Raw genomic sequence first — 72,089 nt, 5'->3', positions numbered from 1 at the left:
AATCATACCTCCTTTATTTGGTGGCACTAACTATGCATACTGGAAAGTACGCATGAGAGTTTTCTTGTAGTCTTTAGATGAGAAAGTGTAGCAAGCTGTAGAGATAGGCTGGACTAAGCCTACAAAAGCGCCAGCCGACTGGGATGATGCCAAGATTAAGGCGGCAAACTTCAACAGCAGAGCATTGAATGTGTTATTCAATGCAGTCACTAATGAGGAGTTCAAGAAGATATCCTCAACTGAAACTACCAAGGAGGCTTGGACCATTCTCCAGACAACCTATGAAGGTACAAAGGCTGTAAAAGATTCAAAGTTTCAGAGGCTCACTACAAGCTTTGAAGAGATAAAAATGGAGAAGGATGAGTCATTCGATGAGTACTATGCCAAGCTAAAGGACATAGTGAACTCAACCTTCAATCTTGGGGAAACCATTCCTGAACCCAAGATTGTAAGGAAGGTGCTCAGATCTCTACCTGAGAGATTTCATGACAAGATCACGGCAATAGAGGAATCAAAGGATATTGATAAGATTCCTTTGACTGAGCTGGTTGGAAACTTGCAGACCTACCAGCTAGGGTTGACAAGGATTGGCAAGACAGGTAAAGGCAAGAGCATGGCACTGAAGGCCAAGAGCAGTGAGACAGATGAGTCTTCTGATGATGAAGATTCCAAGATGAAGTCCTCCATCACCAAGCAGTTCAAGAAGTTTATGAAGAACGCAAATGGAAAAGGTTTCGACAAGGACCGCAGGCAATCTAGTTCTTCTCAGTTTAAAGGCCAAGACAAAGGGAAGAAGGATGCTAAGAAAGGTGGTCAATACACTGTTCCCATAGGACCTAAGTGCTTTGCCTATCAAGGCTTCGGTCACATGAAGAATGAGTGTCCTACATATCTAAAGAGCATTGGGAAAAGCAAGGCACTTGCTGTTACCCTGAGTGACACTGAGCCTGAGGATGATTTCGACAATGAGGATGACAGAATCTTAAATGCCTTCACAGCCACTGTTAATCCTACTGAAGGGATTGTTGAAGATGTGGTTGAAGAAGAGGAATCGGTGGAATCTAAGTTTGAAAAGATAAATGATTAAGATGACATTCATACAGCCTATGAAAAACTGTACAAGCTTTCTGAGAAATATGAGAAATTGTATAGGCTAACCACCAAAAAGCTCAGTGATATGGATTTGATGAGGCTAATCAGACCATTGGAGCACTGAGGTTTAAGAACAATTTCAAGGCAGAGAAGACCAAAAAGCTTGAAGCAGAGCTGTGTCAAGTTAGAGCTCAACTGGAAAGGACTTCAGGCGCAAAGCTGGATGAGATGCTAAGCATTCAGAAATCTGCTTCAGATCGAACAGGCTTAGGGTATGGTCTCTCTTCCTCTAATATTGCTTCTTCTAGTACTACTGTTTTTGTTCCTCTTGCTAATAATGTTAAAATTGAGAATAATGAGATTAAAACTGAATTAGCTAGTGAGAACATAGACAAGGGTAAATCTATCTTAGGAGCACCCCCCAAGCTTGAGAAGAAAGATGTTAAAAACCCTAGGGCTAAGAAGGCTAACTCTCAAAAACCTAAACAAAAGAAACAGCATCTCTGTCATCATTGTGGAGCTGCCGGTCATACTCAACCAAATTGCTACAAGTGGCTTGCCACTCAACAGAGTAACGACATGATAGAATCTGGGAACCAGAATCAGCTTCAATCCTCTCTTGCTCCCCTTAGAGATCTTCTCAAAGCCCTCATGTTCCTTTCGAACTTGAACGATTTTTCTCCCTCACTGCCGGTTCAAGGGTTTAATCAAAGGAAAGGTTCTTCCAAGGTGTGGAAGGAAAAGGGCTCCAAGTGATTCTATCACTTTTCTCTCTCTCTTTTTGTTTTTGTGTGTGCATTACTTATGTGTTTTGCTTTCAAGTTTTGAGTCAGTCTAGTTTTTATGCTTTGGTTGTTTAACATGTTTTTGTTTGGTTATTTTTCAGTTTTGATTTGTTTTGTTTTTCATATAAAAATTAAAAAAAAAATTGAAAAACCAGAAAAATACAAAAACAGTGTGTGTTTTGTGTACATTTGTACTTGTGTACCTTGGATGGCCATTGAAACAAAGTCTTCTAAACTTTGTATCATTTGTAGCTTAGATGAGCATCTCTATGCATAACTAAGCAAGTGAGCTTTGTGGCTCTTGTTTGTGATGAGTAAGATTAAGTTATCTCTTGTACTTAACACTCATATCACTCTTTTTTACGGGAAGGACTAAAAAATCCTGAGAGAAAGGCATAAATAACCATCTCACCACTGTTGCCCGCCAATCATAATATGACACCTGTATGCTTCGGCATAGCAAAAGTGCAGTGTCAATGACATTTGTGTGCTTAGGCAAAGCAAAATTGGAATGTCAAATATCAGTGGGTATTTCTTTTCTCTCTCTAATATGCCCATGCATGATATGCTTAAAAGAAAAATATGCAATAAAAATTAAATAATAAAAAAAAAGCAAAAGGATCAAAATGTTTTAAAAACGATTGCAAGCGTGTATTCTAGGAGATGTGGGAGTTATAGGATGTACCTCGAAGGTGATAGTCCCCATCAAGCAGTTATGATTGTGTGTGAGTTAAAGTGATTTTCTCATATCTCAAATTGTCATAACTTGTATACACATATGCAATCTTGCGATATTTTTCACACACAACATGCAATATTCTTTGCTATTCTTGATACATGTGTAGGTATAATGTGATTTGGCTATCACAAGGTTTTACATGTGTTAATGTATGCTCACTAAACTGTCTTGACTTGTTTTTTAAAATATAAAATTGGTTAGATTTGTTTAGTGAGTGTGTGTGTTTTTGAGGATCCATGTGCTTAAAATTTTTATTGAGAGATGATTTTGAGAGCTTAATATGTTGATTGGATCATTGGTTGAGTTGCATGTTGGATTGCATTCATGTCTGTGTTTTTCACATCTCGAAAAACTGGTTTTAAAAGCTTGCTCGACACCTCCTCGATACCTTGCTATCTGTCGAGCTTCTTCAGCTTTTTCTTATCGCAATCCTGACAGCTTCTCGACACCTGGTGGATCGATCGAGAATGCTTCTGCCTCCTCGATAGCTTCTTGACACCTGCTGGATCGATCGAGATTCTGATCAGGTATCTGGTGAATTGTTCCTCGACACCTCCTCGATACCTGTATCTGTCGACGACCATTTTCTTGACACCTTCCTCGACAGATGTCTCGACACCTCTCGACACCTTCATCTGTCGAGATTTACTAGTACACTTTTTAAAGCTCCCTGTGCGATCCAGAACTCATTTCGCTCGATCTCTCTCTCGATACTTCTCTGATTTCTCTCCCAAACTCTCTCATCTCACTCCAATAAGTATTCCTCATGGTTTCTTCAAGCTTTTTCAAGTTTTTCTTCACTTGGTAAGCTTCTAATCCTTTCACATTCATGCATTTCATGTTTTGAAACCTAGGTTTTGGGGTTTTTGAAAATTTTTGGGGTTTTTCAAAATTGATGAGTTTTTATTGAAATTTTGGGATGAGTTTTCACTTAATTGAGTTTAAAACCTCATACATTGCATCACATTAGCATTATAATGGTATTGTCATGCATTTAGATGTGTGATATCTGTTTGTGTGCTGATAGGTTTGGATTGGGCTGAGCCCATGATGAAATTTCTTTTGCATGTCACATGTTCATGCATTTTCCATGCATACGTATTCTCTTTTCAATATAATTGTTATACTTGAAATTGCTTGGGACTTTTCTGATTATCTCTCTTTTTCTCCCTCTCTTTCTGTTTACGTTAGTCATGTCTATGGCACATAGGCGTAAATCCACTCCAACTCGGAACCCTCTTCGTTCCAGAGCTTCTTCATCCTCTAATCCTACTCTATCTCATATTCGTTCCGTGATGATGATGCCTTCAAGGCATTTTCGGAGAACTTTTCTAGACAAGGCATTCATTCGGAATGCCAAGTTATTCTGTCGGACTTTGCCGACACCGACCTTCCCTCTATCATTCACAGTAGGGGATGGGAGTCACTGTGTGATGTCTCGGTCACCTGTCTACTTGTGCTTATCTAGGAGTTTTACTCCAACATGCATGGGATTGATCGTTCAGTACCTCTTTTCTTCACTCACGTTCGAGGTACACGCATTCCTATCACACCACAACTTGTTGTGGATGTGCTTCGAGTCCCTAGGATAGAGTTTCCTGACTATCCTAGTTGGGAGCGTCTGAGGACTGTGTCCAGGGATGAGCTCATGTCTACTTTCTGTGAGCGCCCTTCTGTTTGGGGTGAGCATTAGTTTACACCATGTCGACCTTTTGCTAAAGGTCCTAAATTCATGAACATGGTGATGATCTTTGTATTGCATCCACTCTCTCACTATAACTCCATTACAGAGCCTCATGCTCGATTTTTGTTATCTCTTCTTGAGCATCTTACTATAGATTTCCTTTTTCATTTCATTCTTTCTATTATAGATGTTCATCTAGATTCGGCGTCTCGTGATAAGCTCATCTTTCCTCCCACTATCACGAGGATCTTACGCCATTTTTCTGTTCCTTTTCCCTCTTCCGACCATTTCACCATTATGTGTGCCATAGATTACACTACCGTTAAACGTAGTGAGGCCCAGCTTTGGTCACGGCAGTCGGATTCAGCTGCTCCTCCCTCCCGTTCAACTTCATCCCATTCTGCTCCATCCACATCCGCTCCTCCCTCTTCTTCGAGCGATGTGACTTTAGGAGACATCATGGTACAACTACAGTGTATGGATGCTCGCCTAGATACACTCTCTACAGAGTTGTATCAGGTGAACGTTCGTGTCAGTCGTATTGCACGGCAACAGGCATCCATGGGTGGTTTTGCTCCTGAGGCTACTCCTTCACCACCTTCTCCTGTGGCTTCTGATTCTGAGAATGAGGATGAGGATGATGATGATGGTGATGGCGATGATGCTTTGGATGATGGAGATGCTAACTCTACTGATGAGATGTCTGCTTGACACTCTTACCCTTTGTCACTCGTGACAAAAAGGGGGAGTAGTTTTGATATGAGAGTAGTCATTCTTAGGGAGAGAGTTAGTATATGACCATTTTGTTAGGGGGAGTGTTGATATGTTTTGAGGGATGTAGTGAGGATAGTATGTATAGTATGTATCTTTTCTTTTCTTTCTTTTTAGATACATTATTCTTGTACATGAGGTCTTGTGACCATTTATTGACATACATTGTACTTATCTTCTTTTTATATTAATGTATGTTTTTCTTTCACCTACCCCTTCATGTGTTGTTTCTTTTCTCCCTTTATACACATGCTTCTTACTACTTGTATGTAATCTATTATTTTTATTTCACACAAAGATGCCTTAATAAGTTTTGTTTAAAATGTTTCAGAAATACAGGTTGTCAAAGTCTACTTGCCATAAACTCTTTTCTTGCAAAGTTTTTCAAGAGTTTGTGTTAGGATAGATTTTATTATATTTAAGAAGTGAATATGAGTTGAGTGATTTATGACTTCTCTCATATGTTCATTTGTTTGTTGTGGTTTTGTCACGGATTGCCAAAGGGGGAGTTGTTAGGATATATGTGTTTCACTTGTTAGGAACATATGTCACTACTTTATGTAATTGGCTTATCCTTTGACAAAACGCACTTTACTTGTATTTGGGTAGATTTAGGATGTGTTTAAATACTTCAAGAAACCATGTTTTAAGATCAAGTGTTGAAGCCTTCAAGTCTGTCCAAGAAAACAAGTTGATAGTGCAAATTCATTAAAACTCGACAGCTGCATCTATCGAACTTAAGAAAGCTGTTCAAAGCTTGGTGTGCTCGACACCTGCTCAACAGCTGCTTGACACCTCCTATCTGTCGAGGTTTAAAAATTTCAGAATTCAAATCTGATTTTCTTGGAATCCGTGAATATGTCTTTGGGCTTTCTTTTCTCCTAACCCTATACATATAAAAGGATTGTTTTAAGGGCCGTCAAACAGTTCACAAGTTGCACAAGCATTGAGCAAACTCTGTTCAAGCAAATTGTGACCGGAGACGAAGTTCTTACCCTAGTTCATCTTTTTCTCTTGAAGAAGTTGCTGTGTATGTGCACCGTAGGGTTTTGTGACCAAGCATCTTCTTGATCTTCATCATGTGTGTTAGGTTCTAAATGTTTATAACAATTGGCAAATCGTGAACACAAACTTGTCTAGATATAGATCTTAGAGTCTATAGGTTTTATTAGACAATGCTCAATGTGATTCAAGTCAAGATTCAAGGACATACAAACTGCAGGAAAAAGATTTCATAATCTGTCTGGTTCAATCGATCGAAAGACAGGCTCAATTGATCGAAAGTCGTATCTGCAGAATTTTAATTAAGCCCAAACAGCAGTTCAAGCCCATTTAGGATTAGGGTTTCTAATCTACTTCTCCCAGTATATAAAGGAAACCCTAAGCACGTTTTTATGTGGCTTTTTAGAGAGAAAAGAGTGTGCCTCTTTTGTATTTAGGGTTTCATTCCTAAAAAGCTCTCTTATGTCTTCTATTGGTGCTATTCCTTGAAGAATCTCAAGATCCGGTATTGTAGAAGTTGTTGTCTTCTCTAGTCATCAAAGGTGCTAATGATCTAAACCTTCAAGGGTGGTCTTGGAGTCATAAACAGGAGAGTTTGTGTTGCTAAACCTTTGAGTGGGATCTCAAAGTCACAAACGGGGGTGTTTGTGTTTTGCAAAGGCCAAAGAAAGAAGGAGTCCGTGGATTCGGAGCTTGCACGTGGTCGTGTCAGTAAGTTCTACTAGTTGGTAGCAATAAGAAGTCAAGCGTGGGGGCTTGTAAGTCTCATTGTATGAACTTCGATTCTTTCTAGTGGATTTGTTTTTTACCTTGAGGATAGCTAGGTTAAATCATCCCCAGGTTTTTTACCGGTTTGGTTTTCTTGGGTTATCATATTGTTGTGTTATTTATTTTTCCGCTGCTTTGCATGATATGATTGTTTGATTGTGATAACCTAGATTTAGAATTTGGACTAAGTAACAACTTGGCTAATTACCTAGGTTAATCCAATTGTGTTTTAAGGGATCTAAAAACCAACAGTGTGGATGAACTAAAGAACTTTGCAACCAACAACCTTCTTAATTGGTAATTGAAGTCGCGTACTGGGATCCGCGTAATTGGTTAGTCACGTACTTGGGAGTCGTGCATCAGAAAGGGGAACTGTCACTATAGAACAAGTCCAACTGGGTATTGGGGTAAGGGTTCAACTGTAGGTTGGTAAGGTACTTGGATTCCTTTACTTGTAATCGCTTGTTGTGATAATAGTGGAGTTTTGGGAGTGGTGACCTGAAAATCACCCGGTGGGATTTTTGTCGTTAGGTTTTCCCCATTCGTAAACAAATCACCGTGTTATTTATTTTCCGTTGCATAATTAGTTTATTGGTGATTTGTTTGTGCTACCACGCGTTTGCATGATAAATTGATTAATTAATAACTTGACTAATTAATTAATTAATTTCTATCACAAGAGGTCATTCAATTTATGGCCTATCAAGAGGGAATGCATACCAAATCATCTTATTTTCTAACTACCTCGATCATCTCTATAAAATACCATATATATATTTGGTATTTTAAATTAGTGTCTTACTTTATATATATATATATATATATATATATATATATATACACACACACACATAAGATAGAAATTCTACTCTTACCTAATCTAAGTGTATATATGTGTGAAGCTCCCTTCTGAAGACTTAAACCCCAACCCTTGCCCCCTACACCCTACAAGCACTTATACTTGTGAAGTGACTATCGCACCAAGGGGTGTGTAGGAGTAAATTAGCATCATACTTTTTTTTTTAGTAAAAAGAAAAAAAAAACATGAGTTTATGTATCGAATAATAATTATCATCTGATTAATATGAAAATTGACATGCATATTAAAAGAATGAGAAATTATTATCCAACTATAAAGCTTTTAAAATATTAAAGAATTATTTGCAAAACCATTTCACAAGCTAGCACAAACTCAAATCGATGTGAATTCCATGTGGTAAAATTGATGGTGGTAGTACTAATTTCAAATCCACATCTTTTATTGATGTCTACATTAAAGAGTGATATTGTGATATGTACGGATCATGTATAATAAAGAGTATGTGAAATTAATGTCTTTTTAAAATAACTCTTATTTGCAGCATTAATATACATGGCAAAGAGAGAGAGAGAGAGAGAGAGAGAGAGAGAGAGAGAGAGAGAGAGAGAGAGAGAGAGAGAGAGAGAGAGAGAGAGAGAGAGAGAGAGAGAGAGAGAGAGAGAGAGAAAGATGTAGGAAAATAGAAATAGCAAGAAAGATTACTATTTAAAAACATACAATGTTAACCACCACGCACCCTTGACGCGACGGTCAGGGACGAAACTACCAAGGGGCTGACCCATGAAACCCCTTTACTTGGCCCCCCTCTCCCAAACAATTTACAAGCTGACCCATGAAACCAAAAATGAAAAAAATTATCAAATCATCCCTTGTCTGGTTGTCCCAAGAATATCAAGAAAAAAATTTCGCTAAACATTTGGATAATTTACAAATCCGGACAACAAAGAAAATCTACAAAACAATTCACATATTCAGATAATAAAAAAAATCTTTGGGCACAGTCTAAGTAAAAACAAATAAATTATAAATCCTAACAAGATAAATCACAAAAACATAATAATCTTTACCCAATTTTTACCTCTCATTTGAGAGCTCTTTGTCTTTCTCAAATGACTCCATACCACAGTCACAGAAATAACTCCTATGCTGTTAATCACTTCATCCACACACAAATTAGTGTCACCAGTAACTTGGATCAGTTGATGTCTTTTACTCAACCCATTTAAAAAATTTATTTTTTTTAATTAAATAGCTACTGCTCTTTGACACAACCCGTGAAAATTTTTTGTTTTTTTTTTTTGAATGATAGAATTTTATTAAATTTTAATGTTTTATTAACGTTGGGACACACTTGACACGCATGCATAAATGTAATACACGTGTGAAACAACAATCTACTATTTTTTGCTTTACCTAAACTACCACCAGAGCATGTGTGTGATTAGTCTATTGGTAATAAAGTTTGTTCCTTAGCTAAATTAATGTAGTGATGGGAAAAGATTTATTATTTACATAGTTGAAGAATCAAAGTTACCATTCATTATCAAGTAATTGTTTAACAGATTTCTTTTTCATTTCTTTTTTTACTACTTTTTCAAAATGGAAATTTTTAAAGGAAAAGATCTCACATCTTTATGCTACCTCAACCTTAACCAAGTAAATATAAATAAAAAATTCCTTAACCAAGACACCAATAATTGTCTCACCCTTTTTTTTTGCTGAATTTTAGTGCATGATATTGATTAACCGTTATTTTAGTAGTTTTATTAATGTAATACTAGACATAGATTTGAACTTTTAACTATAGTTTTTGCATTTTTTTTTAGAATCTTTTATATATAGCATTATGAAGTTATTAGGTATAGAATTATGTGAAAAGAATAAATAGATTTTTTAAAAAAATTTATAATGTGGATAGAATAAAAAATTGGTCTAAACACAGTCAAACCTTAAAAATATCAAGATATGTTAACTGACTTGCAGAACTCTTGATAATAAATATCTATTATTGATTTTCACAAAAGAAAAAAATACAAAATTAATTTAAAAAATTAATGCTAATAATACATTATTGTGAACCTTTAGTATTAATATTTCCCTAGTATGGGTTAATATTCCAACTTCCTAAAATTATTAAACAAAAAACTTTGGCCCCTTAGGTTTGAATCTTGGTTCATTCCTGCCTCGTGTCATTACCTAAACAAGGAAAAGAAACTTCTGGCAAGAGACAAGAAATTCCCAACCCCAAGGAACCGTAGTCAGAGCTATCTCTTTCTATCATTAAGTTCCTCGTGATAAATCAAAGTATCAATGTGAACCTTTTAACTCAAAAATCAATCTCTGACCATGGCCCCTGGTCAATCAAGGTGAACGGGGAATAAGTAAATATTTATAACGGGGATAGAATAAAGTATTGATCTAACTTTAGTCCGATCTTGAAAACATTAAAATGTGTCAATTGATTTATAGAATTCTTGATTATAAATATCTATTATTAATTTTTACAAAAAAAAAAATTTAAAAATTAATACTAATAATAGATCGTTGTTAGTATCAATATTCCAACTTTCTAAAATTCTTAAACAAAGAAATTTGCCCCCAAGATTTGAACGTTGGTTCCGTTCCTACCTTAAGTCATTACCAAAACAAGGAAAAGAAACTTCTGGCAAGAGACAAGAAATTCCCAACCTCAAGGAACCGTAGTCAGAGCTATCACTTTCTATCATTAAGTTCCTCATGATAAATCAAAGTACCAATGTGAACCTTTTAACTCAAAAATCAATCTTTGACCATGGCCCTTGGTCAATCAAATCATCCCTGCCTGGTTGTCCTAAAAATATCAAGAAAAACATTTAGCTACAGATTTGGACAATTTACTAATCCGGATAACAAGGAAAATCTACAAAATAATTCACATATTCAGATAAAAAAAAAAATATTTGGACACAATCTAAGTAAAAAAAAATTATAACAAATCAATTATAAATCCTAGCAAAACAAATCATAAAAACCTAATAATCTTTACCCAATTTTTATCTCTCATTTGAGAGCTCTTTGTCTCTCTCAAATGACTCCACCTCATAGTCATACACTGCTAATCACTCATCCGCACACCAATTAGTATCACCACTAACTTGGATAAGTTTGTGTCTTTAACTCAACCCATGAAAAATTTTATTTTTATTAAAAAGTTGCTGCTCTTTAATACAACACGTGGAAAATTTTTTTTGAATGATAGAATTTTATTCATTTTTAATGTTTTATTAACTTTGGGACACACTTGGCATGCATGCATAAATATAATACACGTGTGAAACAACAATCTACTGTTTTGTGCCTTACCTAAACTGCCATCAGAGCTTTTTGTCCCTCTCAAATGACTCCACCTCATAGTCATACGCTGCTAATCACTCATCCGCACACCAATTAGTGTCACCAGCAACTTGGATCAGTTTGTGTCTTTAACTCAACCCATGAAAAATTTTATTTTTTTTAAAGAGTTGCTGCTCTTTAATACAACACGTGGAAATTTTTTTTTGAATGATAGAATTTTATTCATTTTTAATGTTTTATTAACTTTGGGACACACTTGGCATGCATGCATAAATGTAATACACGTGTGAAACAACAATCTACTGTTTTGTGCCTTACCTAAACTGCCATCAGAGCTTTTTGTCCCTCTCAAATGACTCCACCTCATAGTCATACGCTGCTAATCACTCATCCGCACACCAATTAGTGTCACCAGAAACTTGGATCAGTTTGTGTCTTTAACTCAACCCATGAAAATTTTTATTTTTTTAAAAGAGTTGCTGCTCTTTAATACAACACGTGGAAATTTTTTTTTGAATGATAGAATTTTATTCATTTTTAATGTTTTATTAACTTTGGGACATACTTGGCATGCATGCATAAATGTAATACATGTGTGAAACAACAATCTATTGTTTTGTGCCTTACCTAAACTGCCATCAGAGCATGTGTGTGATTAGTCTATTGGTAATAAACTTTGTGGCTTAGATAAATTGATGTAGTGATAGGAAAAGTTTTATTATTTACATGGTTGAAGACTCGAAGTTACCGTTCATTATCATGTGATTTGTTAATAGATCTCTTTTTCTTTTCTTTATTTACTACTTTTTCAAAATTGAAATTTTTAAAGGAAAATATCACATATCTTTATGCTACATCAACCTTTACCAAGTAATTATAAATAAATAAATTCTTAACCAAGACACCAATAATTGTCTCACCCTTTTTTTGGTTGGATACTAGTGCATGATGTTAATTAACCATTATTTTAGTTGTTTTACTAATGTAATACTAGACATGGATTTCAACTTTTAACTATAGTTTTTGTTTTTTTTTTTTTTTTAGAATCTTTTATATATAGCATTATGAAGTTATTAGGTATAGAATTATGTGAAAAGAATAAATAGATTTTTTTTTTAAAGTTTTACAATGTTGATAGAATAAAGAATTAGTTTAATCTCAGTCAGACTTCGAAAATATTAAGATGTGACAATTGACTTGCAGAACTCTTGATTATAAATATCTATTTTTGATTTTTACAAAAAGAAAGAATACAAAAAAAGTTTTAAAAATTAATGCTAATAATACATCATTGTTAGTATCAATATTTTAATATTTTAAAATTCTTTTTTTTTTTTTTAACTTTTTATATTTTTAAACAAAGAACTTTGGCCCCCAGATTTGAATTTTGGTTCTGTTCCTGCCTCCGGTCATTACCTAAACGAGGAAAAGAAACTTCTGGCAAGAGACAAGAAATTCCCAACCTCAAGGAACCGTAGTCAGAGCCATCACTTTCTATCATTAAGTTCCTCGTGATAAATCAAAGTATCAATGTAAACCTTTTAACTCAAATATCAATCTATGACCAAGGCCCTTGGTCAAACAAGGTGAACCGGGAATAAGTAAAATTTATAATGCCGATAAAATAAAGGATTGGTTTAATTTCAGTCAGATCTTGAAAATATTAAAATGTATTAATTGACTTGCAAAATTCTTATTATAAATATTTATTATTAATTTTTATAAAAAAATATATATAATTTTTTTTTTAAAAATTAATGTTAATAATGCATCGTCAGTATCAATATTCCAACTTTCTAAAATTCTTAAATGAAGAACTTTGACCCCTAGATTTGAATGTTGGTTCCGTTGCTGCCTCAAGTCATTACCTAAACAAGGAAAAGAAACTTCTGGTAAGAGACAAGAAATTCCCAACCTCAAGGAACCGTAGTCAAAGCTATCACTTTCTATCATTAAGTTCCTCTTGATAAATCAAAGTATCAATATGAACCTTTTAACTCAAAAATCAATCTCTGACCATGGCCCTTGGTCACTCAAGGTGAACCGAGAATAAGTAAAAATTTATAACGTGGATAGAATAAAGAACTGGTCTAACTTCAGTCAAATTTTAAAAATATTAAGATGTGTCAATTGACTTGTAAAACTCTTGATTATAAATATCTATCATTAATTTTTACAAAAAAAAAAATACAATTTAAAAAAAAAATAATACTAATAATACATCGTTGTCAATATCAATATTCGGACTTCCTAAAATTCTTAAACATAGAACTTTGCCCCTAGATTTGAACGTTGGTTCCGTTCTTGCCTCAAGTCATTACCTAAACAAGGAAAAGAAACTTCTGGCAAGAGACAAGAAATTCCCAACCTCAAGGAACCGTAGTAAAAGGTATCACTTTCTATCATTTAGTTCTCGTGATAAATCAAAGTACCAATGTGAACCTTTTAACTCAAAAATCAATCTCTGACCATGGCCCTTGGTCAATCAAGGTGAACCGGGAATAAGTAAAAATTTATAATGTGGATAGAATAAATAATTGATCTAACTTCAGTTAGATCTTGAAAATATTAAGATGTGCTAATTGACTTGTAGAACTTTTGATTATAAATATTTATTATTAATTTTTACAAAAAAAATTACAAAATTTAAAAAATAAATTAATACTAATAATACATCGTTGTCAGTATCAATATTTCAACTTCTTAAAATTCTTAAACAAAGAACTTTGCCCCCTAGATTTGAATCTTGGTTCCGTTCCTACCTCTAGTCAATTCCTAAACAAGGAAAAGAAACTTTTGGCAAGAGTCAAGAAAATCCCAACCTCAAGGAACCGTAGTCAGAGCTATCACTTTCTATCATTAAGTTCCTCATGATAAATCAAAGTATCAATGTGAACCTTTTAACTCAAAAATCAATCTCTGACCATGGCCCTTGTTCAATCAAGGTGAACTGGGAATAAGTAAAAATTTATAACGTGGATAGAATAAAGAATTGGTCTAACTTCAGTCAGATCTTGAAAATATTAAGATGTGTTAATTGACTTGTAGAACTCTTGATTATAAATATCTAATATTAATTTTTACAAAAAGAAAAAATACAAATTTTTTTAAAGAAAATTAATGTTAATAATACATCTTTGTCAGTATCAATATTCCAACTTTCTAAAATTCTTAAACAAAGAACTTTGCCCCCTAGATTTGAATGTTGGTTCCGTTCTTGCCTCAGGTCATTACCTAAACAAGGAAAAGAAACTTATGCAAGAGACAAGAAATTCCCAACCTCAAGGAACCGTAGTCAAAGCTATCACTTTCTATCATTAAGGGTCTGTTTGTTTTGGCTTCAAACCATTTCAGGAAATCATTTTCCGTAAAACCGTGTGTTTGGTTGCACATGGAAAATAGAATTTCCGGAAATGCATTTCATTTGACCGTAAAACTAAAGGCTTTGACCCGGAAATCATTTTACGTTTCTATTTTCACTTCAAACCATTCCCGGGCTTAGATGCGCAAAGAGAGAGAGAGAGAGAAAGAAGAGAGAGTAGAGAGAAACAACAAGAATACAACGCAACAGAAGCTGAAGCGTCGATCGTAGCACTGGCGAGATCGTCACCACCCAAGACCGATCCACCCAAAACCGATCTCGTTCTCGACCCAAAGCTCATTGGCGCCACCGTTCTCGCCATCGTTCTCGTTCTCGACCGCCAATCACCAATCCGATCTACCCATGAGTAACCAGTCACCGATCTACCCATGATGAACCCAGTCACCTCCCTCTCTCTTCCTTCTTCTCTCCATTTGACCTGATTTGATGAATTTTTTTTGGTTGGGTTTTTTTTCTTGTGTTTATCTATTGAGAAATGATATTATATATTTGTTTGGATGCTGAGAAAATTGTTGAGAAAATGTGAAAAATTTGTAGGAAAATAGCATTTTTAGAATGTTACCAAACACATGAAAATATTTTCTAAAACAATATTCATAATGCAACCAAACACTAGAAAATATTTTCCTTTCCCGAAAATAGCATTTCCGGAAAATATCTATTTTCCCGAAAATATTTTACATTGAACCAAACACAGCCTAAGTTCCTCGTGATAAATCAAAGTACCAATGTGAACCTTTTAACTCAAAAATCAATCTCTGACCATGGTCCTTGGTCAATTGAATCATCCCTTGCCTGGTTGTCCCAAGAATATAAAAAAAAAAAAAAAAAAAAAAAAAAAAAAAAAAAAAAAAAAAAAAAAACATTTAGCTAAAGATTTGGACAATTTACAAATCTGGACAATAAGGAAAATTTACAAAACAATTCACATATTTAGATAATAAAAAAAATCTTTGGACACAGTCTAAGTAAAAAACAAATTATAACAAATCAATTATAAATTCTACAAAACAAATCACAAAAATCTAAAAATCTTTACCCAATTTTTACCTCTTATAATTTGAGAGCTCTTTGTCCCTCTCAAATGACTCCACCTCATAGTCATACGCTCCTAATCACTCATCTACACACCAATTAGTGTCACCAGCAACTTGGATCAGTTGGTGTCTTTAACTCAACCCATGAAAAAATTTATTTTTTTAAAGAGTTGCTGCTCTTTAACACAACACGTGGAATTTTTTTTTTTTTTTTTTTTTGAATGATAGAATTTTATTCATTTTTAATGTTTTATTAACTTTGCGACACACTTGGCATGTATGCATAAATGTAATAGACGTGTGAAACAACAATCTACTGTTTTGTGCCTTACCTAAACTGCCATCAGAGCATGTGTGTGATTAGTCTATTGATAATAAACTTTGTGTCTTAGCTAAATTGATGTAGTGATAGGAAATGTTTTATTATTTACATAGTTGAAGACTCAAAGTTACCGTTCATTATCATGTGATTCTTTAATAGATCTTTTTTTCTTTTCTTTTTTTACTACTTTTTCAAAATGGAAATTTTTAAAGGAAAATATCTCACATCTTTATGCTACATCAACCTTAACCAAGTAATTATAAATAAAAAATTCCTTAACCAAGACACCAATAATTGTCTCACACTTTTTTTCGCTAGATATGAGTGCATGATGTTAATTAACCATTATTTTAGTTGTTTTATTAATGTAATACTAGACATGGATTTGAACTTTTAACTATAGTTTTTGTATTTTTTTTTTTTTTAGAATCTTTTATATATAGCATTGTGAAGTTATTAGGTTTAGAATTATGTAAAAAGAATAAATAGATTTTTTAAAAAAAAATTTATAATGTGAATAGAATAAAGAACTGGTTTAACCTTAGTCAGACTTTGAAAATATCAAGATGTGACAATTGACTTGCAGAACTCTTGATTATAAATATCTATTATTGATTTTTACAAAAGGAAAGAATACAGAAAAAGTTTTAAAAATTAATGCTAATAATGCATCATTGTCAGTATCAATATTTCAACTTTTTAAAATTTTTTTTTTTTTTTTGGTAAAACTTTTTAAAATTCTTAAACAAAGAGCTTTGGCCCCCTCCATTTGAATCTTGGTTCCGTTCCTGCCTCCGGTCATTACCTAAACAAGGAAAAGAAACTTCTGGCGGGAGACAAGAAATTCCCAACCTCAAGGAACCGTAGTCAGAGCTATCACTTTCTATCATTAAGTTCCTCGTGATAAATCAAAGTATCAATGTGAACCTTTTAACTCAAAAATAGATGTCTGACCATGGCCCTTGGTCAATCAAGTTGAACAGGGAATAAGTAAAAATTTATAACGTGGATAGAATAAATAATAGTAATTGGTCTAACTTCAGACAGATGTTGAAAATATTATGATGTGTTAATTGATTTGTAGAACTCTTGATTATAATTAATTATAATTAATTTTTATAAAAAAAATTTAAAAATTAAAAAAATAAATTAATGCTGATAATGCATTGTTGACGTATCAATATTCAAACTTTCTAAAATTCTTAAAGAAATAACTTTGTCCCCTTGATTTGAATGTTGGTTCCGTTCCTGCCTCAAGTCATTACCTAAACAAGGAAAAGAAACTTCTGGCAAGAGACAAGAAATTCCCAACCTCAAGGAACCGTAGTCAGAGCCATCACTTTCTATCATTAAGTTCCTCGTGATAAATTAAAGTACCAATGTGAACCTTTTAACTCAAAAATCAATCTCTGACCATGGTCCTTGGTCAATCAAGTTGAACCGGGAATATGTAAACAAGCTAAGTTCTAGAATCCAGGAAAAGTACGTAATTGATTTTTTCTTTTAGTTACGGTCAATACGCGCAGTGATTTATTTATTTTGTTGGGGAGTATTTGTATTTCTTGAACCATTTGGGATCGGAAAAAGTTTGGTTTTAATTTTTCAAACTGGTTTGCTAGAAATGTATCCTTAGCAATCGAAACAAACAGTAAAAGGGTTCTGACTTCTGAGCTATGGCTTGCCAAGGAAAGCAATCAAAACATGTTACACCTGCACTCTTAGTTGCTTGCTGGTTTGTTTTGCTATCCTCCTGCAAGGCTAATCTAGAGGCAGAAACAGAGGCTCTACTCAAATGGAAAAAAAGCCTCCCAGCTGACCAACCAATTCTGAACTCATGGGTAGAACAAATCAATTCAACTGCTTCAAGTGCATGCATATGGCATGGAATAGCTTGCAATGATGAAGGGAGTGTTGCTGAAATAAACCTTGCTTACTCTGGATTGAAAGGTACCCTCGAAAACTTTGATTTTCTTTCCTTTCCAAACCTTCTTCGCCTTGATCTTAGATCTAACAAACTCAAAGGTACCATACCAATGAATATTGGCATGATTTCTAAAGTCCAATATCTTGACCTTTCCATTAATTCCTTCAATGGGTCACTCCCTCTTTCCCTTGCTAATCTCACTCAAGTTTATGAGCTTGATGTTTCCCAAAACAATATAACAGGAAAACTCGATAGCCGTTTGTTCCCTGATGGAACGGGTAAGTCTAAAACCGGACTCCTTAGTCTAAAAAATTTTCTCCTCCAAACTAATGAGCTTGTTGGCAGAATTCCTGAAGAAATAGGCAATTCGAAACACCTGGTTCTACTGGCTCTTGATGGGAATTACTTTTTTGGTCCTATCCCTTCATCTTTGGGAAATTTGAGTGACTTAACCATCATTCGTCTTGCTGATAATCAACTTTCAGGACAGATTCCTGCCAACATTGGGACTTTAAAACTAACAGAGGTGTACCTGTTGCTTAACCAGTTATCGGGCTCTGTACCAGAAGAAATAGGAAACCTTTCTTCCTTAGTTACTCTACACTTGGCCGAGAATAACTTCACTGGCCACTTGCCCCAACAAGTTTGTAAAGGTGGAAAACTTGCTAATTTTAGTGCAGCCTTGAACAATTTCATTGGTCCCATCCCTGTTAGTCTTAAAAACTGTCGAACCTTGAAAAGGGTTCGGCTTGAACATAACCAACTAACAGGATATATAGACCAAGATTTTGGGGTGCACCCAAATCTTACTTACATTGATTTGAGTTACAACAGGTTGAGAGGTAAACTCTCACCAAACTGGGGTGAATGCCAAAACTTGACTGTTTTGAGACTTGCAGGGAATATGATTAGTGGTAAAATCCCCAATGAGATTGTTCAATTGAGCAAAATGGGATACATTGACCTTTCTTCCAATCAATTGTCAGGTGACATACCTGCAGAAATTGGAAGGTTATCCCAGTTGTACTCCCTATTCCTAAATGACAACAAGCTTTCAGGTAAGGTACCAGTGGGAATTGGAGGACTTTCCAACTTGGTGTCTTTAGACCTTTCAATGAACATGGTAAGTGGACCGATTCCATTTCAAATTGGGGACTGCTGGAAGCTACAAAGTTTATCTTTGAGCAACAATTACTTGAATGGCATGATTCCCTATCAAATTGGTGGCCTTGTGGCATTACAAGATGTACTAGATTTGAGTTTCAATTCACTGTCTGGACAGATACCACCCCAGCTTGGGAGCCTTAGAAATTTAGCAAACTTCAACCTCTCACACAACAACCTCAATGGCTCAATCCCCACTTCACTAAGTAACATGATGAGCTTGACAAGCATCAACCTGTCAAACAACAACTTAGAGGGTCCTCTTCCTGAGAGCAAAATCTTTCAGTCATCTACATTGGAAGCTTTCAGTAACAACAAAGACCTATGTGGTGAAATCCAAGGTTTGCGTCTATGTAATGCCTCAGTAATAAAGAAGGGTGGTGGAAAAGAGAAAAGAAAAATTGTAATAGTCATTGTTGCTTCTTTAGTTGGTGCGTTGTTAGTTTCATTTGCATTTGTTGGGATTTTTATATTTCTCCAAAAGAAGTCCTCAAGAAATATGTTGAAAGCTGAAAACACATCAAGGACTGGAAGTCCATTCTCACTATGGTACTTTAATGGGAAGGTCGTGTATAAAGACATACTTGAAGCTTCAAAAAACTTTGATGAAATGTATTGTGTTGGGGTGGGATCATCTGCAAAAGTTTACAAAGTGGGAATTCCAGGCAGTCAAGTATTAGCAGTGAAGAAGCTGAGTTCTCATGCTGAAGGCGTAGGGGCTGAGAATATAAAAAATTTTACCAACGAGTTAGCAGCTCTGACAGAAATAAGACATAGGAATATTGTAAAGCTCCTTGGCTTTTGTTTCAATGAAAAGCACATGTTTTTTATATATGAATTCATGGAAAGAGGAAACTTAGCAGATATGTTAAGCAGCAAAGAAGCAAAGGAGCTAAATTGGGAAACTAGGGTACGAATCGTTAAAGGTGTGGCCTATGCTTTATCTTATATGCATCATGATTGTGTTCCACCTATAATTCACCGAGACATCTCGAGCAAGAATATTTTGTTGACCTCTGACCTTGAAGCCTGTGTCTCTGATTTTGGCACTGCGAAGTTCTTGAAGCCTGATTCATCTAACTGGACAACAATAGCAGGCACGTATGGCTATCTCGCACCAGGTAAGCTTCAAAGCTGCTCTCTTTTGATTTTTTTTTTTTTTTTCCTAAACTTAAACATGTTTGTTTTAGAACTTTGTATTTTTGTTTTTTTTTTTTTTTGTTTTTTTTTTTTTTTATAAATATAATTGTTTTTCTATTTTGGGATATAGGTACGTGGGATGTTATATATTTATTAAATAATGGAAAAGAATGAAATGGAAATTTTTTTTCTTAAAATATTCATTTCATTTCCTCTTTGTTTGGAAGTCTAAATAATAGGAAACAAAATGGTTAGAAGCAAACTCATTCGTACATTTTCTTTCACAAATTCAATTTTTCATCCTCCAAAAAATACAAGGCATGAGAGGCAAAGGATTAGTGACATTTAATGAAAATTTGATCAAAATTCCTATATATATTACTCATTTCCTATCATACAATTTTCCTAATATTTGCCTCACTATTACCTGATGATAGCTCATTATTTTTTTCTAGTCTAAAGTACAAGTTTGGTCCATAAAGTTTGGGATTATTTTCATTTTGGATCTTTATATAATTTGACTACTAAATGCTAGATAAGTGGTGTCCATTAAGGCACCTCACTCATATAATGCCAAATGTCACTAAACTACAAATGGAAATGAAACACGACTAAATTGAAAACAGAATCAAACATGAATGGTCAAAATGAAAATTGTAAAATGTAAAGGGTCAAAATTAAAACAAACTTAAATTTAAAGGCCAAGAGTGTATTTTAGTCTTATTTTACATTTTTATTTTTGTAATTGAATCTTGTTATCTTGCACCAAATAGGCTATACATTTAAGTCATCATCAAGATCAATTTTTTTTCTTATCTTTTTACTTTTTGGTTTTTATAATAATAATAATAATATAGCAAATAATGATTGCTTACATTTTCCATAAAAGAAAATGTATAATAGTAATATTGTTATAAAATTATTCATCTCAATTTGTTATATATATATAACTAATAATTTCTTGTGATATTATAGTACATGTTTTAACTCAAATCATGCTATTGCATTGATTTTTTGCAGAGCTTGCTTACACAATGGTAGTGACTGAAAAATGTGACATTTATAGCTTTGGTGTTTTGGCACTTGAAGTTCTTGTGGGAAAGCATCCAGGCGAACTCATTACAGATCTACATTCTTTAGTTGGTACAAATGTCCACCTCAAAGATGTGTTAGATGATCGTCTTTCACCTCCCACAGGTCAAAAGACTGCTAATGAGTTAAATCTAATAGTGAAATTAGCAGTTTCATGTTTACGTACCAATCCACAATCTCGCCCAACCATGCGAAGTGTGTGTCAGCAGCTGGAGATGGAGGGTTCTAATAATTAAAGTAATCGTCGCTCGCCCTATGTGTGGGCATTTTGTGTATGATTTTTTTGGGTACTTAAGTTTGTAAGACTAATAAAGATGTGTGTAAGATGCATATATTGAACGCAGACCATGCATCCTTTAACTCTTTAAGCATGTCCTGTTAATTTTCATGTATTGTGGGGGAATATTTTGGATGAATAAATTCATCTTATATGCATTAAAGTCCCACTTTAGCTAAGTACTTATATAGAAGCCTAGATTACCTTGTTCTTTGGGAAAAATGCTCATACACTCCCTAACTTTGGAGCAGTGGCCAAGACACCCCTTAAACTTTTTTATTAGCCAATTTACTCTATAAACTTTACGAAACTGCCAAATTAGTACCTTCGTTAATCTACTGTTAAAAAAACTAATGGAATGATCATGTCAAATACACGAGTTTTAAAAAAACAAACTCAAACCCCTTAATTTGAAACCTGATGGATTGATGCAAAGAAGAGGAGCAAGGTCTGACCGGATTGACTGAGAACATTTCAAGAACCCATTGACACTCTTACCCTGAAAGGGCTTCGAATCCCCACACGAATCCAACAACACATAGAAAACACCATAATCAGCACAAACACCTTGACCCATATACTCCACAACTTTTTTTTTTTTTTTGCATAATAGTGGAAATTTTATTGATGATACAAAACATTCAAGATAAATCGGAGTTTACACTTAAACCAGAGAAACCAGGCACTAACTGCAACACACAGGACTACACCTCGACTATTACAACAAAACTAAACAAACAGAGAAGTCCTTAACCCCACCAAACTACCAGCAACTAAACATTACCAAAAAAAAAAAAAAACCTGGGAAAATAGGCCACAATTTCGACAAGGCCAATTGTTAGCCCAAGTAGAAAACAACGCCTCCAGCCACACTGAACGAAACCACTCAACACAGATGAATCCCCTCCAAAACTTGTTCAACCTTGCCCTCCTCACACAAACCCATCAAATCAACATTTGGTGGGTCACCGTATAATGGGTCACTTTCATTTTTGTTGTTAAGCTAATTACTGTTCATCTTTTGCACATTGGAGTGGTTCTTCTTCCTGCTACTCTGTTACTTTGAAGAAGGTTCAGGGTGGGATTTGTACTGAGTGTTGGTGCTTTGGCGGTAAGAGACACCACTGCTATGGCGGCAATAGGCCTTTGAGTCATGGGTTTTGGGTAATGCATAGGTGCAGAGAGGTTTGGATGATGTGGGGTTAAGAGAGATAAGCAGAAAGTTGTGGTGCTATTTGAGGTCTCAAGTGGGAAGCGATAATGGAGTTTCTTGAGCCCTGAAGTGATATTAGAGAAGCCTATGAGAAAATACAGAAACTATGAAGGAGAAGATAATATGCGAGAGAGAGAGAGAGAATGAAAATAATGCTCTCAATTGAATAAATGAATCTGTACAAGCTCTGCGCCTAAATACTAAAACAGAGACCTGGAGAAATATCCCAAATCTGTTACAACCAAAAATCTGTTACAACCAAAAATCTGTTACTGCACGTGTAGGAGTCTGTTATTCCACGTGTGAGCTTCCTCCAACTTAAATACAATGAAAGCTACAGGTAGTTTTACATACAGGAAATACAAAACTACAACATCAACACTACACTAATGTCATTTAGACAGAAAACAGAAAATTTATTTCTTCTTCGTTGCTTTCTTCTTCTGCTTTATCTCTTTTCTGTCTTTCTGATTTGAGCTGCAATCTTGATACTCCCCCTCAAGATGAGAATTGGGATTGTGGATATTCACAATACACATCTTGGATAGTAATGCTTGCAATTGTTGACCACTAAGAGCCTTTGTGAGGAGATCAGCTAACTGGGAATGAGTAGGAGTAAAGAACAACCGAATGACCTTATCTTCAACTTTGTCCCTGACCAAGTGGCAATCTATTTCTATGTGCTTGGTTCTTTCATGAAACACAGGATTTTCACCTATGTAAATGGCTACTTGATTGTCACAAAAAAGCATAGCAGGTTTGGGATGTAAAACCTCTAAGTCCTTTAACAAGGCTAGAAGCCAAGTTATTTCACATGTAGTAACAGCCATGGCCCTATATTCTGCCTCAGCAGAGGATCTAGAGACAATGGATTGCTTCTTGGTCTTCCATGAAATGAGTGAATCACCTAAGAAGATGCAAAATCCGGTAGTAGATCTTCTAGTGTCAATGCAAGAAGCCCAATCTGCATCTGTGTATGCCTTTAGATGCAAATCAGACTTGGATGAGAAAAGGATGCCCTGACCAGGAGTTCCCTTAAGATATTGCAGCACCTTATAAGCTGCATCCAGATGAGGTTTGCGTGGCTTGGACATGAATTGACTCAATTTTTGGACTGAGTAAGCAATGTCTAGTCTAGTTATGGTGAGATACAGCAATCTTCCTACTAGCCTCCTGTAAACACTAGGATCAGGTAGTAATTCTCCACAAAACTTGCTTAACTTCAAATTTTGTTCCATAGGAACCTTACTTGGTTTGCAACCAGTCATCCCAGCATCTTTAAGTATCTCTAAGGTGTATTTCCTTTGGCATAAAGAAATACCTTGGTCTGATCTAGCCACCTCAAGTCCAAGGAAAAATTTCAAGTTGCCAAGGTCTTTCAACTTGAATTCTTGATCCAAAAACACTTTAAGTTCTTCAACAGCATGAGTATCATTGCTGGCAATGAGGATGTCATCAACATACACCAAGAGAGCTATAAAAGACTGATTGAATTTCTTGGTGAATAAGGAGTAATCTGACTTGGATTGTTTGAAACCACACTTCAAAATGGTAGATGAGAACTTAGAATACCATTGTCTTGAAGCCTGCTTAAGACCATACAATGACTTATTCAGTTTGCATACCAAATGCTCCCCCTTGCTGTGAAAACCCGGAGGCAAATGCATATAAACTTCCTCATGGAGATCACCATGGAGGAAAGCATTGTTCACATCAAGTTGAACAAGGTGCTAGCCCTTCACAGCAGCAATGGCAAGAACAGTCTTCACTGAAGTCATCTTAGCCACAGGAGAGAAAGTATCTGTGAAGTCCAAACCCTCCTGTTGAGTGAATCCTTTTGCCACAAGTCTGGCCTTGTACCTTTCTACTGATCCATCAGCCTTATATTTGATTCTATAAACCCATTTGCACCCAATGGCCTTCTTGTGAGAAGGAAGGGAAGTAAGAGACCAAGTCTGGTTAGATTCCAAGGCTGCAATCTCATCAGCCATAGCAGTCTGCCACTTAGGGTCCTTGATAGCCTCAGAATAGGACTTAGGCTCAGAAATAGCAGTGATTAGGGAACAAAAATGGGCATAAGAAGGGGAAAGACCAGAAGAATCAAGATAATCAGAGAGAGGATACTTGGAACCTGACATAGAGGACCTGGAACCAGACTTGATGAGTGAATTGGAGTGAGCAAACTGATCATGAACAACATTACTGCATTTATAATTTTGCAAATAAGCAGGAGCTTTACTGATTCTTGTAGACTTCCTTAAAGAAGGAATGGAAGCAGGAATGGAATCAGGTACAGATGCAGGAATGGAATCAAGTATAGATGCAGGAATGGAAGCAAGAAGGGAAGTAGGTATGGAAAGAGGAATGGAATTGGAAATGGGATCAGGTATGGAGTCTGCAGAAGGAGGAAGATTAGAATCAAGGGAATGGGTAGATGTAATATCTGGAATGGATGAAGTAGGAGGGGTCAAAACAGATGTAGAATCTGTAACAGGAGTGAATGTGGTATGGGAATCAACAATGGGAGTGGCAACAAAAGGTAAGGGGTCAAGGTAAGGATCTGGGGAAGGAAAAAGATGAGGTAAGGTAATTGTGGAATGAGGGGAAGAGGAATATGTGGAAGAAATGAATGGAAAGACAGTCTCATGAAATAGGACATCCCTAGAGACAAAAATCCTCTTGGTGGCAAGATCAAGCACCTTGAAACCTTTAACCGCATAAGGATAGCCCAGAAAAACACATGGTAAGGATCTAGGATCAAACTTTGACCTATTGTGAGATAAGGTAGAAGCAAAACAAAGGCATCCAAACACCTTTAGATGATCATAGGAAGGGATTTTGTTGTAAAGTTTCTCAAAGGGAGTTTTGTTGCCAAGGGTAGAAGAGGGCAGCCTATTGATAATATGCACAGCAGTTAGGACACATTCACCCCAAAAGGTAAGAGGCACATTGGACTGGAACTTTAAGGCCCTTGCAATGCTCAATATGTGTTGGTGTTTCCTCTCCACAACTGAATTTTGTTGTGGAGTGGCTACACAAGAGTGCTGATGCAAAATTCCATGCTTAGCATAAAACTCTGGTAGGGTAAATTCCTGAGCATTGTCAGTCCTAATAGCCTTGATTTTAGTGCTAAACTGTGTGGATATCATATTGAAGAAAGAAATTAACAAGGGTCTGGTTTCAGATTTTTTTTTCATGAGGTACACCCATATGGATCGTGTGGCATCATCAACAATGGTAAGGAAATATCTAAAACCATCATGAGTAAACTTAGCAAAGGGACCCCATACATCACAGTGAATAAGATCAAAAGGATTTGCAGACAAATGATTAAAGAAAGGGAATGGAAAACGTTTCTGTTTGGCAATGGGGCAAAGAGTACAAGTTTTATTGCTATGAACATTGCTTACATCAGGTATACAATCATGTAAAGCAAGAAGCTTAGAATCTGAAGCATGTCCTAGTCTAAGATGCCAAAGAAATGGCTTGGTTATGATAGGAACATTAGAAATATTATTGACAAAAGTACCAAAAACAGAATCTAAAATGGAAGAAGCTGCAGAATCAGATTTGCAAGGAGTTGTAGATAGCAAGTAGAGGTTGTTATGAAGTTTACCCACTCCAATCGTTTTCCAACAAGAAAGGTCCTGTATAAAACACAAATTGGACAAGAAAATGAAACAGCAAGACAAACTTTTTGTTAATTGACTCACAGAGATCAGATTGAAAGCGAAGGCAGGAACACATAACACATTCTCAAGTATAAGACTGGCTGTCACTTGAATAGTGCCAATGTGTGTGACAAGGACTCTTTCACCATTAGGTAATTGGACAAAAGATGAGATAGAACTGGTAATTTTAGTGAACAAATTGATAGAATGGACAATGTGATCTGTTGCTCCAGTGTCAAGGACCCAAGTTTGTCTATCAAAGATGGTTTTACTAGCTGGATTATTGGCAAAAATGGAATGTTGCATACTCAGGCAGACAGAATCATGAAAAGAGTCACAAGGATTACCTGAAATGGCAAAATTGGCTGTGGCTATAGCATCATTGGAATTACCAGAAGTGGATGCATGAGAATTCAGTAGAGATAGCAACTGTTGATACTGCTCTGAAGTGAAAGGGAAGGGATTGTTCTGCTGCACAAATTCAGATTGACCTTGGATATCATCTACCATAACCTGATTAGCCTTGGCCATCCGTCCATTCTGCTTGTAACCTGGAGGAAATCCAACAAGTTTGTAACACTTTTCCATAATATGTCCAAGCTTTCCACAGTGGCTGCATACAGGTCTTCCTTTGCTAGCATTGCCCTTGAAATTTCTACCATTGCTGTTGTTTGAAGAAGAACCTTGATTGAAGACTTGGTTCTTAACAGCAAGTGCAGCTGATTCAATGGAAGGAGTACCATTAAAGGTTGAAAACCTTTGCCTTTCTTCCTGGATTACCAATGAAAAGGCCTTATCTATTGATGGAACAGGCTCCATCATAAGGATTTGAGTCTTGACTTGTGAATAACAATCACTCAATCCATTGAGAAATTGCATTATTGAGTCTTGATGATAAAGCTGTGTAATCTTATCATTTACTCCACAAGTGCATTTGCCACATGAACAGCTTGGCAAGGGCCTGAGATTCAACAGTTGATCCCAAGTAGCTTGAAGATCAGTGAAAAATGTTGTTACTATAGAATCTCCTTGCATTATACTAGAAATCTGCTTCTGGAGCTGAGAGATTCTTGGTCCATTTGCTTGTTGAAAACGGATCTTGAGTGCATTCCACACTGCACGAGCTGTGTCTTTGTAAATAACACTAGCTTTGATGTGAGGTGAAACAGAATTTAAGATCCAAGATGAGATCATCGAGTTGCATTTCGACCAAGCTTGCTTCTCAAGCGGTGTAATCGCCATTGCAACAGTGATGGAACCATCTACAAAGCCAAGTTTGCTCTTAGCATCCAAAGCCATTATCATTGCTCTAGACCAGGTTGGATAATTATCCTCAGTCAGGTGTGGAGCAACGAGGATCGCACCAGGAGATTCACCATGATGCAAAAAGAATGGACTGCGAGGATCTTCCATTGGAGAAAGCTCGCAATGTGAAGAAGTAGATGAGGTAGTTTCTGTGTTTGACGCCATTGATAAAGGCTCAAGCTCTGATACCATATGAGAAAATACAGAAACTATGAAGGAGAAGATAATATGCGAGAGAGAGAGAGAATGAAAATAATGCTCTCAATTGAATAAATGAATCTGTACAAGCTCTGCGCCTAAATACTAAAACAGAGACCTGGAGAAATATCCCAAATCTGTTACAACCAAAAATCTGTTACTGCACGTGTAGGAGTCTGTTATTCCACGTGTGAGCTTCCTCCAACTTAAATACAATGAAAGCTACAGGTAGTTTTACATACAGGAAATACAAAACTACAACATCAACACTACACTAATGTCGTTTAGACAGAAAACAGAAAACTTATTTCTTCTTCGTTGCTTTCTTCTTCTGCTTTATCTCTTTTCTGTCTTTCTGATTTGAGCTGCAATCTTGATAAAGCCATCCTCTATCTGGTCAAACATTGTTTCTTTTCTTTGTTTAATCCTTTGAGTTTTCAATAAAGGGGTTTGAGTTTGCATTTTTAAACCTCGCGCATGTAACGTGACTATTCTACTAGTTTTGATAATACACTGATTGGAATGTAAAGTTTATGGATTAAATTAGCCAATAAAAATGTTTAAGGGAGTCTTGACCATTATTTTAAAATTTAGGGGGGTGTATGGGTATTTTTTCCTTGTTCTTTTTAACTACTACTAATTAAGTTTTTGAAAAATTAATAATGCAGAAAATATTTTCTTGTATTCAATAACTAGTAGTTACCACATGCCAGAAATAAAACACCTAAAGCTACAGCCATTTTCAATTAAAACCTCACTAAACGACACCCGTTCATCCTTCAGGTTTCTCTTCTCTTTTGCTTGCAAACTTCGATAATTCAATATGAAACTTGAAACTTACAACTTATTAAATAATATATATTTTGTAATTTTTTTTAGAATAATATATATTTTGTAATTAAAAGGTCATTATAAATTTAATACTAATTTTCTTGTAGTTACATTTTATCATAAATTTCATTTTTTATTTATATAATTAGAATTATGAATTAAATTATTTATGAAATCAGTGGTTGGGCCATTGATCCAACCATAATTGGAATAGAAAATCGGGTCTTTTCCAATTCTTTTCCCGACCTGATTTTTAAAAACAGGGATGAAGCCACAAAAATCTTATAATGGGAGAAAATGGGCAAATACCCTTTTTTGGGAAATTAAACATTCGTTTGCCCTCTTTCTGAAACTAAATAGGGAATTGCCCCTCTTTTGTAACTCGACAATAGAGAAATCGAGTTTTAATGAATAACTCGATATTTGTATAGTCGAGTTAGTCTGACCCTTCGAATTTTCCCCAATAAAAAAATGTTTGTGTAGACGGTCATAACTCGGGAAACTGGAAATCGAGTTATTTTCAGCGGTTTGAATCAATAGGACCCTAACGTCTCACAACGCTATTCAGTCACTCGCTCTCCCTGTACACTCTCTTTCCCTCGCTCTCTGCCATCACTCTCTCTCCACACTCTGTCTCTCTCGCTCTGCGATCAGGCTTCCCCACTCTTCCTCGAGTCTCCATCAGTCGTCGTTGGTTCCCGCCACCGCCGATTACAGGTACGGTCCTCTCCCTCTAAAATATTTTCTGATGTTGGTTAATGTTAGGTTGCGTTTTGTGTGGGATTTTGATTATTTTGTTGAAACTTAAGGAAGTAGTAAATTTACTAATGAAGATGAGAATTTTGTTGTCTTTTATATGCTGCAATGATGATTTTCTCATTAATGAGTTTAAATGTGCTTGGGGTTTTGATGAGGGGTTTTGGCAAATCGAGTGGTGTTATAACTTATATTTTCATAAATAGTTAATTAATAATTATCCGAAGCTTTAAGAAGTGATTTAAATAGTTCTGAAATAATTTTTTTTATGGCAAGTTCTTATTTATTTAAGAAGTGATGTTGAAAATCTTGTGCTCAAAATATAATGTCTTACTGAATCTATGCTTTTATTTTATATTAAATGTGGTTTACTTGTTAGAAAATTGCTAACAATGTATTTGCTGCCATGTCAGATATGCAGGCACTAGATAGAGTGCGGCCTGGACCCGATGTGGATACCCAGTTGGCCCAGCAGCCGAATCATCGGTCAAGTCCACTTTGGAGGTGCGCCGCTGACGAGGTATGTAGTAGTATTATTAATACATGTTTGTTTTATAATTACCTCGTGTTTAATCTCCTAACAGAATACTTGTCCGTGTGCAGGAGGCGCCTGGCATGATAAAGGTTCGACGCCGTAAATGTGTATTGCCACAGGGTGGGTTAGATCCACGTATCATGCAACACATAGATGCAGCAGGGTTGACTGGTTTATTCAAGGTTCCTGATATGGAGGTCGACCACGCCTTGATCACGGCGGTGGTTGAGCGGTGGCGTCCGGAGACGCACACGTTCCACTTACCCCATGGAGAAATGGGTATCACCTTGCAAGATATGGAGGTGATGCTGGGGCTTCCGGTGGATGGGTTGCCTGTCACTGGGAAGACAGACTACAAATGGAGTGAGCTGTGCGAACAGTTGTTGGGCCATAAACCTCCACCCCCGATACCAAACTCAAACAAGTCTACCCTTGCTGGGGCGAGGATAAGATACACCTGGCTTGATGCACAGTTTGCCGATCCCTTAGTTGTGGACGCTGCTGACGAAGTCGTGCAGCAACATGCCCGCTACCACCTACTTGTACGGATGGGGGCCCTCTTGTTCATGGACAGGTCTGCGGACCGGGTCTCACTGCTGCCTCTGCAGTTGCTCAACCCAGTCAGCAATGCGAGACGGTATAGCTGGGGTAGTGCAGCATTGGCCTGGCTGTATAGGCAACTTTGTGGTGCATCGAAGAAGGATGCGATGCAGATTGGAGGAGCACTCTTGTTGGTGCAGCTATGGGCCTATTCAAGGTTCCCACAATTATGCCCTGTTGTGAGGCCGCCTCTACCGCCAGTGCACTCAGGGCCCCTTGCCATTAGGTACGTTCATTGAGTTCTCGTTATTTGTCTCTTTCATATAATTAAAAATATGCCAAACTAACAAACGAAAGAAACTTATCAATGCTTAGTATATGGATGTGAAATATAAAAGCAAAGTTTGTTTAATGTAAGGTTCAGTAATGAGCATTTGTCGACACCTCATGTTTGGTAGGTGGAGCGGGCCAAAATGCACCGCAGAGCATGCCACACACGTCCTTGCTGCGTACCGGGCGTCACTGGCTACAGTACGGGCCGAGCAGGTATTCGGTTAATTTAGTTTGAATTCTTATGACCACGTTTCCCTCAATTCTTATGACTACGGGCCGAGCACGTTTCCCTCAAATGCACCGCACATGCTTTTATTTTCGTTTCCCTCAATTTTTATTTTATTTTGAATTCTTGGATTGTTGTAGGAATGAGTTGATTTCATAATACCATCCAATCATTTTGTTTGATACTTGGATTTCCATCCCATCATTTAACTCAATTGGAATGTCCATCGTGAAGTACTTCACATTAGAACTTCCATTTGTAGCACCTGCATGAATACTTGCTCGTCCTTACATAAAGTAAAACAAAAGTAAAAAATTCTTGAATGTTAAATCAAAGGGTTTTTTCCAAATTGGGTTGGATTGAAGGGTTTTTTCCAATGCAACCCAACTAACATGACTCAGGTTAAGTTGGGTTAAATCAATGGGTTATATATAAACTTAGTCATATATATATAAAGTAGAATTTGGCTATATTCTTCATTATGTACGGAAACGTTTGTGATTTACACCGAAAAAAAAAAAAAAAAAACACAGAATAAATTGTCCCTTTTCCAAGATGTTTGAAGCATGTGCAACATGCGCAAAAGATTGAGCATGAAGTCTTGGTTTAGTGCAAGGCAGTGAGTTCAAACTTGTGTTGCAACCAAAAAACAAAAACTCCACCAATTGTTACAAATGTCATTAAGCTGATGCAATGAAGAGAAGACGCACATATTGGATTATGTAATTGGTTATAATTCAATGAGAAATGAATTTACCTAATAGTATACCAAAGATAATCAGATTTGTCTTTGGTTGTATTTGTGTGCTCAAGTAATTCATTTGATTTTAATGATGCATCTTCGAAACTGACGATGACATCTTTAAATTCTTTCCAGCTACTAACTGAATCAAAAGTTTGTGTTCATTTTCTGATTATGTCATTATACACCGTTTCAACCTACTTAACATGAGAAAATAGAACTTTTAGCCTGCTATGAAAATGAACTAAAAAATTTCAAAACAATATTTCTTAAGACTTTATATAAGGCGAATGATTGTAAACGCAGAAGATATCAATTAAATTCTAAACAACAAATTTCCTACTATAAACTTGACAAATATGGGTCTTTTCAGAACAAGGGAATCAAGGCATATTAGAATACAAATGATATTTTCAAAACGCATGGCCCCTGCGCAAGGATGACACGCATAAATCGAGAAATGGTCCAAATTTTTTTCTTTCCCTAATCCTTGCGTGAATTCTGCTTCACTGTCTTCTTCGTTGTTTTTGCACTTTCTGCTTCTTTACATGCGTTTTGGAGTCTTGCTCAACAGGTTAGCCCAGACTTGTGCTCATAATTCTTTTAGAGAGAGTTTGAATCTTTGATAGTTGTTATACTTCAATATTAAAGCTTTAAAATAGAAATTTTTTTTAGAACTGTTGAAGCTTATTAATATTTCACACCTTCTGGATTCGCTATAGTTTTGGTGGTTGACTTAGATATTACCACAATTATATTCCAGATTTTCGTTGAATTAAATTTGCTGAGTTAGAGCTTCTCTTCACTGTTGTAATATAGTTGGCTGTTAAATCTCATAAAATGATAAAATTCTTTAAATTTAGAACGTTGGGAAAGCTGCAAATGTTAAACTACGAAAATTTTATCTAATTATTGTGTAATCATGACATGAGAGCAAAAATATAACCCCAATTTGCATTTTTGGCCTAAGTACAGAAACAGAGGGAATGATGACATTATTGATCATTGGCCCGTAAAACACATGATCACTTCTCTGGCTTTCATTGAAATTTGAAATTAAGCAAACTAAAGGATGGAGTTACTCTGCCTTGAATGTCATAGAGTGACCATAGGCTAAGCCATTGCCATAGCTTGTCCTTGTCCAATGCTGGATGGTTGTCATTGCTTGGGTCCACACTGTGAAATTTCCAAAATACAAAGCCATTAGTGCCCCCCCACTAGGAACTCGAGAGTCCAGGGTATAGGTTAAACCCTTTGTGAGATTTGGGGTTGTTTAGGATGCCAGAGTGAGCACCGAAGATAGTCTCAATTGTTGCTTTGCCTTCAAAAACTTACTAATGTTTGGAGTTTATGCATTTCACTACCCCTGTGACAGAACATAGCAATATTTAGTATTAAGTGACCATCTAAGGTTAATATAAACTTTTATGTTATCTAAACATCCGTTTGGGATGTTCTAGTTGATGGTGTTTTCATAGGTAGTCAATGTGAATCTAAGCTCTTTACAATTCATTGGTGCCACTGGTGCTGCAGGTGGTTTTAGTGTGTGAGCTCCATTTGGGCATAGATATAAGTTTCATAGGTACGATCGAACTCTCTTGGCTAGAAGTTTCATATGTACAATTGCACCAGATTACTATCACGCTCTACTTTAGTCGGTTGTTTTTGCATATAGTCTCAATATATGCTACAAATTTGATTAAACAAATAAAATTTAAGCTTGTACGGTTTGTAATTAAGCTTGTGAAATCACTTGTAATTAATTAATAAAATGTTATAAGCTTAAAACCATAGTTATTGCTCTGCCTAATAAGTAGACAATTTAGTATTTCTTCTTCTAACATAGGGGTATCCAGGATTACAAACATTGTTATTGTGATGCAAAAAACATTGTTACATTGTACGTTATAAATTACCTTTGCTGAATTGAAGGTTATATTTTTACAGTCTAGTAGAATACTGTTTGACTTCGATTTACGTATTCAAGTGGTATATTTTGAATATGCACAGCCTCGATTGTCTTCTTGGAAAACAATGGCCTAAGTTTAAAGAAACAAATAATTGTTAATCAGTGATATATGAGAAAACATAAAGACGCTTGACACATTACCTCTTGTTGTTGACCTAAATGAAAAGTTAGTTCGTGCTCCTTGCACCAAAGTTGGAGAGCACAATTTAATTGCAGCATGCAACTTCTTAAGTTGTCCCCACTTTAGCTGCCTTAATAGTCCTAAAATTATTAAAAGCTATGGATTATTAACGAGTACTTTATTCATATAATTTTAGAAGCGTGCAAAATATGCTGCTCACCATATTCTTCAAGAGGAATGTAATTTTAGACATTGACATGATTAGTTTGAGATAACTAAAAGGCTTACGTAATTTCCAACACTAAAATTTATAAGAAATATATATTTACATAGAAATATAATAACAGTATTTGATGAGGATTATACCATGTAATAATTTACATAGCTTCCATTTCTTGCAATATAAAGTGGTACTTGAAATGCAATGTCTTCAGTAGACCTTATAATAGTCATTTTGTTCTCATTCATTGAAACATTGTTAATGACTAATGCAATTAATGTAGCACAATATTTCTATTACGATAAAAAGATTTTGCGAAATCATCAACTTGGATTCATCTTACAGCCATAAGGATGCTGTAGTACCCTCCTCTAAGTTTGGTTCAGATTGAAAACCCTAGTATTTGATGGTGTCAGTTAGCTTTGAACCCTGTCCAGCATATGAACATGGGGCTGAAAATGGTGGACATGAACAACCTAGATCTTTTAATATTTTTTGCAGGTCAATTTTGTTGTTCTTTTAGTTTCTGCCCAATAATCCCTGAAGATTTTGTGTACGACTAGAAGCTAGAAATTCCATGCTTTGCATATTACATATCACAAACATAATGTTAAATTAGTATGATGTCTCACTATCACAAACATAATCTACTTATGCAGATTGTATGGGAGCCGTACACGCATACGCTAGGCTCCCTACCTGCGAATTGCACTGCTGGGCAGCATATTTGGAGGGCCGAGGTGCCGTTGATATTCTTTTGGATAGTGGAGTGGCATCATCCTGAGCGAGTCCTCCGTCAGTTTGGGATGAAGCAACCAGTTCCAAGTGTCGTGGATACGTCGACTACCCTTCACAAGATATCCCTTCAGGGTAAATGGGAGAAGAACTGGGAGGTAGAACATGATCCCTTTATTCGGCAATGGGCCAACCGAGTGAATGTAGTTCGCGGGTCCGATCTCCTAGACGATGATGATACGTATCTCGTTGAGTACATGATGTGGTACAATCGCCACACAAGGCTATACATAACACCAGAGTCTGCGTATTGGGAACTCATGGTGAGGCAACAATTCCTATTTTATGGATGAAACCATTGTTGGATTAAATATCCTCAGCAGCTTTATCATGCATGCAAAAGTCCACAATAATTATCGTTGTTACATCTCTATAAGTTTCTCTGTCATTTTGTTTTAAAGTGAAAAAATACTGCATGACATGTCATTATGTTTTAAAGTCAAAATACTGCATGATTTAAGTTGTTCATAACAAACTGAATTTGTCTTGATCCAATTTGTTTGCATGAGGAATGGTTAATGGGCAATGACTAATGATGACCACACCTTTGTTCATATAATTACATTCAACTTTTAAAAAGGGTAGGTTGGGTTGGGTTTTATTGTATTTTATTTTATTTTTTGTTTATTTTTTTTTGTTTTTGGTTGGCTTGTACTTTAAAATGGACGGTGCAACTCTGTGTAGTAGTGATAAATTCACATTTCATGATAGTTTAGATAGCCTTTCCTCCAGGACTGATTAATGTATTACATATTCCTTGATAGATATTACCTCTAGGATTGGGAAGTCCCTTACTAAACTGTTGGTAGAATGCAATTCCCAACAGCTTAAAGGTCATTTAAAATCTTGCAAGTATGCAGCAAGGAGATGTGCATTTATACTAGATTCAAGTATGATATATGTTCTAAGTTTTTGGTACTTCCCTTAATTGAAACTTGAAGCTTGCGTTTGATATTTTCAATTCATTTGATTTGGGCGTGTACGTTAGGAAATAATAACTTCAAAATATGTGTCCTGATTGCAATGTGATATTAATGGAGTTGTAAATCTCGTGAAGCCTAGATACAGAAGTGAAATTCTGATATTTTCACTTATGCTAAGATTGAACTTATTTACAACCAACTATACGTGTTTTTTAGAAGTATTATCTCAATGTTTAGATTGCGTAGCGATAAACATAACAGGAAACATACAACCTCCTGAGTGTTGGGTTGGAACTATAAATTTTTGCACAGGGGGGGCCAACCCCTATTTTTATACACTGTCTTTTTAAAGATGCTTCATAATTATAAGTAATATAAGGATTTCATTAGCTATGTTTGCTACTTTTTCTTTTGATTTTGGAACAGATTTATCCAAGTTTTGCATCATACTTGCGTTCTTGCTTTTATGACGCCCTTGTTTTGTAGGTTCGGACGATGATTAGGTCTATACCGAGGTGCGATGAAGGTTCTGACATGCACACTGACCTTACATTTACACTAGAGCTTGTGGAGGAGCTAGGCCGACTTAAATTGGCGAATGCGCTTGCAGAAGCAGTTGACATTGATACACAGGCCCCAGTTCGTGGCGGGCAACGTGGTGGGTCTCGTGGGGGTGGACATCGTGGAGGTGGTCAAGCTGGTCGCAGCCGTACGACCGAGTCGGCTCCCATCTACGAGGAAGGGAATGAGGAGGGTGTAGAAGAGGCATGGCTTGGCACTGATTGGGTACTGTCTGATGACGACGGCAGGACACCGCGATGCACGCCTGGCGATGGTGCTGGGCCATCCCATAGCGTCGATCATCAGGGCACTGTTCCAGCCCACACTACATCCCATGGTGCTAGCACGGACTTTGAGGGCCCTCCTCGTATGTCGCCCCCAGTTTTCAGTGGATCTGCCCATGATGGTGGATGCATATTTGTCCCCACACCAGGCATGCCCACCCCACCTCTAGTGCATGTGGACCCCACCATGTCAGCTCCATCTCAAACCGCCCACGGAGAGGCTGTACAGATTGAGCAGATACCGGCTGAGGACATTGAGCCGGTGGAGGCTTTGCGGAGATCGCGACGCCCGCGTGCGCATGCTCCCGATTGCGGGACCGGTGATGGTATGTACTTCGTCTACACTTCCCATCTTCTTGAGCTACTTGTACTGTGCATTTGATTGATTATGTTAATTTAATTATGCTGTTGTGTCTGATGAAACAGGTAAGATTAGACCTGTCAGGGCATATGGGCGGAAACGAAAAGATCATTAAATGCCTTAGTGTATGCTTATACTTCCTGCCTATAGGTGACTGCATAGTTACGTTTCACTTTTCTTCTAAAGTCCTATTTTTTTTTTTAGACCTAACTGCAATGGTGGACACGAAAAGGCCATTGAGCTGGATTGTCCTTGTGTGCTTATTCTTCATGTGTATAGGTGACTGGAATAAGCATGCAAAATGTTCTACTAATTGGGGAGAATCTTGGTGGCTGTGCATCTATTTCTGGATCATTGCTTGGGGAGAATACTGGCTGTCAATGTGTTTGTTGTCAAGAAATTGATATTTTGGAGAAAACCCATAAGGCGTATTGTATTTATTGATGTATTAGGAAGTTTTTCTGCACTTGGAGTTTTGATTGCAATTTGACAAATGTCTGGATTGGTATTCATTTGAAGCCAAACTTTCTTGTGTTTTTGTATGTTGTTAGCTACAGTAAAGTGGGTTGTAAGAGAGTAATTTGTTTTTTTATTTTTGTTATTTTTGTGAGAAACAAATGTGTGGTATTGTTGATAAGCAAGAAGAAGTAATTTGATACTTTCTGTAAAAGAGTTTGATGACGAAGTTTATGCGGATCAATGGCAGAACCAACTCCTTTGTAGCAAATCATTTATCCGAGTCTCTACAATTCTTGGCTAGGTATGTGTCTCTCTCCTAATTTTCTGATTCGCCTTCCCTACAATTCCTAGATTGGTACATCCTCCTTCCCATTTTATTATTTTTAATCTCCTTTAAATCCCCTCCTCTCTAGAATGATTAGATCTGTGTACATTTGATTACAAGTTCGTTAGTAGGAACTTTGGAGAATAGAATTTATATTTTTTTCTAGCATTGTTCTAGAGCAGCTCACAATATAACTTACCCAAAGCTGAAAACGGCAAAAATCTTAGTTATGTGTGCATGTTTTGTTCCTTTCGCTTCTTGGGGTTTGTAATTGTTATTTATCATTGTATATATTACCTTTTCATTTTGGTAGCAAATTGGGAACCCAATGAGAAACATTTAATTGATTATTGATTTTTTCATCAATTAGCCTTCTTATTTTATGATTTTCAGTATATATATATATATATATATATATATATATGTTGTGTGTGTCATTGGCCAATGAATCAAATCTTGTCCATCATTTGCTTTAATGAAATGATGGAGGCATTAATGAAAAATTTGCATACTGTTTGAATGTTACTTTTATTGTTTGTGTATTGCCGTTTTTTGGGTTTGAATTATTATCTATGCTTACAAAGGTATATGCATTTTTCTCAATAATTTTCGGTTAGTATCTAATGTCTCCTTCACCACAGCACATTAAGACGTTGGAGAAGTGGCCAACCTTCAGAATCCTGGGAGGCTCATAAGGCAGCAATCCAAGCACTCATAAAGCTGCCTTCAGGCGAGCTTGTTACAGGTATAATATGATTCAGTAGATGACTGTTCTGCTAGATATTGTTTTAGATTTTGTTGGTAGTTGGAACTGGTTACATCAGATTGGAATGCATTATCAACTACTTTGTCTTTCACTATGAACTTATGGGGTTCATTTTTATGCTACCACGATTTTAGGTTCAAGCGATACAACTTTAAAACTTTGGAGAGGAAGCAAATGTACACATACTTTTGTTGGGCATACAGGTATTTTTTCCATTTATTTGCCTTCATTGTGCTTTAAATATATATATATATATATATATATATATATATATATCCTTATCTGCAATGTGTTGAAATCATGTGGGAATGAAAATAATTGTAGATTTTGCAAACTAACGATGCTGTAAAATTTTCTTCTTACATGTCTGTTTGGTGATCATCAAACATATTTTCTTTGAGATTCCTATAAGTTAGAAGTGGAAGAAGCATTTAATAAGACTTCTGATCTATAAGTTGGCATTAATTGACCAAACTGTTGACATGGGTAATCCTCATATGTTTAGTGCTTTACATGGTTTGATTGCTAAAAAATTTAGACATGATGATACCTCTTTGTCTCCTGTGGAGTATTTAGTGGGAAAGGAATGCTTGCACTTTTGACGGAAGTGCAAGCATTCTTGATTTGAAGTTGCTCTTCCGGACTTTATCTAAGCGGACTAATGCTTTGGCATTCATTACCAATCTGACTGGTTTTCTATTTATCTTCACATGATTGAGAGTTGTGTTATTTGCTTCAAACTTGGCTTTATAATATGGCTTTATATATCATTGATAAAACAGATCAAATATAGGCTGATGCACTTGTTCTGAGAGGGATCAGTTGCACATTTGAGGAAGGGCACAAAATACGTATTGTTGGCAGAATTGGCAGTGGCAAGACCACTCTCATAGAGATGAACCTGTTTTGTCCAGTGGAGCTAGCTAGAGGGAAGATATAGTAATGTATCTATTGAAACCTGTAGTATTCCATGTAATGTTCACTTTTTACGTAACTTTTAAATTTTAAGTGTTCATTTTTTTTCTAATTCAGAATAATATTACAAGGTACATCATAATTTTAGGGTTTTATTTACTGTGTTTGGGATTCAAGAACCTTTATATAGCTGTGTTATTTGTTTTTTTAGTTGGTTGGTGTCAATTTTTATTCATGGTCATTTTGTTCTGGACTTTCTATATTGTGGCTATTAAAATTTTCAGAATTGACTTGAAAAATTTAGATAATTTTCTAATGTTGGACGATTTATCATGTATGAATAATTCCAATCCTATCTTTTTTAAACTTTGAATTTTCTTTGATTGGTATGGATTGCAGTGAATCCTCCAACGAGGAGGATTTCCAAATCGTTCATGTAGAGGTTATGCAATTCATTGTTGTTTTTTACGTCATGTACATTCGTTAATCGTGGCTCATTGTGTATAGGCTGATGTAGTATTTTGTAACTACACAATAATGGACTGCAGTGAATCAAATAGACGGGGTACGACCAAAGCTGACTGAATAGGATCAAATAGAGTAAATAGAATGTAGTACACCGATTTTCCTAGAAACCACAGTGGACCGAATAAGACCAAAGTAGATATAATGGACCGAATAAGACCAAAGTAGTCCAAAAACAAAAATAATAAGGTTATTTTTCCATATATACATATCTGCCAGTGAAACAATTGGCAAACGATGACACTTCTACTTAAAGCACACATGACAACAGATGGTACTTGGAAGTATACATATCTTACTAAATACCACAACAAGAAGTCGTACTTTTGCATTCATGCATCCGTATGTTGTCTCGTGGGTGCATCAACTTCATCATCCCCCACAACATGAGCCACCACTTCATTCAACATGTTTGCACTCAACGTTGCGATCCTCCTTGCGTGGTCACGCTCCTCAATGGCAACTTCCAACTGATACCTTAACAAAGTGTGCCTAATGTCTCCACTGCCATAGTTGGTTCCTTCGCTTTGAGAAGTGCTAGGTGGAGTTGAGGTTGATATGTTTGGAGTTTCCCACGATGTAGACACACCACCATGCACGCCCATACCATTACCATGCAAATACTCCATGTATGCAGCTTCGGCTTCCCTTCGATCTTTATATGATTTGTGATTGGCGTTTGGGAATTTATGAACTTGTCTACTCGCATCTAGCCAACTGTCGTATATGCCTGGAACACGACCGTTAAACACAACATAGGTTCGTCCCATCCTGCTCTACAAAAACGCAATGGTGGGAACTCTTTGCACTAAAATGTGGTTGCACCTTCTAACGTGTGAAGTGGGCTTTTGTAGAGGAAATGGGGCTAAAACTCGAATCTATAGAAATCGAGTTATAGCATGTGGAGTTACATGTAACTCGACTTCTAATTAACCGAGTTTCTAAAATGCCGTCATTTCAATACGTCTTGTCAACAGTAACTCGATTTATGTGGTATCAAGTTTTATATAAAATCGATTTCTTTAATATCGAGTCATGTTGTCCCCCTCCCCACATTTCAGAATCCATGCACGTGTCTGGCTCTATCTGTGTTGAAAACCTTCATTGTCTGGTCTCTGAAAAAGAAAGCCTATGAGGTGAACAAAGTTTGCTAACTCTTCTGCCATTTTCCTTGTCATTATTGCATCCTCACCAGGCGTGCTGTTGCTGTGGTCCCCTTCTTCTTTGTTCTGGCACATCTTCCCTGACAGGTATATATTCACTTACATAACTACTTATAAATGGATTGACTTACATAACTACTTATAATTTGGATTGCTTTCTACAACTGTCTTATTCTGACATTATGTGTGTGTATATATATATACATAAATGTATGTATGTATAGATATATGTATATATAGACAAACGTACTTACCCATATCATAAGATGTATATGTGGCATTCCCAAATATATGTATATATATATACACACACATACACACACACACACACACACACACATATATATATATATATATACATGTATGTATGTATGTATATGCAAATATATGTAAATATAAACAAAGCTACCTACCCATATATGATCACATGTATATATATATATATATACACACACACATGTATAGGTATGTTTACATATAATGTATGTGCTTAGGGCACCAATTTTTTGAAACATTTTTGTTAGGAATTGCAAAAACTGTTAGTGCATTGAAAATCCTGGAAAAAATTGTCCAAGAAACGATTAATTATTGTGTGCTCTTATGACTTATGTGAGAATAATCTTATATGTGTGTGTGTGTGTGTGATAGTGACATTGTATACATATTGTTCCTAAATATGTCGAGTTTTATATAGTAATGTATATAATAATTATTTTTGAGAATTCTTTTGGGAAATATGTATATAATCATTCTAAATAAACATATATATAAACAAACATTGTACGGTGAATTCATATGATGACATATGCATTCATTCATACATATTAACAATGATGTGTACTGTATACTGAGGTTTAAATTGTATGGCTCTTTCAGTTCTAAAAGTCTTTACTGTGTGGGTTCTGAAAAAGAAAGCCTGCGAGGTGAAAGTGTTTTGCTGACCATGTTTGCATTTTCCTACTCCATATTGCATCCTTACCAAGTGATATTACAAACACCCTGATTCTTTGTTGTGGCACGTCTCCCCTAAAAGGCCAATGTTTGTGTCCAAACGAATCAAGTGTGTACACCTATAATTAGGATAGCATCATAGTGCATCTGTAAAAGATTAATTACTGTTGCATTAACATAACCCCCAATCTTCTGCATGATAACCACAATTAATTGTCCTTATCCAGGTCTGGCATGGGTCGTCACTGCTTCTACGTTTACTATGATGGGGAACAGTATTTCCATGACTTGCATGGGCTGTCCTATAAAGGCGAGTCAGTGAAGCAGAAGTTCATTGAGTTGAAATGGGGAACACACTTGAGAAAAATGCACCGGAAGATAATGGAAGCTCTACGGTTGGACAAGGAGTCACATAAGATATCCATTGTGTACCGTGCCCCCCAGATACTTGTGAGTACTCAGGTTGTCTACAACTCAAATCCGTTGGGTTGCGATGCTGACGTGGACATGATGTGGGCAGTGATTAAGCGGACCCCCCAGTTCATAGCGTCCGACTTGTATGTAACTGTTGAGGCTGTTGGGTTCCATGGTAGTGCAAGTTCACAGCATGCCAGTGGGGTGGAAGAGCCACACTCATTGTCGGTTGACGTGCATCCTCCCTTTGCCTATGCCACGCCTTTCCCCTACAATACTCAACCATGTAGTGCGGTTGATCATTTGGACAACACCGAAGTGGTGGGCGCAACCAATACACATGATGTGGGAGGGTCTACTCACACATATGAGCATGTCCAAGCTTATATGGACGGGGGAATTGATATTGATGCCAGCCGAGATGTGTATGAAGAGTTCATTGATACTGATGGACCAGTGGACGACGCGGAGGTCTTAGATGTACCACTGATCGAAAATAACGAGGAGGATTGCCTTACAACAGTTCCTATCCCAGAATGGTTCACATCAAACACATGGGACAATATTAATGACCCATCACCTGCATTGGGTACAGGACATCTTACAAGTTGGCATAAAGATGACCACCCAGCAAGGGGGATGCTATTCAAGAATAAAGCCTCTGTTCAATATGTGTTGACCCTCTACTCTATGGAGCATAATAAGTAATACAAGGTCATCAAGTCTGACACCAATAGGCTGGTAGTGCGGTGTAAGAATGAGGCATGTCTGTGGTCAATTCGGGCCAATTGCAGCAAGAAGCACGGGATGTGGGTTATCAGTACATGTAAGGGTCCCCATAGTTGCTCATCCCTCCAGCTACCAACTGATGGACGGATGATGGATTCAAAGTTCATCTCCATTGCACTTGAGAAGTATGTACGGGAAGACCTAACCCGAAAGGTAAGGGACTTGCGTAGTATGTTGCATGCAAGGCATGGGCATGATGTAACTATGTACAAGGTTTGGGAAGCCAAACAGAAGGCAGTTGCACGTATTTACGGGGATTTTGACGAGTCGTACGCAGAATTGCCACGATTTCTAGCTGCATTGTCTGATGCAGATCCGGATACTGTGACCACATTAAAGTGTGACCCCAATGTCCCGGGGACTTGTATATTCAACTCCGCGTTTTGGGCTTTCGGTCCGTGTATTAGAGGGTTTAGGCATTGCAGGCCGGTGATAAGCATAGATGCAACGCACCTTTATGGCAAGTACAAAGGAAAGTTGTTGATAGCAATGGCAACAGATGGTAACAACGAGGTTTATCCACTCGCATTTGCCGTTGTCGAAAGCGAGAGCACGGAGACATGGGGATGGTTCTTGGCATGCCTGTTGACCTATGTTACAGACCGCACCAATTTGTGTATAATATCCGACAGGCATCGTGGGATACAATCATGCTTCGATGACACCACTAGGGGCTACTTGCAACCGCCCTTAACCCATCACCGGCATTGCCTCCGCCATTTAGTAAGCAATGTTAACACTAACTTCAATAGTGTGCCGTTGAAGAACTTGGTATGGAACGCAGCAACTGCGAATCAAGTTAGGAAATTTGAGAACACCATGGATTGCATCAAGAATGTCAACCCGGCTGCGTACGACTATCTTAAGGAGGTAAATCAAGAAAAGTGGACACTTGTACATGACCATGGGCACCGATATGGGGCAATGACAACCAACCTGTCAGAGTGCTTCAATGGGGTACTTAAGGGCGCACGTAGCTTGCCCATAACTGCAATGGTGAAGTTTACATTTTACAAGGTGAACTCATACTTTGACGAACGTCGAAACAAAACCCTAGAGAAGTTGGAAGAGGGGCAAGTGTGGTGCAAATATGCCTATGACAAGTTCGAGGAAAATCAAGAGAAGGCGAAGCTCCATATTGTTAGAAGGATGAGTGCGCAACAACGGTTATATACAGTGGAGACACAGTCTTCACTGTTGAACACTGGCGGGGGAGATCACACCCATAGGGTTTCCCTCATAGACATGACATGCACGTGCGGCAAATGGGAAGCAAACAAGATCCCTTGTTCCCACTTGATAGCAGTTTGTGCCAAACACAACCATGATGCCACTGAGTATATGGATCATTTCTACCGCCTTGAAGAACGGTATCACAGCTATGAGCCTATATTCCAACCACTAAAAGATAGGTTAGAATGGCCGGAGCCAGCAGAAAGGAGAACCGTGATGCCAAACCAGCGGTTGATCCGTGAAAAAGGTCGGCCCAAGTCCACGAGAATCCGCAATGAGATGGATGACGAGGATAGGGAGTTGCCAACCTCATTGTGGATTGAGAATGGACCAAAGTTGAAGTGTGGGTTGTGTCGCCAAGAGGGTTATAACCGTCGTACATGTCCAACTCGAAATGTGGCTTCAACAAGCCATGGTGCTATGTAGCAGGTAACAATTACAAATCATAGTAACAAGGGGGTATCATAAGTTATTCTTCTTTACATGTTTAGATATTACATTATATGAGTTATAATTAAGATGTGGGCAGTAATTTGTAGTATTCTTTCAATCTTATTGTTTGTGGTGTACATATTCTAGTATTCATGAGGTCTCTATTTCCCTAACTGTATATGTTTTGCTGCAGATTTGTAATTGTTGCCAAGGTGTAACTGTAGATGCTCCTCATTTAAGCAGGCAAGCTTGAAGCTTATATATATATATATATATATATATATATTTGTCAATTCAATTTATTAATTACCATGGGTTGTATACTAATTTCTATGTTGGCTACTCCTCAGAAAGGAGGCAACTTCTGAAAAGAACAAATAGAAGGTGTCACTCAAATGCTATGACTCCATGTTTGCCGAAAACCATTGTTGGCGGATGCTGTCCAAGTTTCAACATACAATTGTGAAGAATGTTTAAAATGCAGAAATGGAACTTTTTATTTTTGTACATCAACTGATTTAAATGCATAGAGGCTCTTTACTTACAAATAAGCTTGTATATATGGATGATTTTTTTATTCGCGTAATGCAAATAGGGGAATGTTACTGATGGATGTGGTTGGTTATGATTTGTATGGATGACTTGTTGTTCACAGCATGGTTGTCAGCAGGTCCACTTTTACTATGAATAAGCACGATATTGAATGGGTGTGAACAGTGCAAATCGCAAGCAAAACTACAAGTAGAAAGGTTATACTAAATGAAACTCGATTTTAAAGATAACGAGTTACGTTGCAGTCCATTTTCAATCCCCTTCGACTGTATCCATTCTCAATTGTCAAGTATCTAAGTTACTCGATTTCTCTATATCCGAGTTAATTTCAAAATAACTCGATTTATAGGGTACCGAGTTACGTTGGAGAGCACTCTACACAGCTAGATTCCTCTTGGACTGTATCTGGACCAGTCCAAATAGCTGGACTGGGTGTTTGAGCCCAGTCAAGGTAACTCGATTTACTTATAACCGAGTTATGTTGAGAAGAACTCGCTATCTGTAGCTTCGAGATACGTTGAAGACCATTGTGCACACTTAGATTCCTCTTGGACTGCCTCTGGACCAGTCCAAATATCTGGGCTGGGTCGGGAAGCCAGTCAACTTAACTCGATTAAATTATTACCGAGTTATGTTGAACAAAAATCGATATATTTAGAATCGAGATACGTTGAAGACCATTGTCTACACTTGGATTCCTCTTGGACTGCCTCTGGACCAGTCCAATTATCTGGGCTGGGTCAGGAAGCCCAGTCAACTTAACTCGATTTAGTTGTTACCGAGTTATGTTGAACAAAACTCGATATCTATAGAATCGAGATACGTTGATCACCATTGTCTACACTTAGATTCCTCTTGGACTGCCTATGGACCAGTCCAATTATCTGGGCTGGGTCAGGAAGCCCAGTCAACTTAACTCGATTTAGTTGTTACCGAGTTATGTTGAACAAAACTCGATATCTATAGAATCGAGATACGTTGATCACCATTGTCTACACTTAGATTCCTCTTGGACTGCCTCTGGACCAGTCCAATTATCTGGGCTGGGTCAGGAAGCCCAGTCAACTTAACTCGATTTAGTTGTTACCGAGTTATGTTGAACAAAACTCGATATCTATAGAATCGAGATACGTTGATCACCATTGTCTACACTTAGATTCCTCTTGGACTGCCTCGGGACCAGTCCAATTATCTTAACTCGATTTCTCTATAAGCGAGTTATTCGCATATAACTTGATTTCTTGAGTATCGAGTAATTCTACTTTAACCTGATGTTCAGGATATCGAGTTACTTCAAATGGACTTCCAAACCACCACACACAACATGGATTCCTCTGAGATACACTGCGCACAGCATGGACTCCTTTTAGTCCCAGTACACATAACTCGATTTCTTAATAATCGGGTTATGTGTATGACCAACCCACTATTTAGTGCTCAAACGTACGAAGCAGCAACTGTTCAACTTCCTCTCAGCGAAAGTTTGGAGAACCAGAACAATGGCTTCTCAATGGCGGAGAGACAACGACGATGGTCCTGCTGATCGGTCCCCACACTTTTTCAAGATTATTCTGCCGAATGCTATTCAGGAAGGAAAGCTTGTAAGTATTTTTTCCATTTATAAACTAGATTCCTCTGAAAATCATATGCTAATATACACTTCGAACACTTCATCTTCTTTATTTGTGATTCTTGAAAAAATGTACATTTGTTACATGTAGTCAGAAAAACTTTCATTTTGCAATACGTAGGTTACACTTTAAGAAGAACACAGTCACATAACATAGTACTTTTGCATCGTACACTTTTATATGAACAAAAAATGAAACAGGGATAAGCGCATGGTAGAGATTGAGGAAAAATAAATACAGAGCAAGAGCAGATGGCATTTTTTTGAAAATGTGATAGGGCTTACAGTAGACCACAGATGTATAACTCAATTTAAACTGTGAAACTGTGTCCTGGGATCAAACTAGGATACAGAAATCGTTCACTCTTTTTATCATTTGTTTTTTAGAGTTCACAAACTTATGAAGTGGCTAAGTGGCAAAATTACTACGTCTAAATCCAAATCCTGCCCATAAACAAAAGTGGGTCATCTTCAATGTTTCCCCAACACCCCAAAACCAAATCACAGACACATTATCAAAATACAACATTTCCCCAAAATTTTTTACATTTCAACAACAACAGAGAAATGTAAAATGTTGACAGCTGTTGATGGTTATTTTGGTTATAAGATTAGGTTGTATAATTTGGTTTCAAAATTCATAAGATTTGTTACTGTTATAGCTATTAAATATAACGTCAATGTTACAGGATTACATTTTATTTTGTTTGATTTTCTTTTCTTTTTTGTGTGGGAGTGGGGGGCTGTAACTAAGAAGTATTCTGCCATCATCAAACTTTTATTTTCTAGCATTGTGTATAAGGATTGATTGCATGTGTTTATTTCCCTAGCCTGCATTTATGTTATGGAGATTCTTTTTACAGCGGATTCCAGATAAGTTCGTGCAGAAATTTGGAGTGGACCTGTCAGATATGGCCTTTCTCACTATTCCAAATGGCAGAAATTGGAAAGTCAAGTTGACACAACATGCTGGGGGGGTTTGGTTTCAAAATGGTTGGTCCGAATTTGCAAGCTCTCATGGTGTAGCAGTGGGGCACTTGCTGGTTTTCAAATATGAAGGAAATTCACAGTTTCATGTACTTATATTTGATGCCACTGCAACAGAAATAGACTATACTTTAGACGACGAACTCCAAGTTCATAGGATCGAAGATGATGAGAGTGATGACAGCTCTGTTGAAATCATCAAACACTTTTATAGGGGAGAGGGTTCAAGTTTGAATGTTACACTTTTGTAAGCAACTGGTTGATTTGTTTAGCTTCTACTCTATTAATTTTATGTGCATGACTTCGTATTTTCAACTTCTTTCAGGATCAGCCCATCCTAAGAAAGACGGTGGTGTAGCTAAAAATCTTGTTATAGCCAATGCTTTTAAATCAGAAAATCCCCTTTTCACTGTTATCATGCGTCCATCCTACGTTAATGGCAAGGATCGTGCGGTAAGCTTTTAGCTTCACAAAAATGGAATATTTTTGTAATTTAGAAATGCAACTCCCATTAACTATCATTTTTCATAGATCAATTAGAAAGATTGTCACATTAGATACTTGTGGCTGGACATTTTGTTCGTAATGATTTTTTCTTATTTGTGTTTTTAGGTGAAAAGATGTAGATCAATTAGATACTTGTTGCTGGAATATATTTGTTAAATATCTATTATTGTTCCTTGTATAGAGTTTACCCCAACACATTATCAACTACTTACCAAGAGACGGGTTTACCAAGGACTACACCAAAGCAAGTATACTCCCTGTCAAGCTCCAGATTGTGGACCGATTATGGCCTGTGAAGCTATACCTTTATGAACGAAGTGGGGGTTCATCATGTGTCGTATCAGCTGGTTGGTCTGCGTTTGTGAGGGAAAATAGTTTGCAAGTAGGAGATGTTTGCGTATTTGAGCTGATTATGAGGGACGGTGTTGTGTTAAACGTCCACATTTTCAAGTGCCAAGACTAAGTGGTTAGGGTGGATGCAAAGTGATGATAATATTATGTGATGTTTAGAGTGTGTTTACTTTGCAACTTTACTATTCATCCCTATTTTGTTCATCCCAGTTTGCAACTTTATTGATTGGGTACTTTTGTGATGTTTAGAGTTTCACTCTTGGGAAATTTTTAATTACTATGATGAACTTTCATATGTATTTTAAAATGAATGTGATGCTGTATTTTTTTATGCGCTTTTGTTTGGATTTTGGCCTTTTTTGCATGTCATTCAATTATATTACATTGAATGGCGACTCTTGGATTTTATTTTAGGGGGGTCAACATTGTTATTGCTATAGGATTTTGTTCTTTTCAGATGACATTGTTGTATGTTTTGTATATATTGTAACACTTTAATACAATAACACCATGTGCAATAATTTTTAGTCATTATTTTTGATGTTTGCAAATTTAGATGTTTAAAAAATAAGTGAGAAGTTAATCCATCAATTGTGTCAATCAATATAATGTGGCAAATTGAAAAGCTTGATAGCTAAATTTTCAAAATTTCACTTGGTAGCAATTTTTCAAATGTTATAGATGAAGTTGGAACTTCTTGTAAACTGCAAGGACTAAAATATGTACTGTTTTATTCAATGAACTTGATGAATCGTTGCTCAAAGAAAAATATCATTGTTTCCTGAAAAATCTTTGTATCTTACAAATGAATAACACAAAATACTGGTGAAATATGTACCAATACGCTATTTGCAGCCAAATTTTCCACGGCTCCTTTGCCAGCTAAAAAACCACGAACAAGAGGACTGTATGGAACTATTCCAATGCCAAGCTCCCTGCATGTACAAAAACATTAAAATTCGAGAGACCATACTCATGCTTCTGGATAAGATAATTAAATTATATTGAAATCAAATCTACACAAAATGGATGATATTTTTTTTTTTTTGTTGCAGTAGTCCTTCAAAAGAACAGTAGTGTTGCAAATGCAAGGATGAATATAAGGGGAAAATAAAAAAGGAGAGAGATTTAGGATACACGGAAGCATTCAAAACACCAAAATTTATAGAAAAACATCATCTTTGAACTAAACAAACCTGCAAACAACATCTGTCAGACTCCTATCATAACTGCTGCCATTAACTGCTTATGAAAGTGGGTCATCCACACGGTAGAAATGCAAGTAATTCTATCATTGTCATAAGGAATCATGAGTCTGGATTATTTCTAAATCCATTTTCTCAAGAAATTTTCATGAAAAAGAAATTTTCATGAAAAAGAAATTTTCACTCAACTGTGAAACTTACATTTTATTGAGAATCGTACCACTAAAAAAGAAGTAAATAAAAAATATTAAATAAAAAGGCTCCGCATGATTTTTGGAACAACTTAGAAGACTACTTGTTATTGTCAATTAATGTTGAGAAATGATTACACCTAACAGGAAGATTAAGGGAGACCAGTGAAAATAACTCAAGTTCTACAAAATTGAGTAACTCTGCAAATAACTCGCTTTATGATGTATCAATTTATATGCAAGCCATTACACACAGAAATTGCATTCTTGAGATATTCTACTGCAAATAACTCGATTTTACCGGAGTTCGGTTTTGTGCGAGGTAGCCATATACAGTTGGATTCCTCTTGGACCGCATCTGGACCAGTCCAAATATATGGGCTGGGTGGGTGCATGTGTACAACGTAACTCGATTTTCTAAATCTCGAGGAATTTGAATTCTTGTGAGTGTCCACTGCACAGAACTCGATTCACGTAGAATCGAGTATTGTGGCAGGCCTACCATTAAACTTCGATTCGTTTTGGACTGCATCTGGACCAGTCCAAATATCTGGAGGCCCAGAAAAATAACTCGAGTTATGTATAATCGAGTTATTTGAAATTAACTCGTTGTCTGCAACATCGAGTTATGAGAAAGCCGTTCCACCATTAACTGGATTCTTGTTATTTGTGCTACACATAACTCGATTTACGGACAGTCGGTTTATGTGCAAGCCCTTGTGCTGAAAATTTGATTGCATGTAACTCGATTTCCAGAAAATCGAGTTATATGGACATTACAATCTATTACCCATTTTTATTAACTCTTCCCCAGTTCTGCAGAACTTGCAGCTGTCCGAAATTACATCTTCGATTGCTCTCGCTTCATCCGGCTAGAACCCACAATTTCCCGCGCAAATTCGTCGAGGATTTTACATAGTAAGACTCTTTTAACGGTTGCTGTCTTTGAAATTACACATTGTTGGTGCATTATTCTCAAATTTTGCATTTTGATGCTTCACACTTCTATGTCTATGTCTATGAAGATTGTGATGAAATTGGGTGTTTGCCTAGTCAAATGCATTGTTGTTAGTAAGGTTGCCTATGTCATAGGTTGTCTTCCTTCCACAAAATGAACTTGCCAGTGGCTCCATATGTGTGTGGTATAGATATATGCTGGTTGTATGTCTGAACTGTACATTGTGCAATTTATTTTCTGTTTTTGTAGAAGCTGGTGAAACTTACTACATGTAGCTACGATGGTATGATATATGTCAGTTCCTAAATCCACTTGTATGTTTCCTATATGATAAGACTTCTGTTATATACTCTAGGTCTCTAACTTCAAATTATTGACTCGGACCAAAATGCATTACAATTATTGCACCAACTAAACAACCCGTGAATAAGAATATTTGGTTTTCATTGTGTTGTTGTAAACTGCTCTAGACAGTATATTGTGTGCATGATTTTCTACACACGGTAGCTGGTTACTCTTCAATTTTTGTTCTCTGCTTCAAACTTCATTTTGGTTATGTTTTTGTGTGAGCTGATCGTGTTTGCACTACTGACCATCGATTAGTTATGGGTCTGAAGAGGACTAAGAGGGGAAAATGCAAAGCTGCATCCGAACCTGAAGTGGTGTTTGATCAATTAAGGTTCCTCACGCCAGAAAATGAGCAAACCTTTGAAACCTTGATTAAGCGTAGGCGTATTTGGGGAGAAAGGCAAATCAATTTACAGGAACTGCATCCTTTTGTTCGTGAGAATCTACAGTCTAGGCATTGGCTGTCCCTATGTACAAACATACAACCCCCTCCAGCTAACTTGATTAGAGAATTCTATTCGAATCTATCGGTGCATGAGGATCTTGGTGGTCATAAGGTGGCATCGTCCATACGTGGTGTACCGTTTACAATAACTAGGGAGCACGTATCTAAAGCCCTTGATGTACCTATAATTTGTACACCTACTTATCCAAACTCTATGTCTCCTCGTATTGATGATGTTATGGATGTTCTTTGTGGACGATCAAACAATCGGGATTCTGGCCGAAGTATTAGCTCAAGTGAGTTGACTGAGCTTAATTATATCTTCTTTAGGATAGCTTGTCACAACATTTTCCCTATCTCTCATATCCATACAATCCCTGTAGACAGGTGTATCTTGCTTTACGCCCTTGTCACCAATAGTTCCATTTGTTTTCCTTCCCTTTTCATCGAAACCATTGTCAAGGTGCGTAGGAGCAAGTATAAGAGGCATGCTTTGTTTTTCCCAGTTCTCATCCATAGGGTCCTCAAATATTTAGGATTAAAGAACTTTCCTTCCCACGAGTTGGTTCACATCCAAGCCCCTATAGGAGCCAAATTTCTGAAACAGCGAACTGCCCAAAAGAAGGTTGTCGACCTCAGTGTTGGTCCATCCAACAGACCACGAGTACAGTCTACTACTGGAGATGTTCAAGATGAGGACATGCATGGGGATCCCACATCTGTTGTTGCCGAGGATGGTGATGATGAGATAGATGTTGACACTGTTGATGCAGCGCATACATGCCCTCTTCCTCCCTCTCTTCATGCTATGATGGAGACCATTATGACGACTCAGGCAGCCCATGGTCAGCTTCTACATGGTCTTCTTGCCGAGGTTGGAGCTATGCGAGCGGACTTAGCTCACTATAGACGTCCTGTTCCACCTTCTACACCATCTGACTCTTGATGATTCCCATTGGGTATTGTACCCAAGGGGGGGACGATTTTCAGTTCGTGGTTGCTATAACATATTTGGAGAATTGTATGACAGTTCTATATTTTTTTATTTTAGTGGCAATTTGAAGAACATGGTATCCGTTGAAAGTAATTTGATATATTAATATGATGGTTAGTTTCATGCCCATCGTTACTATCATTAGTATTATTGAAATGGATGTAATGGTCTAAGAATTTTTTATGTTATTATGTGATTCTATATAATATCAAGTAGATCCAAGTCTGTGTGTAAATAACATTTATTTCATAATTCTGTACGACGCTCACGTGTTTTTAGATTATAGTAATTATTAATACAAATGGAAGGTTTTGTGAAAGCACAATTCGTTTACAGGTTTTGATATTAACGATGAACCACCTAGGAGATTTTCCTTGGAACAATGGCTGAAGCTATATCTTGACTTCAGGCAACTATTTTTATTGGAGGTTTTGCTGAGCTTACATGTATTTTCCACTAATTGGATATTTTTGTCGATCTTAAATCAGCAATTATATTATTCTGAATTTGATCCTCGCCTGGACTATTCCTCATGCATCATATTTTCATTACAAAATTTATTGATGAAACCTTGCAGTGCAGACTCGTCGAAAAAGATAAAAATGACACTTGGCATGACCGCATTCACTGTAGCATTAGGTCTAACGGATTTTTTTTTAATCAAATATGAGGAATCCAAACCTGAAGTGGTGGCCCCTTACATAATATATTAGATAACAGTGAGCTGAAGATAATAAACATCGTGAAGTTTAAGTATGTTGTGAAGGACCAAACACGATTAAACAGATATAATAGTGACCTCAAGCCATTAACATCAAAGTTCTAAGAGCAAAGTGGTGCTTTCAACCTGTAAATTATTATGGCACGCGTTTGTTTGAGAGCTTAGTTTCAGGGTTGAACATGGTTTTACCTATGTGCAATCTCTTCTAACCAACAGTCACGAATTATGGGAAGAGCGTTTTGACTACCATCCTTGAAAATGACCAACGATAATAAACACCCTGATGTTTAAGATTTTGTAAAGGTAAAGTCCACAATTAAACAGATATAACCAGGAGCTCAAGCCACCACCAACATCTACGGTATAACAGATGTGGTATTCAGACCAAATTGGGCCTCGCTTCAAACCGACAAGTCTTTGACCACGATGTTTGATCGAATAGTCGAGTAAGTAGGTATTCCCTCAAATGCAGTCTCACATCAATTGGCTACGATTACAAGAGAAATTTCAGTGTTTCAGCCTATGGCGCTACGTAATTTGTAAGAGTGATGGTTCTGAGACCAAAGTGATGCTTTTAACCTGTAAATGTTTAATGACCAAAGATAATGAACACCGTCATATTTACACACCATGATGTTTACAGACATTCAAAATGACCAAATCATAGAAAACACTGTGATCTTCATAATTTATTTTGTGAAAGACCAAACATAATTAATAAATTAATATTGCGAACTTGCTGGTGAAAGACAAAACACAATTAATATAGCGAAGTTTGAAGGTGACCAAGTTCCAACTCTAAACACACGTCACCAGCCTGCTTCTGTAGCACCAACTGTAGTCATATCAAACTCCTTCAATCGCAGCACATGTGCCAACAGACGCTGCTGCTTAGTCAAGTCATGTTCGGTGCTCTACACGATGTGGATACCCAAGTCGACACTGTTTCACACCCACACTCACGTGAATACAGAATTGTGAAATTGGATGCACAGATGTCTCATTTACATCTACTGTTGCAACTACTGCCCACCTTTGATGTGACATTAGGAACATTTAAAATCCTGTTCATATAGTGTTTTTCCTGAAGGGTTTGACATGACAGGCCCTAATAAGTGAAATTGTAATGCCTGGACCGTGAAATGAGGTTATAAATGCACCAGTGATATAATGTTAACTTTCTACCCCGCTAACTTCGTAGATTGATTAAGCTATGAGTCGCAATGCCTCAACATCAAATCGTACAATGCGAAACAAGTTTGAACCTACTTCAACAAATGCATCATCACAAGTTCCAATAGATCAACAACTACATACATACACAGACCACTATGGAGGAAAATGGGTTGGAAAGAAGAGAGATTTCGTTAATATGCCAATATACACGTATGAGAGTCTTGGAAGCATCGGACACATCATGGTCGGCAAACCTACAAAACTAAGTACAGATACCACCGCAATAGAGTTCACTATAGCAGAACCACCATGGTCAACCCTATACGAGAAGAGGTGTGAGTTAGAGGTGTATTGTCGATGGCACGGGTTACGAGTTCCTAAGGCACGCTCTGCCGAGTTACCTAGAGATGAACCTGCCAACATACTTGCTCGTCTTGAACAAGAGAACAATCAAATGCAAAGGCGACTAGACCGTTTTCACGCAATCCAAAAAGCTAGGAAGCATCTAAAGGGGAAGGCGCAAGAGCGAGCCATGAAGTCTATTAATGAAATTACTGCGTTAGATGATGAAACAGATATTTCAGACTTCTCAGATTCAAGCAATGATGATTTCCAAAAATTTCTACCTACGAACATTAGACGTTGTTGTTAATGTCTACACATTATGTGCAATACATGATGTTATTGTTAATGTGTGACAAATGATGATTATGTATGTTCAACTTTTGCAACTCTAAAGATTAACTGTTTATTACTTTTGGCTAAGTTTATGTGAAATCACTTTCTCATTTTTTTCATACGTGTTCTTTGTTGCTACATTCAAGTAATGTGGGTCATGGACGAACAATGTCCTTTGCTTTGTAATGTAGGGAAAACCTTAGGAAGTGAAATGCCTCCAAATTATATTTATTGCACATTACTTGTAGGAAAATTTAATAGATTCAATACATACAGACTGATCCAAACCACATAGACCAACCGCGCATATGATTCAATAATTCGAATAATTCTTTTATATGAGTTGTTTGAGTCACGATATAATATGCACGTATCTGTGTATCTTAGTTGTAATAGTGTCCTACTTTATATAGATACATTACATAAAGACTCGTCCAAACCAGACTAACCACTCACTCACTGAAAATCCATATGGCTCACCCAACACACTCTCACAACGATATTTGGTTTGCTTAAAAATAGAGTAAAGGCCTAAAAGCCTGATCAGCCTTTGAAATGTTTCATTCAAGTTATTGGTTTGTTGTAGCATTGCTTGAAAGCTCCCTAATATTGCAATTGTGATGATCGGAAGCCATTGATGTAAAACTTGGAAGCATAGTTTTCTTCATGTAATTTTACATTGATGTTGAGAAAATGTAACTACATTTTCTACCTGCAAAGACTCCCTGAAAAGTTTGTAGGGAAACAGGGGGATAAAACTCTCTACTGTTGCTACACTCACTGCTCGTAATACTAGCATTTGGCAAGTGAGGTTGGAAAAGGCTAACACAGCTCGGCACTGTTCGGCGAAGTCATGTTCGCAGTTCTGCATGTGCTGCTCAACAACTCGACACTATTGAACCCTGTCCAATCATATCATCCATGCTCACGTGAATAAACAGATATGCAACATTTTGCAATGCACTATTTTCAAGGATGCAGAGGACCCTTCAAAAGTGTAAGCAAATTTTTGGGGGTAAGCTGTCCATCATTGCTACACTTGATTGATGTAGTTCTGCATGTGATACTCAACATCTCGAAACTATTGAACCCTGACCACACGTACCCATCCCCACTCACGTGAATACACATATGTGCAACCCTTTGCAATGCACCGTTTTCGAAGAGGCAGAGCATCCCTGAATTGGCTATGCATCAATTTTGGGTGTGAGCTGTCCACCATTGGTACACAGATGTTGTTCGTAGTGCTACATGTGCTGCTTAACAGCTTCGCACTGTTCAACCCTGTCCAGTCAATACACAGATATGCCTTCTTTTGCAATGCACCGTTTTCAAGGATGCAGAGCATGGCTGAAAAGTTTATGATACATTGAACACAGCTCAGTACTGTCTCAACAAGTCATGTCAGATGAAGCACAGGAATTCTGAATAGTTTTGAACAAGACATACCAAACTGGTCAGAGAAATAAACCATAGTAGTGATCAAAGTCCCTAATTAAATATAAGCATAAACATCACTAGTTTAAATTTTAAATAGGTTATCCTTGTCCAAACTCTGATGGTCAACCAAGTGAAATATTGAGACACTAATCACAACAGGAGTCCTTTCGATCACCTCATTGGCAGTGACATCTCCTTTTTCTAAATTATTGTCTTTCGAAAATGCAACCCAGCCTTCCCCGAATCTCATTGCTTAATATGTTTTGATGGAGGGTAATAGCACAAGACATTGATGTGTGACAAATTGCTTCCCAATAATATACTTGCTTCCCATATATGTTTCCAAGCCATATTTAAGAGAACATCATAATCACATTATGTATAAAGGCTCACCATATTATGTGGCCACGAGATACCCATGAAAGAAGGATTTTTAGGCTTCAATTTTTTTGCTGCTTGGATTGCTCTCTCTCTCTTCCTCTGGACATAATCTGTAATTTTTTAAGAACAAACTTTTCTCTGACTTCATGTTTTATGGGTTTGTACATTAAGGAAGAAATGTTTGTATCATCTTCATCTAAGTTTTTGATATTTTTACCTGATGATCTTCCAATTTACAATTCTTCCTACGTGGATATTGAATCTCAGTGGCAGTCTTATCAAATATAACAATATGGAAGCTTGAATTTCCTTCATATCTGAAGACTAAAAAATAACCATAACAGATAGAATGGTATTCAGCGAAATCCTGCCAACCATTACAAAACCTAATGTTGTTATCAGCTTTCTTCAATCACACTTGCCAAATTCCACCATAGGGAGCAATGACTGTAGCTACGGTGGATAGCTCAGTATTGTTGAACCCTGACCAGAAGTACCCATCCACACTCACGTCAATACACATAGCAACGCAGAAAATTTTGTGCATCAATTTCGAGTGTTATTGGTCCTATTGCTACATTGATGTTCGTAGTGCTGCTCAATAGCTTTGCACTGTTGAACCCTATCCAGTCATATCACCTACAAGCACGTCAATACACAGCTATGCATCCTTTTGCAATGCAGCATTTTTAAAGGATGTACCTATAGCATCCCTGAGAAGTTTATGATACATTTAACACAGCTCAACATTGTCTCGTCAAATCATGTCAGATGAAGCACATCAATGTTGAATAGTCTTCACGTGAATAAATACGCAACCTCTTTTGCAGTACACATCACCAGCCCGCTACTGTAGCACAAGCTATAGCCATATGAAACAGCTACCTCAACGAATCACATGCACCAACAGACGCCACTGAACAATATACTGTCAACTCATATCATCTTTATTCACGTGAATACTTATACTCACATCCACCTGAATACTTGCTCTTGCAAAACCCCTATATAAAGTCCCATTTACATCTACCCTTGTAAAACATCTACACATACCGAAGTCCCATTTACATACATCTACCCTTGCAAAACTTCTACACATACCGATCTAAAGTCACATTTTCCAATGTCAATGCGTAATTGGATGCTACCTCGTTTTCCAAATAACTATAGAACGCAAAGAGATTCTGACGAGAGGGAATACTATGCCGGATTGCAACAGGAGTGGGACTTTCGCGTGAACGAGTCCAACGCTCTGCACAATGATCTCCTGCAAATCGGAGCGCCTCTTGTCGAGCGTAGCTCGCTCACACTGCCACGACAAAACATGCACCAATATGAGCGTGCAGTGACGAAAATAAAAAAAGAGAACAATCTTATGATACTTCGTAGGTCCAGGTATCATATGCTACAATTGGCGGAGGAGCAAGCCGTTGCAACAAACAGGCAACTCACTCCGGCAGAACGTAACAATGTCCTCAACTACGAGGACTACCTATCAGAATGAATGCCACTGTGGTGTGTGTGTGTGTGTGTGTTATGTCTATGGTTAAGTTAATAATGTTAGTGTAAATTATTTTATGTTTTCTGTGTTATGTCGTACGTGCTTATTGAAAAACATCATGTGTGAGAATATTTGACTTTTATGACTTATGTGAGAATAATCTACATTACGAATAACGTGCATGCTTCTCATAATTAATAATAAGGTTTACATAGTACAAATGCAACCATACATATAACACATAGTTAAGCAAAATAGTTCTCCAACAAAATCTAATTACACCACGACACGACACGATTACTCTTCATCTGACATCTCCACGTCTGACTGATAAATGGGATCAGCAAGAAGTGATTGCATGAACTGTGCATGCTCGTACCACCCTTCCTGCACTGACTCTCGAATCTCGACTTGGGTTCGATATCGATTAAGACGTATCTTCATTCGATTATTTTCTTCTCTTATGCGGTTCAATGCTTTACGAAATTCGTCGATGCTGTCTCTGGGCATTTGTGATGCGAGTCGCCGAGGCACTGGCAACTTAAAACCAACCAACTCATCATAAAACATTTGTTGTTCACGAAATAACCAAGCCCACTCCTGTCTCATGGTATTGTGAACGTAAGCACTATTTCGCAAATTCGGATTGATTGGATAGCTGAACTCATCTTCCAATACCCAACAACGACCCATAGCAGTGAACACATCATGAGGCCTATAGAGTTGTGGGTTGCCAAAACCAGACATTGACACTGAATACAATAACACCAAATGATCAAGTTAACAGTGTGTATCAACTGTTGCTAAATAATGTAATCCTGCATAGAATGGTACACAGCAAAGACATTCATAAAATTGTGTACTATTGCATGCTAAAAATGAAATACTAACACTAACACCAACATTTGACCATAAACAATAGACATTGTTGGTAATGTCTACACATTGTCTTCAACACTAAATGTTGTTGTAAATGTCTGACCAATGATGATTATGTGCAATACAAAATGTTGCTATAGTAAAGAAATTATTTCATTCTCTTCTCACCAACGTTTACTACAACAAATAACCAAAATCACACCAATGTACTTACTTCACATTCATTCAACCTAAAAAATCAAAATTTAGTACAATATCAAATGAAAATAACATTGCCCTAAAATTGTGATGTGAATTTTTTACCTGAGGTGATACAAATTTCAATTGAGTTTGAAGAAAGCCGTTGTTGATCCGTGGAGGAGTTCCAACTCAGTTCAGCAGAAAGTCCTCAGTTCAGCAGAGAGCAAGGCACACTGAGTGGGAGAAGGTGTGCAGAAATTATAAGAGAATAACTCGACTTTACGGATATCAAGTATACTTTATAACTCGATATTACAGTAATCGAGTTACATTGAAACACTCCACTCGACACAAAGGCAGTACGAAATCAGGGTTTATAACAGTATAACTAACTCGATTTTTAAATAATCGAGTTATGTAGAGATTCAAAAAAAAAATGCCAGCAGTGCGGGAAAAACCTGTGTATAACTCGATTATTAGAGTATCGAGTATTTCATATAACTCGATTTTAGGATTATCGAGTTACAAAAGAGGAGCATTTCCCTATTTAGTTTCAGAATGAGGGCACAAAGATGTTTAATTTCCGAAAAAAGGGCATTTGCCCATTTTGGCCCTTATAATGTGCATTAAGTGAATACTTTTCAATTCTTAAAACAAATTATCTTGGCTTAAAGGTGTCTTCTTTTTATTTTTATTTTACTAGAGCCAATATGCCTTGTTGAAACTTGAAAGTTCAAAAACTTCGAACATGACCTCCAAAATGACCCGGGACTTGGAACCTATCACTTTTAAAGTTCTGTCAAAGCAAAAATGTGAGACTAATTATTTATAAACTAATTATTCTATTTTTCACCACTTTACTTAAATATTTTTTCTTTATTCTTTTTAATTATTCTTCTTCTTCTTTTTTACACTTGTATGGAAGAGAGAAAAAGTTTGAATAAAGAAATTCAGTTAAGAGAGAGAGAGAGAGAGAGAGAGAGAGAGAGAGAGAAGGGAAAGAGGAGAGGTCAAGACTCAAGAGAGAGGAGTGGCTGAAAGTGAAAAGGAAGATATTTCTTACAGAAGAGAGAGAAAGTTTGAATAAATTAAAAATACCAAAAAAACAAATAACACATTTGCCAGTATTATTCTATTGTTAAAACATCACCGTAGCAAATGTCAAATTTATTTAACATCAGACACATTTCATGAAGTAATTTTTTGTGTTTGGTATGCTAAATGCTAAAAATTTAGCATTTAGCACATTTGATACCAGTGCTTAGTGTAAAGTCTTATTAACTTGAAATAATACCATAAGGTGAGGTCATTAACATTGCGCACCATCATCTTGCATCAATTCTAAAGCAAAAGCCTCCTATTAAAAAAAAAAAAATTCTAAGCTTAAGCCTAAAGAGTAAAGACTAGAGAGATTGCCGTATACGACATTGCGCAAGGAAATTTCTTTTTAATTTCGAGATGTCAGTTACTAAAAACAAAAGCATATTTTGTTCCTACGTTTTTCATAAGAGTGACATAAATTTTAACAGTATAGTTTACCACTTTCTCCGGAATAATTTCTTGACAGTGTTAGGGACGCAAGAAAAGATGGCTTGACTTGTGTCATTGTAACTTGTAAGACCGCCTTCAAAAACGAAGGAAGTTTCTGGTCAAACAAAGCATTCCCTAAGAAAAAAAGTTTTCTGGTCAAACAAAGCAAAATCCTAAACAAAAGATAAGGAAAACTTCTAGGCTGCTTCTCTCTATTTTCCTCCCACCAACAAAACTAGGCACAAAAAAAAAATAATAATAATAATAATAATTAAATATTTTGCTAGATCAGGACATCAATTTGTTTTTAGTATAGATAATGTTTTTATTAATTAAATAAAAAACTTTATCTGTCCACCATAAAGATTTTTTTTTTTTTTTGTAAATTAATTAAAAAAATAAAAAAGGGTTAAAAATTGAGGAGATGATGAGACTAACTATTCTATTTGAGCATGACCATAGTAATACTTTCACTTACTAAAATCAGTCCTACAAGAGGAACCCGTAAAACTATAGCTATACCCTAGACCCACAAGGACACTTGTGGGCAAAGGGGCCGCGGTGTAGGGCTCCATAAGGATAGAGTTAATTATGAGTTGAAATATAATATAAATGGAAAATAAAATTTTGGTATTAGTCAGACATTAGTTCCGTTTGTTGGACTTTCTTCTCCGGTGTTTACGGGGCAAACGTACAAGTTGTCAATGATATTTTGTTAGGGCATGAATAACGGGGATGGAGTCAGTTGTTATTGGACTGTAAATTTGATCAAATGGAGGGGAAATTATTGTATACTCCCGGAGTACCATAAATACATACTCCCTCCTCTCATATGAATGGTGGGTCCCACTAATTAAATTCATTGAGAGAAGGGACTATGTATTTATGGTACTCCGAGAGTACCTAATAATTTTCCCAAATGGAGTTGAAACTTTAGCACTTCCTATGATTATGGGATGAAACTAGGGTTATGCTTTTTAATGTACTTTATAGAAGTTCAATTAAGTCTCTAGTTGTGACTCTTTTATTTCTCAATCAAGAATACAATTTATATATATACATTGAAAGTTCAATAAGTGTATAAAACACTATAAACGTTTAGACCCATAATTTCCAAATTATCAATTCAAGCTTATTATCAAACAGTTAATGTTCGAAATATGAACATAAGCATATAACAGAATTGATAAACAATCTCAACCAAATAAAATCACATCCACAGCAGAAATTAAATGGCAAAGATTAAGGGAAAAAAGATGCAAACACAAGGATAACACAACGATGTGTTATCAAAGAGGAAATCGAAGCCCTCGGCGTAAAACCTCTCCGCCACCCTCCAAGCAGTAAATAATCCACTAAAGAATGTAGTTGGGATACATGAACAGCAGAAGACCCTCCAAGCCTAATCTACCCAGTGTACCTAAGCCCTCCAAGCTCCTACTCCAATAAGGTTATGCCGAACATATTTCTTCTTTAACTTACCAGATTCCGCTATAGCCCATAGCATCAACCAATATGAAATTGGTCCCTTCCTAACTGCTTCACAAGCACCAAATTGCCTTCTCACAGATGTGGGTATGGTGAGAAAAGGTTTTATTAATATACCTCTCAAGGATGTAACAATGGAGAGGGTGAGACTAGAGGAATTTGAAGAGTCTCTATGTGAAGATTGAGAATGAGTCAATCTTGTTTTTCTCTAGAGTTTTTCTCTCAATATTCTCTCTGGAAGCTCTCTACATTTCGTGGGTATAAGGAGTGTTAGAAATACTGAATGAATTGTATTGTATTTCTCAAATGAAAGAATATACATAAGTACCTTTATATAGAAGGCATATGAGTGCAATACAAGTAAGAGTATAGTACAAGAATGTGTGCTATATAAGTAATCTAGTTGGGCCTAAAGCCCACAACACTATACAATTTAACAGCCCCCCTCAAACTCAAGGTGGATGTGAGACCAATTTAAGGTTGTCAACCAAAGTACGAAGGCGTCCTTTAGGATGTGACTTGGTGAAGATATCTGCAAGTTGATCTTTAGAGGAGACTGAGATCAGCTTGAGAGCACCATGGACAAGATGATAACGGATAAAAGGACAATTAATCTTAATGTGTTTAGTAATGCATTTTTGACATCCATCTGAAAAAGGTCCCATTTATTGGCAGCAACAACAACAACTAATAGGGCACAAACAGATGAGATACGAGCAACCGGAGTAAAGGTCTCTTCATAATCAATCTCATACTCCTATGTAAAACCTTTTGCAATGAGATAAGCTTTGTAGCGCTCAACGGACCCATCAGAGCGAGTCTTAATCTTGTAGATCCACTTACAACCAACCACAGATTTCCCAGGAGGGAGTGTCACCAAATCCCAAGTATGGTTTTTAGATAATGCATCAAGTTCCTCTTTCATTACAATCTGCCATAAAGGGTCAGCGGAAACCTCAAGATAGGTGTGAGGCTCGTGTAGTGTAGCAAGAGCAGTGTAACAGTGATAGTCAAGTAAATGTGTAAGAATTGACCTTACCCGAGTTGAGTGACGAGGTGGAGTGTCTTGTGCAAGACCTTCAGGCGGAGCAGGAGCAAGGGATCCAAGCTCAGGGTTGGGGTTAAGTAGCTCGTCTTCAACTTGTTCATCTTCCACCTATTCATTAAAGGGTGAACTAGGAAAGGGATCAATGATATCGGGTGTTTGGATAGAGAAGTCTACAGGAGAATCAGAAGCAACTATAAGAGGATTAGGAGCAGCTACAAAAGGAATATGTGTCTTATCTGGAAAAAGATCTAAGACAGAGGAGGAAGATAAGGAGGCATGGAAGTGAGAAAGCTCGACAAAGAGGCGATGTTCCCAAAAGACAACATTGCGGGAGATACGAAGACAATGAGAAATAGGATCATAACACTGATATCCCTTTTGAGTTTCGCCATAGCCAAGAAAACAACAAAGCCTTGAGGGAGGCTCAAGTTTGTTATGCTCATGTGACAGAAGAAGAAAGAAACAAGCAGAGCCAAAGGAATGAAGGTGGTGATAGTCTGGAGGTGACCCAAAAAGGCACTCATAGAGAGTTTGATTTTGGATAACAGGACTTGGAATGAGATTAATAGTATGAACAGCATGAAGAGCAGCTTCACCCCAAAAAGAAGCAGGAACTTTGGCAAAGAGAAGGAGAGCACGAACAGTATCAAGAATATGACGAAGTTTTCGTTCGGCTCTACCATTTTGCTGAGGGGTACCTGGACAAGTTAGTTGATGAACAGTGTCATAGGAATGCAAAACAGCTTGGAAAGCATATTAAGTGTATTCAAGAGTATTATCAGATCGAAAAATTTTGATGCGTTTGGAAAACTGAGTTTCAACCATTTTTGTAAAATTAGAATATACTTGCAATAATTCAGAACGATGTTTCATATTAAAAATCTAGCTATAATGAGAGTAATCATCAATAAAGATAACAAAATATCGAGACCCATCAATACTAGAGACAGAGAAAGGCCCCCAAACATCAGAATGAATAAGGTCAAAGATATCAATGGCTATTGATTCACTAGTATTGAAAGGCAAAGCTGGTTGTTTTCCTAACTGACATAAGACACAATCAAAATTTTCTGTAGACACTGAACCTAACAAACCTCTAGAAGTCAATTGTTGTATCCGAGAGGAAAATGCGTGACCAAGTCAAACATGCCAAAAGTGCAGGGGAAGGAATTGAAGAAACTGTAGTAACTGCAGCAACAGAAACAGGAGCAACAAGTGGAAGACAAAGGTTATCCATGGGAAACATATGCCCAACTCTGGGACTAATCCTAAGCTCCTGTCCCGTCCTCAGATCCTGCACAATACATCTAGAATAATCAAATATAATGCGATAACCTAACTCAGCTAATTGTCCCACAGAAAATAAATTGTAAAAAAGGTCAGGAACGTTAAAGACTCTAGGAACTGAGAGGTTAGAGGTTGAAACAGAACCTATATTATGACCAGATATTGTGGAACCATTTGCTGTGCGAATATTAAGAGGGTGTGGTATAGGTTTAAGTTCAGAAAATAAGGACAAGTGAGAAGTCATGTGATTGCAACAAGCGGAATCCATAAGCCAAGAAGAAGGAGACATGCTAGATAAAGCTGAGAGAGAAGAGGAATAAGATGCATTACCAACCATACGAATGACATTGGTGATGATGTTTTTAAGGTCATCTATGGACACGGTGAAAGTGCGACCTGAAGACTTAGACTGTGCAGAGACGAAAGCCATTGGTTGGACACTCTTAGTGTTAGCAACAGCAATAGAAATTGAAACAGCTGATTTGTTGCAATGATAGCAAGTCTCAATATTGTGGCCAAAACATTTGCAAAAATTGCAAAAACGTTTGCTGGATTGTCGACGACAATTCTGGCAACTAGAAGAAGACCTATCCTTATTCTCCATTTAGAAGCACAATATGCAAAAATGGACTGCAAAAATGAAATCTATGAGAAAAACTGGGTAAAGAGCACTTGGACTGCAAAAAGTCAACCCTAGGAAAAAAGTCAATGGTCAATCCTGAAGAAGTCAAAGTCAATGCCTGAAGTCAAAGTCAAGACCTGACCTCAGAGAGAATAGAATGAGTCGCCCTACTAGCCCTGGTCTTACTAAGAGTTTGAATTGCGAGATGACGTCAGTGATGCGAGTTGATGACATCAGTGTGACATGGCAGAGAAGATGTCAGCGGATAACGCAACTAGGGCTGACGTGGCAGAATGACGTCAGCAATGATGTCAACAGGTGCGTGCGGGCGTGTGAGGACGCGTGCAGTCATACGGCGGCACGTGAAGCGTGTGGCAGAACTCACCAAAACTTTTCCAACGCGTGAGGGCGTGTGAGACGTCTGATGGTGACCGATTCGGCTTGGTTTGGTAGATCATTTGACGACCTACATGCTTATATGATTTGTGTCTTAGTTAAAGGTCAAAAAACGACAAATCCGACGATGGCAGTGGTCTTGGCGACGAAGATTGAGCTTCTACAGCGAAGATTCAACCCTAAAGCCTCTGACAGCGGCGTGGTAGTCAGGAGAGGCTCTGGAAAGGCTTATTGACCGGAGAAGTTAAGGCAGCGGAAATTACCGACAAAGACAAGACTGCAGAACACAAAAAAATTAGAGCAATGGCTCTGATACCATGTTAAATATTAGTATTGATACACCATGTTGAATATACTAGTAGGGATATGGAAGCGAAAGCATAAAGTATAGAACACAATAATATATGAGGATTACGTGGTTCAACCCAACGGCCTACATCCACGGAGGAAACCCTAAAAGGTTACATCAATAATATATTATAGTGTAGTACAACTCCTGTGTTACAATGAATCATAACATGTGTATATATAGTAGACCAAACCCTAGACTAATAAACTTCTAGTACAAGTAAAAGACTTGACTTGCACACAAAGTAGAATTAGGCTTAGGTCTATACTAATGGGCTAATATATCTCTAACAAGGAGTATATCTACTAGGGTGAGAATGAAATGCGAAGAGTCAATTTTTCAAAACAAAACTGGCTGGCGGCTTGGCCTCACGACTTGACTGAGCCACGAGTTCCAGCCGCGAGGTAACTGAATGGCCAAACTGGACTTTTTGTCCTGTAGTGTTACAGCTGACATGACGGTTCAATTTCTCTGTATGCTTAGCACGTGTGCAACTTCTAGCGGCTTGCAAGCCGCGAGTTACCCGCAAGATCTAGTCGCAAGTCCCTACTTCTTTGCACAAACTTGAGCAATTTCTTCACACACTCTCACACACTACCCTTACATGATTCTCACCTAAAAACAAGGTTAATAATTGCTAAAATACAAGAAAATTTGATACAGAATAAGGCCAACAAGATGGTTAATAAAATTCAATCTTACATACATACATATATATATATATATATATATAATATACAATTTTGGTCCATGGTAAGTCAAAATTTAAATTCATTCATGAACTATTGATCATTTCAAATGTCTAATATATTGTGTGTGTATATATATTTATTATAAAAATATATAATTTTTTTTAATAATTGAATAATTACAAAAATTGAGAGAAGAATTTTTTGTTATTGCTATTTAGAAAAACAGATTGTAAAAGAGGGAGATGTGAAGTTTGAACCACAAACATAAAGATTACCACCACAATAATACTATTACTACTCAAATAAATTGTGGGATAACAAGAAGGTTATTTTAAAATTTTAAGCACGTGGCAAAAGGCCAAGCCCAACCCAGCCTAGTATTGGGTTTTCCATAATAGATTGAGTGACACCCTACGTACAGAAAATGATCCTTTTTGCTTAATTCGTAGTTCGTTTGTTCTTGGAAGTAATGTTTGATAAGTAGCTTTAAGCTTCCTCTACAGCATAGGGCCTATAGTCAACAAATAACCCAGGTAGACAATATTGGAAGTGATGTTTAACACGAAAGGTTGGTTTAGATTGGGCTTTTGGGCTCATCAACCCCTGTGAAAAACTTGAATTCCACTTTTCGATCATTAGAAGTTGTTCTCTACATTGACCCAAACAAACAAGGTCGTTGTGTTGGAATTATGATTAAATCATTAAAATTATAATTTTGTAATAGTTTAAGCTTTTAAGTTTTAAGCAATTAATTATTTATCATGTTATCGGAGCAAGTGATTTTAAGATCAAATATTGTGTCCACTAGTCTACCTTAGGAAACATTATCCCCCGATTCAAACCTTAAGATAGAGTTGAAAATGTCATATTTCAGCACATTTATTTTTACTTGAGTATGTGATACATATAAATGGTCTTTATTTGGTATCTCGATAAGGACTTGTTAATACAGTTGTGTGTGCTCTTTTGATCCAATGTTTGTGGTTTAAACCCACCTACCTCCTCCCCTACTATCTATCTAGCCAAAAAAAACTATATAAAAAACATTTTTTTACTAAATAAATCCCTTTCTGTGGGATTTAATTCTGAAATCAAATCCCTTTATTTACTTTTAACCCAAAAAAATAAAAAGAATTATTATGTTTGAGTCAATATGTTTACTAGTTAAGCTTAAATTTAGGTTTGAACTTGACTCATTTATTAAATAAGCCAACTTAACCATTTTTTTTTGGTCGAGCCCAACCTGTTCAAAAACATTTCTATTTATTTATAGCTCTAGTGGAAGGAGCTTTTTGATGGCGAAAAGGCAACATTAAACCTCTTTTGTACGTTATGTACAGTACAAGTATTGAATAAACAGTTTTTATATAAAGATAATTTTATTAATAACGAAAGAAATTACAAAGTATGTAAATCCACAATTATTAACAGATATATAAAGGGAGGACACTTTTCCATCCAAATACAAGTTTCAGATTTAGAGAAAATAATAATAATTAACTAAGTAATGTGAATACTTGTTGGCCCTTGTACCACATAAACATGCCTTCCAATTCCAATTTCTACTCCATGAAGTAAGCTGGCCTTTTATATCCTCAAGTAGGTTACGGCCCATGAGGAATTGGGCTTGAACTGTACAGTAATAGACATGGCAAAGAGAAGTGAATGGGCAGGACTGGAGATCGAGTCCAATTATTATTGTCTTGATTAAATCTAATCGACTTTCATGTGCACATGAACAAGAAACACATTGAAATTTTTACTTAACCCAATCAAAGAAGACTTTGAATGGGATAATTAAGAAAATGAAAGGCAACTGATCTTCGGTTATATAGACAGTGTATCATGTTGCAGACATATATGCTTGTATGTGCGAAAACAGTGGCCTTTAAGAAGTTCAATTCATTGGTTCTCTTCATTTTCATGCTTCTCTTTGCCTCAAAAGCGAAATTAAGGGGAGCAACCATGACTTCCAAGCTTGGTGTGACAAGTAATTAATCTGCCCTTATTCTTGTTTTTTTATATTCTGTCTTTTTAGAGTTTAAGAAAACGATAAAACAGAAAGAATAATGTTTTAGGAAACGATAAAGATATAAATTTTGCTAATGTTAAGATTCGTATCATAACATTATTTATGTGCCCTTAGGGCATCCGTAAACATTTTCTTTTATTAAATGGCCTCTAATCAATATATGCTACTGATTCAAAAAGGTATAAAAACATTTATGGTATAAGAATATTGACGTATTGTTGTAAAGTTACTTGTCCGGTAAATCAGGCTTATAATGATTACTTATTTTGCAAGTATAGGCTTACAGATGTGTGGAATTTACAAAATAACATGTTTGGGCCAAATAGATCTAACATCCCTCTTGACTTCAGGGTAGCAAACCTAAGATGAGATTGAGTTTGGACAGAAGCATGAGAAAATGATAAGAAAATCAAAAGAAACAGCTGAAGTTGGAAAAGATCATGAAAGAGATGATGACCAATGAAGTGACAATCACCCTCAAATCTCAATATGATTTTTCTGTTCATTGAAGACATCATTTTGAAAAAGGAAACGCCCATGTCCTCAAGAAGAGAGCGCAACAGTAGTGGTGTTGGCCAAAGCGCACATTTAGCCTTAGTAATAGATCCAGCGACAATCTGCTTATTCATTCACTAAGAAATCAACACATCCCTTTACAAGAAATAATATTTCAGAGGTGGAACAACAATCAATGAGGTCTCCTACCTTCTAATGAGAAAATTTAAAAATGTCAACCACAGGTAATTAAGACATTCTTGATAGTTTGGAAATAATTATGACTCAAAACTTATAAGGCAATGCTGAAAAAAGAAACTCGATCGCTCATTTGCTCATATCTTTTCAACCATGACGAATTTATGAGTGATACTTGCTTCATTGAAAAGTAGACATCTATGACTTCTAAATGGATACAATTTTAACCAAATTTAGATTAAAATTAGTAAGTTATAACATTGTTTTAAAAACCAGATTGGACTGACCAATTGAAACAGGTACCAAACTCAAAATCAGTTCGGAAAAACTAGTCGTTCAACAGGTAAAAACCGAAAACCATACATGTTTTCAATTCTTTGACCGTTTTGGTTTTTAAAACCATGGGTTATAATTATGTGAATTTAGAGTGCTATTTGTGTCCAAGACATTGGAGCACGTATGCATCTACTATTCATGCGTACGCATGAACAAATAACAATACATATGTACATAGAGCTACCAAAAACTCTATTTCCATATTTAAGCTCAAGTTGATCAATATCTATGAGTTATGTTGCCTAATCATCTAAGATGCTTTAGAATCCTCGAGGAACCCTCCAAAACCCTAGTTTGGACCTATAAATATTCACCTTCTACCTCTATTCCAAATCATATTTAGAAAGAAAGGATTTTAGCTATTACTGTTGCCAAAATACTATCGTTCTTCATTTTTATTTTTTTTCGTTCACATTAAGCACGACTTTTGGCTTTAAAATTTCTCCCTCGTCATCATTTTATATAAAACTCATTTTCGCTTTTGCTTCGAAACCTGTTCACAAAAAAAAAAAAATTCTTTCTTTGAATTGTGATTATTATTGATGGTACCGAAAACAATACCACCAATGAGTCGCACGCTCCTCACTCGATCGCAAATGGCACCTGCACAACGAAAAGGAATAACCTAGCAGAGAGCACCGGTGTGGTATCGGCCAAACACCCTCCGAAGGTCAAGTTAGAACTATTCTCACTGCTCTAGAGTGCTAGAGAGGGTAGAATTACGCGTACCTTGGATCACGAGGGTGTTAAGGTTTTTATAGTAGCAAGGGTCATCCCCTTTTCCCTTGGGGTAGAAGTCTTTTCCTTATAGGAGTCCTTTTGGGCGTATTTTTCGGGATCCTTTCCTTATGGGGGTTTCTTGAATATTCTGTAACGTGGAAAACAAGCCAATCCCTTACTCGTAGCGTGGGGAACAAGTCATATTACCTGGTCCGTCAGCATTAATTCATTTCTTTCAGTTTTTAGGGCGTCAACAATTAAGACCGTCACACTTGGAGACCGTCTGCTAGGGCTCCGTCTGCTTATGTATGGAAGGTCGCGCAGAACCGTCAGTCTGAGGCTAGACTCTTTTTATCCTTATCAGTCGCCCCCTACTCTACATGTTCGACGCTTACAACCGTCAGCATGTTGAGTTATTTTTGAAAGAGAAAACGGATTATGAATGCCTCCTCGAGCCGCGAGCTATTTAATGCAAGGTCACGTGGCGAGCGGTCGTTGGCCTCGTTTCTGGGCACGGACGTCTCCTCGCATTCCGTGCGTTTTTTCCCTTATATAAATATCACGCCTTGCTTCATTTTGTCATTTTAACTTCGCAGATCTTTTTGAGAGAGAACCCGTCGCTTTTACTCACGATTCGCTCCGTCAGCTCTCACCAATACCGTCACACTTTGTTTCATTTATTCAAGATCTATTTCACCTGTAAGTTCCTTTTCCTTTCTGCTTCCTTTTTATTTTTATTTTTGCCCAAGAACTTTTATTGAGAACGTCAGTCTAGGAACTTAGGGTGTATCCGTCACTTGTAGGTAGTCAGATGTCAAGTGACGCGTCGAGTGATCAGTCGTCAGTCCGCGATGGAGCGGGCTACGACGAAGTCTTTGGCTCAG

At 36.9% G+C, this 72,089-nt stretch overlaps 6 protein-coding genes and 1 pseudogene across 9 annotated transcripts; 5 read left to right on the top strand and 2 right to left on the bottom strand.

Moving 5' to 3' along the window:
* The first annotated feature begins 17,303 nt into the window (after positions 1-17,303).
* On the top strand, positions 17,304-21,451 carry LOC126699369 (MDIS1-interacting receptor like kinase 2-like). The gene is made up of 2 exons (XM_050397125.1): positions 17,304-19,944; positions 20,984-21,451. The coding sequence occupies exons 1-2, from the start codon at positions 17,409-17,411 to the stop codon at positions 21,289-21,291; spliced, it is 2,844 nt and encodes a 947-aa protein (XP_050253082.1). The 5' UTR covers positions 17,304-17,408; the 3' UTR covers positions 21,292-21,451.
* A 1,510-nt stretch (positions 21,452-22,961) lies between these two features.
* On the bottom strand, positions 22,962-24,212 carry LOC126700636 (uncharacterized mitochondrial protein AtMg00810-like). Its single transcript, XM_050398851.1, has one exon. The coding sequence runs from the start codon at positions 24,210-24,212 to the stop codon at positions 22,962-22,964; it is 1,251 nt and encodes a 416-aa protein (XP_050254808.1).
* A 5,485-nt stretch (positions 24,213-29,697) lies between these two features.
* Positions 29,698-37,434, top strand: LOC126699370 (serine/threonine-protein phosphatase 7 long form homolog). 4 transcript variants are annotated; one of them, XM_050397127.1, is made up of 7 exons: positions 29,698-29,826; positions 29,910-30,667; positions 30,840-30,927; positions 34,652-35,050; positions 36,197-36,881; positions 36,982-37,041; positions 37,121-37,434. In XM_050397127.1, exons 1-6 carry the CDS (start codon positions 29,713-29,715, stop codon positions 37,029-37,031), a joined length of 2,094 nt encoding a protein of 697 aa, XP_050253084.1. In that variant the 5' UTR covers positions 29,698-29,712; the 3' UTR covers positions 37,032-37,041; positions 37,121-37,434. The 4 variants fall into 4 exon arrangements, with proteins under 4 accessions (XP_050253084.1, XP_050253085.1, XP_050253083.1 ...); XM_050397128.1 differs by having other exon boundaries at positions 36,982-37,066; positions 37,196-37,434; XM_050397126.1 differs by having other exon boundaries at positions 36,982-37,066; positions 37,149-37,434.
* On the top strand, positions 32,047-32,157 carry LOC126701291 (U6 spliceosomal RNA; annotated as a pseudogene).
* Positions 37,435-43,313: 5,879 nt separating the features above from the next.
* Positions 43,314-44,882, top strand: LOC126700635 (uncharacterized). Its single transcript, XM_050398850.1, has one exon. It carries the CDS (start codon positions 43,314-43,316, stop codon positions 44,880-44,882), a length of 1,569 nt encoding a protein of 522 aa, XP_050254807.1.
* A 2,057-nt stretch (positions 44,883-46,939) lies between these two features.
* On the top strand, positions 46,940-48,308 carry LOC126700634 (B3 domain-containing transcription factor VRN1-like). The gene is made up of 2 exons (XM_050398848.1): positions 46,940-47,041; positions 47,934-48,308. The coding sequence occupies exons 1-2, from the start codon at positions 46,940-46,942 to the stop codon at positions 48,306-48,308; spliced, it is 477 nt and encodes a 158-aa protein (XP_050254805.1).
* Positions 48,309-59,119: 10,811 nt separating this feature from the next.
* On the bottom strand, positions 59,120-60,352 carry LOC126699372 (uncharacterized). The gene is made up of 2 exons (XM_050397130.1): positions 60,136-60,352; positions 59,120-59,705 (listed from the first exon to the last, which is right to left on the bottom strand). The coding sequence occupies exon 2, from the start codon at positions 59,698-59,700 to the stop codon at positions 59,251-59,253; it is 450 nt and encodes a 149-aa protein (XP_050253087.1). The 5' UTR covers positions 59,701-59,705; positions 60,136-60,352; the 3' UTR covers positions 59,120-59,250.
* Positions 60,353-72,089: the final 11,737 nt, after the last annotated feature.

Source organism: Quercus robur, chromosome 9, assembly GCF_932294415.1.
Source record: "Quercus robur chromosome 9, dhQueRobu3.1, whole genome shotgun sequence".
In the NCBI taxonomy this organism is placed as follows: domain Eukaryota; kingdom Viridiplantae; phylum Streptophyta; class Magnoliopsida; order Fagales; family Fagaceae; genus Quercus; species Quercus robur.
This window is presented reverse-complemented; position numbering and strand designations above follow the sequence as displayed.

Excerpts from the sequence above, each read along its gene's own strand:
- LOC126699369 (XM_050397125.1), top strand. The coding sequence starts at position 17,409 with ATGGCTTGCCAAGGAAAGCAATCAAAACATGTTACACCTGCACTCTTA. Across the intron at positions 19,945-20,983 it reads GTATGGCTATCTCGCACCAG|AGCTTGCTTACACAATGGTA; the intron begins GTAAGCTTCAAA and ends GATTTTTTGCAG.
- LOC126700636 (XM_050398851.1), bottom strand. The coding sequence starts at position 24,212 with ATGCATTTGCCTCCGGGTTTTCACAGCAAGGGGGAGCATTTGGTATGC.
- LOC126699370 (XM_050397127.1), top strand. The coding sequence starts at position 29,713 with ATGTCAGATATGCAGGCACTAGATAGAGTGCGGCCTGGACCCGATGTG. Across the intron at positions 29,827-29,909 it reads GGAGGTGCGCCGCTGACGAG|GAGGCGCCTGGCATGATAAA; the intron begins GTATGTAGTAGT and ends GTCCGTGTGCAG. Across the intron at positions 30,668-30,839 it reads TCAGGGCCCCTTGCCATTAG|GTGGAGCGGGCCAAAATGCA; the intron begins GTACGTTCATTG and ends CATGTTTGGTAG.
- LOC126700635 (XM_050398850.1), top strand. The coding sequence starts at position 43,314 with ATGGATTCAAAGTTCATCTCCATTGCACTTGAGAAGTATGTACGGGAA.
- LOC126700634 (XM_050398848.1), top strand. The coding sequence starts at position 46,940 with ATGGCTTCTCAATGGCGGAGAGACAACGACGATGGTCCTGCTGATCGG. Across the intron at positions 47,042-47,933 it reads CTATTCAGGAAGGAAAGCTT|CGGATTCCAGATAAGTTCGT; the intron begins GTAAGTATTTTT and ends TTCTTTTTACAG.
- LOC126699372 (XM_050397130.1), bottom strand. The coding sequence starts at position 59,700 with ATGTCTGGTTTTGGCAACCCACAACTCTATAGGCCTCATGATGTGTTC.